This window comes from Vanellus vanellus (genome assembly GCF_965231255.1).
Source record: "Vanellus vanellus genome assembly, chromosome: 9".
Lineage (NCBI taxonomy): Eukaryota > Metazoa > Chordata > Aves > Charadriiformes > Charadriidae > Vanellus > Vanellus vanellus.
This window is the reverse complement of record NC_138914.1, coordinates 20,090,312-20,161,810: the sequence shown is the minus strand read 5'-3', so window position 1 is coordinate 20,161,810 and position 71,499 is coordinate 20,090,312. Positions and strand designations below refer to the sequence as shown.

General features: G+C 46.0%; 2 protein-coding genes across 3 annotated transcripts; one reads left to right on the top strand and one right to left on the bottom strand.

Moving 5' to 3' along the window:
• Positions 1–14,063: 14,063 nt before the first annotated feature.
• On the bottom strand, positions 14,064–47,154 carry HEMK1 (HemK methyltransferase 1, mitochondrial release factors N(5)-glutamine). Of its 2 annotated transcripts, none has more exons than XM_082487677.1 (11): positions 47,139–47,154; positions 44,268–44,714; positions 43,677–43,768; positions 41,044–41,137; positions 26,097–26,249; positions 23,987–24,051; positions 20,428–20,477; positions 18,942–19,047; positions 17,820–17,915; positions 15,858–15,971; positions 14,064–15,560 (listed from the first exon to the last, which is right to left on the bottom strand). In XM_082487677.1, the coding sequence occupies exons 2-11, from the start codon at positions 44,556–44,558 to the stop codon at positions 15,524–15,526; spliced, it is 1,098 nt and encodes a 365-aa protein (XP_082343803.1). In that variant the 5' UTR covers positions 44,559–44,714; positions 47,139–47,154; the 3' UTR covers positions 14,064–15,523. The 2 variants fall into 2 exon arrangements, with proteins under 2 accessions (XP_082343803.1, XP_082343804.1); XM_082487678.1 differs by lacking the exon at positions 47,139–47,154 and adding an exon at positions 46,967–46,977.
• Positions 47,155–47,347: 193 nt separating this feature from the next.
• On the top strand, positions 47,348–59,349 carry LOC309675337 (uncharacterized protein C3orf18 homolog). Its single transcript, XM_082487630.1, has 5 exons — positions 47,348–47,436; positions 51,126–51,518; positions 52,907–52,932; positions 54,591–54,720; positions 56,543–59,349. Exons 2-5 carry the CDS (start codon positions 51,285–51,287, stop codon positions 56,621–56,623), a joined length of 471 nt encoding a protein of 156 aa, XP_082343756.1. The 5' UTR covers positions 47,348–47,436; positions 51,126–51,284; the 3' UTR covers positions 56,624–59,349.
• The last annotated feature ends 12,150 nt before the right edge of the window (positions 59,350–71,499 follow it).

Here is a 71,499-nt window from a genome sequence, read left to right as displayed (position 1 = left end):
GTTCTGACACGGGATAACACTGCAATTTTCAAAACACTTTCAAGAAATTACTTCCTTTTCTCTTAACCCAAAAATTTCCTGACAAAATTTCAAGCTTGCTGCAAACCAACAGCTGGTTTGTAAAAGGATCCTAGCACCTCCTCTGACAAAGGCAGCTCTGCTAAACTTTGCTAACTTTCCTTCTACAATTTCATGACAAAGGCTCTCTTGTGAAGCCTCCTGCAAAACTGTAGGCATTCTCAAAATACGTCCTAAAACATATCCTAATCTTTTAGGAAAAAAGAATTAGGGTCACAGAGACAAAGCTGTTCTACAGCCACAACGTAGATCTGTGCCAGAATGGAGCAGAAAATGGCAACAACTGGGGAGTGGAGAGGGAAGCTTCAGCAGAGCTCTACTGTGCAAGTTTTCATTCTAAAAGATGCTGTGAAAAGGCTCTAAACTTCGTCAATTTGGTGAAGTCTCAGTTCTTAAACAGCAGATACAGCCAAAGCTGGATATCTGCACAGCTCAGCTATCCTGAAACTCCCCATCTCCTGCAGCTGACTTGTAACTTGGCTATTGATTCTTAATTACAGCTGCTGACTGCTGCTTCCACTTTCTACTGCAACTTGCCCTCCTGTCTAGACTACTGGGTCAGGCTGTCTATAGCACTGACATGCATAAAATAAAATAAGACTGTGTCAGAGATTTAATTTACTCCTACTTTGCTACTGCAGGCTCCTCGGGCTTCTTTACAAAGCTTCTTTGGTTTCCATTTCTCCCTTTGAGAGACTGCTCCAGAATTTCACTCCTCTAGTGGTTGAAAATCTAATTTCCAGGCTAAGTTTATTAATAGCAAATTTGTACCAATTTGTCCTTGTGCCAGCATTGATCTTTATTATAAAGACCTTTTCTTCCCCTCTAGTATTTACTTTGCAATGAAGTGTTTACAGAGAGACATCACATTCCTCTTCCAGTCTTTGTTTTGCTCAGCAAAACAAACTCATCTCTTTTAGTTTTCTATCATCTGCTAAGCTTTCTGTCCCTTACTCATCCTCCTAGCCCTGCTCTGCACCTGCTCCTGCACGCATACATTTTTCTGACAGAACCGTACACAGTGTTCTTGGCACACTCTTGCATCTTGGTTTTGAACCTCCCTATTTGTAGCAGGACTGTCTCCTTGAAACTATCCTACAACCGTATCAGCCCTGACACTTCTCCACCATATGTTTCTACTGCTGTCAAAGTTCTGCTGCTGCCTCCAGCAGCCTCCTCAGCACTCGGCTCATTCCCTTCTCTGCTCCCACCTGCCAGCACCTCATGCACATCATTCCCACACTGGCTGAGGACACACACGGCCTGAAGCTCGTGCCAGCGCTCAGTCCTGCGCCCTCTGCGTCTCTGTAGGGCTCTCCCACACACACTGCAGGGACCAGTCGCACTGCCCTGCTCCCCAGCTTTAAACAAACGAACTGCCACCGAAGATGCCCTGATCCTATACCTCCTGGGCCTCCTTGCCATGTTGGTAGACTCTTCTGAACACCACTGACCCTCTGGCTTTCAACCCTGGATCTTGTGTAGCTTAGTCAGTGGTGACAGAAGGACAGAGCCTCCCTTAGGCCCTCAAATCTAAGACCTCTGCCCTATCCAGAGGTACACAGCCCTTCCCTAGACTCTACCTCCAAAGCGCAGCCAAACAACCCCTTCAGAACAGCCAGATACATCCACTGAACCTTCCCTGCTGCCATGAACAACAGGAACATCCTTCTCTTAACATGGGCCAGTTCTCCAGTTCCCTGCTCACGGGCAAAATTCCTGATGACTTCATTACGCTGGTGCTGCCCTGTAGCTTCTGGTGTCCCACATGTAGCTAGGGTGTCTCACAGATTACAGCCTTGTGCCTAACCTTTCAAAGATCCACTTTAAACCCAGACAGGGCAAAAATGGCATACAAAATACCGTTTAAGAACAAGCAAAGGCATTTTCATGCTTGCATAAAGAATCAATTTGGATGTAGCTAAAGCCAGACCTTAGCCTAGGGAATAAAGAATTCTTCCGTTTTCCAACCCTCAATCTAATTCTGTGAATTGAAGCAAGCGGGGACATCTGTTGTCTTGTGGAAATAAAAATTCAGAGGAGCACACCCATGGGAACTTGTCCAGTGCTATTTCAGTGGCATGGTTCCAGAAACTGCCCTCATACCCTGTCTTCACTCATGCACTGCTCCCAGATCCTTGCAGTAATAATGGCCTTAAGGTCGCACAGCATAAACCAGTTCATAAAGTCTGCTTGTTCTACAGCAACTCAAAAACTGTCACTCATATTTTTATCACTTCATTTGCAACAAAGCTGTCAGCATCTTTATTTCTGACTTCTGGAGAACTTAGCCCTCCCTGTTAGGTAAGAGTTTCTTTCACTGATACTATTAAGAAAAAGAAAGTCTGAAAGTCTTTAAATCAGTGGCGTGGGGTGAACATGGCAGCTATGTTTTGTTAAGAGCAGACCAGTTTCGGCATGCACACTGCTGACACACACTTCTCTGCTGGGATACTTTACATCTTCAAACTATCGATGCCTGGATTGCGTATCAATCCAATGAAAATATCCTACTTATAAACCCCACTGCAGTCCTGCTCTTCCACTGAGGATGCTATTCCCAAATTGAACATGTTTATTTAAAACAAACAAGCAAGCAGTTTCTAAAGTATCAGTTTGTTTTAACTGCATGGTGTAAGAGCTGCATGGATTTAATTTAAGACTGATAAACTCTTAACCTGTGCTGTGAGCCACACTGGAATTTGGTTCCCCAAACTGTGGCTTCCCACCAGTGTCTCAGTGATGACTGCAGACAGGCAACCACACAAACACCTTCCTCCACAGGAGCAGCAAAGGCCCACCCACTAGTCATCAAATCTCAACGCAAAGCATGACAGGAAAGGAAACTTTGGCTCTATTAATTCTGCGGCTTCCCAGTCATGCATGCTATCTTCCCCGCTCAGGCCATCCTGGGTTTTTTGGGAACACGTTCATGTTGCTTGTTTGGGCAGCACCTTGGAAAACAGAAATAGGCATGACAACATTTGCCATTTCCTCCACGCGGAGGGAGGCCTCCATGGATGAGGCCCAACAGCGAGAGCACGCTGTCCTTTCCCCCTGCAAGGGGCAGGGAAGACAGCAGCTGGCTGAACAGCACGCTCCTGCCTCAGGATAAGGAGGATTATTTCACACCTGACGTGATGTGTTACAATCAGTACAAAAGCAGCATAGGAGCCAGAGAAGGGCAGCTTGTGCAATGAAGGAATTTTTAGGAATTTCACTATGGAAACTTAAGTCCTAGTGAGAAACATCAAAGTTGTCTCTACTCACAATGCCAAGCAGCATAACAAAGAGTGTCTTTGCTGGGACTGAAAGACATCTAGTAGAAAAGCACCATCAAAACATCCTCTTGGGAAGAACTTCTTTTAAGAACAGATTTTTTTTTTCCATTTGTTTTTGAAAGAGCATTGATTTTGATAAAAGTTCCTGCCAAAGCTACTTGGAACAGCTTTGTTTCTGGCAGTTCAGAAGCTCTATTTCTGAACTTCCTAACTGTACATATTTTATCATGGAGGTTTTTATCCCACATGCATTGCTATTACCTTGCCCTAACATGACAGAAGTGGTGAAATATTTTATTACTTTTTAGATCATTAAGATGAATCGCTACTTACTACAGAATGAAATGTTACCTGCTTTTCCAGATAAAGGCGTTCCTGGGTGTGTCATGGCACTGCCAGACTTCCATTACATCGCAAACAAGGGACTTCTTGTTCTAGAGAATAAGATAAGATGTTTCAGTCATATTAAGCAGCAGCTGTTCTTATCAATTTAAAAAAAAAAAAGAGGTAACTACTGTGTTTTCTTATATAATATACATACTGTGACCCACTACTATTCTTTACTTAGCAAATCTGCAGCAAGCATAAGCAGTACAAGTTAAAATGGATATAACTCAAAACAAAAATTCAGAAATTCCAGTGCAAAACATTTCTAAAACTCAAAATCTTGGACACTGTGACCTCACAGGAAGTAAGTTATTCAATTCTGATTAAAGACAGGGGGAAAAAAAATACAAACAAACAAACCCAAACAAGCTTTACAGTGTCAGAACTTCCCAGGAAAGGGCAATTCTGAATTAGGCTAATGCATGTTAATTCTGAGAAGCCTAAGCAGGATTTTTTTTTCTCAGGACAAAGTCCAAGAGAATCAGGACTGAGGGAATTCTGCAGGGATCCACGGCACAAACAGTGAGGTTATGGGAGGCTTGGCACAGCTGGGTGGGAGAGCGCTCCATGGCTGAGCAGAGCTTTGGTGGAGGAGTAAGACACTGCCAGATGAGAAAAACAAGGAAAAAGGGGCTGCCTTCACTCTTCTGTCAGCTGTCTGCAGAAAAGCAGCAGGTCAGACCTTGAGAGGGCAAAGTGTCATGCTCCTGTGTGGGATGCACACCGCTATCCACAAATGGATGCTCGAGGGTCTACTGGCGAGTGCCCACACTGTCTAGAGGAGTGCTCAGGAAAACGCATGCCATCAGCAGTGGTATGGTGCCTCCCTTCTTGCTCTTCCAGACCCTGCACAAGCACAGGAAGGTGCTCGCAAGCACCAACTGCTGCAAAGACAGGATTTCAAGCAGGTTTTTTTTTTGGTCAGGACACCAACAACAGGCTACAGGGCATTCATTCAGATGTGTTCATCTTTTAAATTTTGTGCTCATGACTCATGACCTTTCATGCTCATGACCTACCCTGGCCTTAATCCTGGCCCTACTTAGTAACTAAGCTACTTAATTACTACATTAAATACTTAATTTATTTAATACTTGACTAATTTCATTAAATTATCCAGCTTTCACAAGTTACAAAGGCCACCTCTCCCAAGACAGAATTTTTATTCTCAAAGTATTTATGCCCCTTTTTTTTTTGAAATAGGCAACAATGGATGGAAAAGCCAGAATAAATGAATGACTACCTCCCTCCATACTCTTGGCTTTATTGCTGGTCAACAGGGCACACAATCAAGCCCTGAAGCAGAACAGATGATATATTCGCTGGGTTTATGGAACTTACCACGGAGTTTATTGCACAATTCAGGATCTGCATCACGTGTGTGTGTGTGTGCGCGTGCGTCGCTGAGGTGGAAAAAGTTGTGATACTGAACAAGGGGCTACTGTCTGCTGACAGAAACGAGACAAAAAACTCACTGACCTGGAAGTTAAAGTACAAAATCTGCTTTCAGCCTGAGTGCCCCCTGCCCATACACATTAAATGAAGAAGCCTCATTTGAGCAAAGTATGATCTCAATCTACTCTCCTCAAGCAAAGAGAGCACATGCCAGCACCATGACTCCCACCCCAACCAACCCCATCAGCAGCAAAATCACATGAAGGACAATGCAAGACTAAACTGCTTTTTAGGTTAGAATTTTCCTGTTGCAAGCTTACTCCAAATTATCAAACATAAAGAAATTTATTCATGCAATCCAACAATATTGGCAGGGGGCGAGTTACACAAGATACTGTCAGGGGAACAGAGTACTGAAAGCTTAGAGAGAGATGGAGCAACCTCTGAGAAAAGCTTCTATCACTACGGCAATACAAACACACCATGAACTGTAAAGGCTCAGAGGAGGACTCCAGAGAAGCAGCAAGCTCAAAGTCAAAAGAGCTGGTGAGAAGGTCACTCCCAGGTAAATGGCAGAGCAATATGGATAAGGAGAAAAGATTTATCAGCTTAACAGCCCCCGGTCCCTGGAAAGGCTTAAATCAATGACTGGATGCTTGTTTCACAGAATAGAAATACCACTTATCAGCAGGTGAGCCAACTTCCACCCAACTGGAGTGAGTGGGATGACTCCACTGAGGTCAACAGAGTTGTAACTGCTTACTCTGGATTTAGAGCTGGAACATCAAAGCACTATGCAAACCTAAGTAATTAATCATAAACCAAATGCCAGGCCAGGAATTTTGTAATAATTCATGCCTTTTTCAACAACCCAGGCACTGTGTTCACATTCTAGACAGCCTTAGATGAGTATTTCAGATAAACAATAAGGATTTTGATGGCAGAAGCCACTCTTCTACCAGCACTGCTAGGTACTGCAGCTCCTGCATCAGCTGAGGCGCTATGGAATAGCGCCTATGCAATAGGCGCTATGCTGTCACGCTGATGGGCCCTGCTGCACCCGTGCTATAGCATATATGCAAAACACAGGAGACAAGCTAATCATCAAGAATGGAAGAGGCAGATAGGCAGCTAAAACTACAGACAGCAGATAGCATAGAGTGGAATTCAAAATCTCCCATGTAAGTATTGCTGAAGACATCCCACTAGAAGCAGAGTTCTGCCTCATACACTCAGGCAAGTGACATCTTTGTGACACCCTTTGAGCAGTGCACTGCCCTCCATGGAAAAGGGCTCCTCAGAGTGCTGTGCTTGGTCCACTGTGGTCCACCAGAAAGCCGTCCATGTTGGAGAAGGGGCTCCATTCAGTCTCTGAAGTACAGACAGTAAACAGAGATGCTCAGTTTGCCTCCCATATACAACTTGTACCTTATGGAGACCCAGCCCCACAATCCTACTTATCATTTCAGAGTGGCAAAGCAGGAATGTGGCAGCACAGGCCATCCCTCCTAAAACCTCAGCTTCTATTTTAACACACCCTATCCCAAGAATCTTGTCTTCTCCAGATGAACTTCAGGTGATGGTTTCTTCACCACTCCTTTCCTCCTCCATCACATCTGTCATTTGCCTACATCCAGGTCATGCAGTGTTTAGTAATGGCTATGCCAGTAACACAAACTTTGAAAATTACCCTCATGCCATATTCAAGACTGGGGCTCTCCAAACTGACCACTTCTCTGGTCACACTCTCCCATCTTCTCTTCATGAAAACAGGAAGGAATAATAACCACTTCCTACTCCCAAGGCACTATCATCTTCCCAGGTGACAGCTGGAATGGCTATACTATGTAAAGAACCAGTAAAGGGAGAAACAAGTACAGCTAGACCTGGGTTGCAAGAACTGCCACGAAGGGCATTCAAGCTCTTTCTGTGACTCTGCCATGGCTCTTCCTTTGCTGTGCACCTCAGTTTCTTGGCACACATGTTTAGCCCTGGATATTTAGATGGCAAACTCTTCTTCACCATGCTGCAAATTCCAAGCTGGGAGCTGAGAATCCCTGCAATGTCTCCTGATGCCCCCTGCAACATGCAGGATCAGAACATCCCAGCTGTCACAAAAGAAAGGATGAAGCCTAAGATTTTTTTATGCAGCCCTTTGAAGCAAGCTGAACCCAGGGCAAATATTTAATGGGGACAAGGACCTTTCCTCCTCAGGCAGCAGCTTGTTCACATGCAGTTGTTCTAACACCACCTATCCTGTGGTAACCTTGCTCATGTAGCCATGGTTATCACCATAACACTGGCAGGGTATCTGCAACTGAAATGACATGTTGATGTCCACTCTGCCCAAAAGGCTGGGATGAGCATGCAAGACACAGAAGAAGGACCATTCAGGTTTGCTGGTGAAGGGAGAAGATTAAGCAGATCTTAAGAGCTAGAAGCTGCCACTTAAAAAAAGCTACAGTTCTGATATCAACCACATAAAGGAGACAAACCATGCAGCCCACAACACGTGGCAGCACTTCTCTCTACCACACATTCAGTGCTCGTGCACTGTAAAAGCACTACTTGCTTTTGTGAACAGGATGCACTTTCTCAGCACTCTGAGAACGCTGGTTTGTCTGTGCATCATGCTGTCATCATGTTCAGATATGCGCTTGCTGCAGAAGAACTAGTGCTGGTACTTTGGCTTGCTCCCACATCCTTTGGTTTTGCATTGGCAGCCCTGGAAATCAGCAAAGCAAATCTGATCTCATGCTGCACCAGGGTGGTGTGCCCTGCCATCAAGAAGCAGATGAGATGGATTTCATAAAAGTTGGCTCATTCTTTGCTCCTTCTGGATGTAATTGAAGAAGAGGTTGCCATAGGACAGTCACAGTTCTCTCTGAAGTAACTGAGTACCCCACATCCTCTATATAAGGTACTCTTACAACAGTTAGTAAGACAGCAAAGGGCTATTATTCCAACCATAACAGTAGGGAACAGAGTAAGCGATAATCCACTCAAGGTCAGGCCTGCAGTTTGTCACACAGCAGGGATCTGAATCCAGATTTGGTGAATCCCGGTATACGATGTAGCCACTGGCAACTTTCCAGCAAATGCAGCATTAAACTTCCCAAAGGGAGCAAAGTGGAATGACAGCTTATTTGCCTCTGACCTGGCAATAGCAGATGGAGAAGAGAATGCAAGTCACACCTGCTTTCAGGCACAGCTGGAATTACTCAGGCTCCACTCCTGGGCAGGAACTGCTGCAAAAAGGTTCCCCCTTCTTTGTCATCCCTACCCATTCAGTCCCCCACAGTGAAATCCACAGGCATGGGGATTTTTCCTCCAGCATGAAAGAAAGAAAATCTAAAGCAGTTTGCTCAAGAGCATATCCCTTGAAAAAAAGCTGATTTCACAAACACGTCAGTGCATCTGCACACACGTTGTTCCCAAAGGCCTGATCCCGGGATCCAGCCCAGCAGGAAAACCATCATGGTACTCAGTTCAGCACAGCATACGTAGGTTAGCATGGTCATGCCTCTTACTACTAGCACGTTCTTTGGTCTGCTCTATTCCTTCTACCCAGAGGGTAACATAACCTTTACGTACCCTCTGTGGAAGGGGTCAAAACCCCCAAGCAACTTGAGCAGGCAATTTAGCAAACCACTTTAGTTTACCCTCAAAAGGATGTTTTGCCAGACCCATCGTGGCAGTGACGGGCGAGACCAGAGAGCGCAGGGGCAGAGAGATCATACAGGCCAGTATCCTGCAAGACACCACCTCCTGCCTGCAGGCACGCTTGCAAGAGACTTCCTCAGGCCAGAGAGCAAATCTTGGGAACATTTCACATGCAGACTCTGAACCCCGGGTATGTCAGCCTAAGCCCAGCTGGCACAATCAGAGAGGTGACTGCAAGGCAGACCTGGGTACAGGTCTGATTCTGCAACTAGGGGACTTTTTAGAACATCCTTGAGGCTACAGTAACTTCTGCTACCTGTCCTAATTGCAACAGGTGAATGCGGAGCATGCTTTGGCCATGACCCCAGCACACTGCAGGGTGGCAGCATGCAAATAGCCTCCTGCGTTCACCAGGGACTGGATGGACCATGCTGAGATTTGCAAGCAGCCGCCAGGCAACAGAAACAGAAAAGGACCACGATATGATGCTCCACAGGGAAGAACATCTGAAACTTACAATTCTTAATTCAAAGCATATAAAAACATCTGTGGAATAAGAAATAGTCTAGAAACTGGATAAAGTCTCTCTTGGTATCTCATCATCTCCTTGACTGCAAGAGAAGCCTTCTCTCACTGGGTATTTGTCCCTCTGGATGCAACCCAGAGTAGAAATAGTAGTTTATTAAAACTTAAATACAGCTTTTGAAAACCTGCCCAGACAAACAAAATGTTAATGCAAGTTTTGGCTTGCTCTTCGCTGCTTAGGAAATGACTCCTCCCCTATAACAAGATGAGCTGTAGCAGCTCTGTTATTTTAATCACCATAGGCACAAGTATCACAGAATGGTCAGGGTTGGAAGGGACCTCTGGAGATCATCTAGTCCAATCCCCCTGCCCGAGCAGGGTCACCTACAGCAGGTTGCACAGGAAGGCATCCAAGTGGGTTTTGAATGTCTCCAGAGTGAGAGACTCCACAACCTCTCTGGGCAGCCTGTGCCAGTGCTCTGCCACCCTCAAAGTAAAGAGTTCCTCCTCATGTTAAGATGGAACTTCCTATATTCAAGTTTGTGCCCGTTACCTCTTGTCCTATTGCTGGGCACCACTGAAAAGAGACTCCTCCCATCCCTCTGGCACCCTCCCTTTAAGTAATTGAAAGCATTAATAAGATCCCCCCTCAGTCTTCTTTTCTCTAGACTAAAAAGACCCAAGTCCCTCAGTCTTTCCTCATAAGAGAGATGTTCTAATCCCCCAATCATCTTTGTAGCCCTTTGCTGGACCCTCTCCAGCAGTTCCCTGTCCTTCTTGAACTGGGGAGCCCAGAACTGGACACAATACTCCAGATGTGGCCTCACCAGGGCAGAGTAGAGGGGAAGGATGACCTCCCTCGACCTGTTGGCCACACTGTTCTTGATGCACCCCAGGATGTCATTTGCCTTCTTGGCCACCAGAGCACATTGCTGGCTCGTGGTCATCCTGTTGTCCACCAGAACTCCCAGGTCCCTTTCCACAGAGCTGCTCTCCAGCAGGTCAGCCCCCAACCTGTACTGCTGCATGGGGTTATTCCTCCCCAGGTGCAGTACCCAACACTTGCCCTTGTTGAATTTCATAAGGTTTCTCTCTGCCCAACTCTCCAGCCTGTTCAGAACACGCTGTAAGGCGGCACAGCCTTCTGGCGTGTCAGCCACTCCTCCCAGTTTAGTGTCATCAGCAAACTTGCTGATGGTACACTCTATCCCTTCATCCAGGTCACTGATGACTATATTGAACAGGACTGGACCCAGTACTGACCCCTGAGGGACACCACTCGTTACTGACCTCCAACTAGACTCTGCACCAGTAACCACAACCCTCTGAGATCTATCTGCCAGCCACTGTTCAATCCACCCCACTGTCCATTCATCTAACCCAGACTTCCTAAGATTGCCTGTGAGGATGATGTGGGAGACAGTGTCAAAAGCCTTGCTGAAGTCAAGGTAGACAACATCCACTGCCCTCCCCTCATCCACCCATCCAGTCATGCCATCATAGAAGGCTATCAGATTAGTCAGACATGACTTCCCCTTGGTGAATCCATGTTAACTACTTATGATAACCTTCTTTTCTTCCAGGTGCTTTGAGATGACACCCAGAATAAGCTGTTCCATCATCTGCCCAGCGTTGCAGGTGAGGCTGACCGGCCTGTAGTTTCCCAGGTCATCTTTCTTGCCTTTTTGAAGACTGGAGTGACATTGGCTTTCCTCCAGTCCTCACGCACCTCACCTGTTCTCCAAGACCTTTCAAAGATGATGGAGAGCAGCTCAGCAATGACTTCCCCCAGCTCCCTCAGCACCCACAGGTACATCCCATCAGGCCCCATGGACTTGTGGATATCCAGTTTACCTAACTGATCTCTAACTTGCTCCTCATCAACCAAGGGGAAGTCTTGCTTCCTCCAGACTTTCTCTGCTACCTGCAAAGTCTGGGACTCCTGAGGGCTGGCCCGAGCAGTGAAGACAGAAGCAAACAAGGCATTCAGCAACTCTGCCTTCTCTGCATCATCTGTTACCATGGCACCTTCTTGTTCAACAGCAGGCCCACATTTTCCCTAGTTTTCCTTTTGTCTCCTATATACTTAAAGAAACCTGTATCACCTGCAACATGTCTGAAGCACACTACCCTTCAGCACACCCGGTCCCCCTCTAAATCTCTCAAGCAGGGAGGGAAGGATGTGCAAGCAGCCTACAGAAACAACAAGATGTTAGTGTTCCTTTCTCAGAAACGAAGAGTGTAAGGAAACACAGGAACAGACTGCCACATGGAAGCTGCTCTAAGGAGACAATCAGCTGTTCTCCACCTCAGGACAGGAGGAGTACTTAGCTTTAATGGCAGCAAGGAAGACTAGGTACAAAGGATAACTTTCTAGCAGGAAGAACACCACCACACCAGAACAGATTGTATGCAAAAGTCCTTATCAGCTTTGGAGGCCTTTTAGATCAGGTTGGGCAAACATTTGTCAGGAATGATGTAAGTCAAGTTGATTCTTACTTGGACAGGGAAATTATGCTAGATGACCGTCAAACTCTCTTCCAACCCATTTTGATCTATGGCCCTGCATCAGGGAACTGAGTACCAGCCAGTAATCCACACACATTCAGTCATCTGGGACCCCAGAGATCTCCTGTGTCACCCTACTAGAGTCACTCTGTATCTGTCAGCGCCTCACCTGGAAAGAAATCTCATCCCTACAAGAGCACAGGCTCAGCTGAGAGCACTGTGAGGATAAGCACATTCCTTAGACTCTCTAAGGTCCCTCAGAAAGTTCTTTTCACCCCACATCTTGGGTGGAAGACTGAAAACAGGTGGTACTTGCACTTCAGGGTGCTTACATTGAAATTACACCAGAACATGAATAGTACTGTCCTCCAGCACACTAGGTTGTCCAAAACCATGGATTAATGCAGGCTTCAGGCATCTCGTTAACAGTATGAGGTACAACCCCAGTCCCGTATGACAGCCGCGAGGTCCCTCCCAGCTTCCCCACATGAGCTCCGCACCAAAGCTGTTTTACAGGCACAACAACAGAGGTTAAAGCCCCACTTTGCAGCTGCATCTACACCGAAGCCCTCTGTTGACCCGAGTTCTCTTGCCATGCTTCCCACACAGCGGGAAGCATGCGGCAGGACTGTTCTCCAGCGCAGACACAGCTAAGCTGGGACCACAGCACCATCTGCAGGGCTCTGCCAAAGACTAAGCTTTTACCATCTCCTCCTCAGAAAGGGCAGCGTGATCCTAGTGGATACTTCACACCTGGTAACTCTCCAAAACACAGACATGAGCGCGCACACACACACATGCAACCACACTCCTCAGAGTCCTGGAGGAAAACAAAGCCCCTCTCTGAAAGCATCACTTTAGGAAACAAATCACCATTTTGATACCTTTCCAGAGACCCAGCAAGTCCCAGAAAATTAAATGTATGTCAGATACTGGATTACGTAAAATGCTGACTGTCAGCCTTCTGTGGCTTCAGAGAGCAGCTATGCAGCTGCAGAGAGCTCACGTGTGTGGTATATTGCTGGCATCAGCTGAGTCTCCCACTCACGGGCACCAAAGACAACACAGACACGGTCCAGTGCTTCAGCAAGGGTGCTGGGAACGCCTGTGGTTCCTTAAAACCACCATCTCCAAAAAGCTCTGCAGTGCTTCTGTACCAAAATGAGCCTGGGCCAGTATGCATAAAGCACTGAAGAACACATTGTACTACACCAGCACATTCTCTCAGATGCAACCCTGACAAATAAATCCAGCCTCTTGGGAGGAAGAACAATTTTTCTCCATTCTTGTCTTTATGAGAAGGTCAGAAGCACCATGTGATTTTCCAAGACATATAACCACTACGCAGTGCAAACCCACAGAAATGCAAGCATTTTTATTATTGCTTTAGCTATAAATATAGGAATTTAACACTTGTCCTACTGGATTAGACCAAGAGTCTGTCTCACAGAGAAAGCGTCTTGCTCAGAGCTCTGCCAAGTGATTGATTGGTGCTTCCCAAAAGAGGCATGCTGCTTTCTGCAGCCCAGCCACCAGCGCTCTCAGAGGGACTTAACTCCAGCCTGCTGCAGGGAATCAGCCTGCCCCTTGAAGGATGAAATATGATGCTGTTTAACACTTTCATAAGCCAGTAAACTATCCAGCTTTTAAAGTATCCTGCAGAAGCTGTGCCTGTTGCTCAGTTTCATACACAAACACTGCCAACACCCAGATTAAGTCTGTGAGCTGTTTAAAAATTAAATTTAAAGAAATAAGTCTGACAAACTAAACTTTTAAAAAAGACTCTAAACTATTATTTAAAAAAAAAAAAAAACTACACAAAACATCACCTGTTTGACTGCTATTTTTACTCACAGCTCCAGCAGGAAAAATTGCCAGAAATCAGCTGTGCTGGAACTTTATTTCCAAACCTAGGATGAAGTGCACTTTAATTAAATTTTTTAGTTCTCTCCTTCCCTAGATTTCCCCTACTGTGTTTAACCAGGGCAAGTACTGCAGTCCAGAGAAGGCTCAGAACATCAAGGAAAGAGTATAGGGGACATGGCAACTACTGGGGTGCATAAAGCAGTGGGGAGGATAAATGCAGGGCTGAGTGGTACAACGGGGCAAAAGGCCAGTCTGTGATCAGAGCTGTAAAAGTCCAGAGAGCGGGGAGAGGATCCAACTGAAGACCTGACCACTGCTACATCAGAGAGCGCTCAGGTATCTGTGGAAAAGCAGGGCCAGTGTCCGAGTTAAAAAGTGAATGAAAGAGTGCGGAGTGTGAGAGAGGCAGAGGGGAAAGGGACTAGATGTGTTAGCGCTCACGAACGCGCTGCAGCCTTCCAAACAAATGCAGTTTGCTGATGCAGCTCCTACCTAATGGTTCTGGCTATGCGCTCCCAGTTCAGCCTGGACAGAGAGCTTGACAGCACCTCACTGTCTGGACACTTCCACCCCTATTGAGTGCTCACCTCCACTGGCCCAGCAACCACTTACATTCAGACTGGTAGAGCAGATCCTTTGGTTCGCTCCCTTTCCTTCCTTCCCTGGCTAGCTATGGTCAGGAAGGGAACTTGCAACACCAGAAACAGCAGCAACAAGAAGCAGCAGCTTGAATTTAATCCTTCCATTATTTATACTGTCATGATGTTGACTGTCCATTTCAGGGACTTCTCTCAGTGTTGTTACAGGCAGCCCTACTCTGAGTCATCCTTCCCAAAGAAACAGACCTCAGCTATTCCCACGGCTGTCAAGAGACTGGGTCCTACTCCAAACTTAGCCTGTTGTCAAATTTTGTTCAAGTCATTTCACCTCCTGTTTTTCAACTTCTCCATCGGCAAAACCGGAGTAGCAATTCTAGCTTTCTTTGTAAAGTCTTGCATTTAAAAGCCTTACATGGAAGTCAGGCATTTCTATTACTATCAGAAGCAATGTGCAGGTGCCAGATGTTTATTCAGGTCTGCTAGCATATTTGAAAACGTAATTGAACAGCAATTCTTGTGAGGACACTTATCTGATGCACTATCTTTATTACAATGTTTTGATTGTTCCTGGCAGCATCCACCAAGTGTCAGGTGCTATAGATTCAGACAGTGTAACACGTGCACTGATCCTTCAACAACATATCACTCAGCAGGACTGGGAAATGAAGGCTGCTTTGCGGTTGGAGATCTACTCCAGAGCATCAGGATCCTGCAAAAGAACTGAATTTGAAACGTGCAGGTTAATCATGTCCCATTATATCAGCAAATCCATGTGATGATATAAACCAGAGTTTGGACCTATCATATAATCTGGTCACATTCTATATAAACTCGCCTCAAGGTCAACAAAAAAAAAAAAAAAGTTAAATTCTTTCTAGGTAAAATGGGTGATCTGACATGTTGAGACGTCGTATTTTTCATGAAATATCTGGAGCTGTGAACTCTTCCATATTGGGTCCTGAGATTAATGAGTCACTTTAGCAGAGCGAACTAAAAAGTTGCATGTAGTTCTCCAAGGAAGGTGAAACACTTCTAAATGCTTTTGCATCTCTGGATGAAGTCTGTATCAGGAAACCAGCGGGCTTCCTGCTGCACAGGGAGTTCAGTGCACTGGGGAATAAAGTGGAGATTCCTTTTGCCACGCAGAGTTTTCAACAAGCTGTTCAGCAGGGCTCACCAGCGAAAAGCATACTGCAAGACGACTCATTTCTGGTACAGTTGTCATTTGCTTTGGTTTTGGATGTGCAGAAACCTAGGCCTGTGGGAGAAGAAAGACCAGAGCTTGAAGTCTTGCTAGGGAGAACTTGCCTCTACTTTCATCCTGTAAAAGCAGCAATTTTCCAATGGTGATAATCTCACCAGTGCCAGTCACCTCATCAGAAATGCTTACGTGAGAAGGCCGAGATACTTGAAGGGAGCCCCTGTTTTGTTTAAGATTGGCTTCAGCTGTGGACTTTGTCTGGCTGAGTTCACTCAATACATCAGGGTGCAGGGATGCAATCTACAAAGGACACAGACCTATACCTGAAGCAAAAATCTGAAAGAAGAGACTTACTTGCCACAGAAGTCTTTGTGAATGGCACGAAGGACAAGTAGTAAGTTGGGGTGTGCCTGTAGCCAGTTCTCCACCATATTTGGATGTCTGGGATCAACTTCCAGAAACACACTCCTGAAAAGACACATTTGGGAATAGAAAGTAGGGATATGTACATATTTAGGTTGCTAAACTGATAAAAATTAAGGTCTATCTTCCTGCTTTACTCCTATCAGTGCAGGAAAAGAGAAGGTCAGCAAACACACTGCAGTCCAATAATCCTAAAACAGATCACAGCTGTCCATTTAAGATGCAGACCCCAACCGCCTCCTTCAGGGGGAGAAAATGTTGACCTTGGAGGGAATTCTCATGGTACTTCCCTGTGTGAGCAGTTAAACCCTTGTATTGAGATGTAAGGATCCCTTTTGAACGCCATGCAGAGATACCGCCAGCTCTGTCTTTCTGAGGCCCCCAAATATTTAAGGCCAGCATGAAGTTTTATGATGTAAATGCACGAACACTGAGCACTGGACTGGCAGCATGAAGTTCCTCTTTGTGTAAGCAGGGTGACATTAAATCCCAGTAGCAAGAGTCATAAAGTACAAGTTAGTACATGCATTTTCCCACAGTAAATGTCTCCATAAATCAGTTCTGAAAACACCACCAGCATTCAGACCTAGAGGACTGTACAAAGAGAATGCAGCAGGGATAAGGAAACTAATCAGACAACCTCAGTGCACCAGAACTCGGCCTGGATCCTGCAGGGCTATTTCCATCTCTGCTGTACCCGGGCTTTATGACACCAGCTCATTTCCGAGTCTTCACTCCCACGACAAGACAGAACCACCCTAGCTTACAGGCACAGGGAGACGATGGAACTGGTTACAGCCTGTGACAGCGCAGCAAGATACAAGTTTCACAGGCAAAGAACAGAGGCCAAGTCCCAATCATAAGCTCTCCTGAGAATTCCTAAAATGTCCCACACTGAAAACTCCCTATAAATTCACCAAACTAACTACAAGCTGGGTGTGGATCTCATTCCTGACCTTAAAAAACTTCCACTCCTCAATGGGAACTCCACCTTATAAAACAAGCAAAAAGGGAAGAAAAAAAAAAAAAGAAAACCCTAACAAACAATCCCATGGGACCAATCATTGTTGCTGGGAAGTTCTGAGGAGCATCTTCTGCTCTTGTGGTCATGCAAAGCATGAGGAATGAGTTCTTATGCATACAGTACGCCTCTCAATATTCCTGTTCCTCTACTCAAACCAGCAGATTTTCAGTGACCTCTCTTTTGCTGGTAAAATGTCAAGAATTTGCAACAGGATATGTGAATGCCCTGGCACAACAGGCTGTTTGGTATCAGCATCTTGATCTGTAAGCACAAAATGGATCCCACATGACAGAGAATAGGAACAATGAATCTTGAGTATTAACCATGAAGAAATTTAACATTTAAGAAACTATCCCTAGCTGATCTTCTTTCTCCTGGGATAATTCAGCATTGTATCCTGGCACAATAAATAAGTTTCCCCTAATTAAAGGGTGGGAGGGAAGTAGAGATCTACATCCATTCTCACAGAATTCTATATTCCTTCTCCTTCAATCAGTTATTCTGCTTAGAAAGCTTCCTATATTGTTGCACTCTCTCTTTCTCTGCTGCTCTTTCACATTCTTTTTGTTGCACTCTCTCTTTCTCTGCTGCTTTCAGGTTCTTTTTGTTGCTGCTTTGACCTTAAAAGTCTCACTTCACTAATGACAATGAAACACCACCACTGGTCAAGGAAGGCTTGTATCCCTTTATTAAGCAATTTCAAGCTAATTTTGCTTATACATGACTTTTAAAAACTGCTATTATTAGATGGGGTGGGGGACATTTTTGCAACTATTTTACCTCTGTACCTTCCTGTATGAAAAGAAAAACAGAAGTTATAGAAGCGAGTGGACAAAAGACATGAAATTCAAACAGAGAACAGCACTTACCCAGAATCCTTCAGAAGAGAAGGAGCCAGAGCCAGAATTGTTTTGATGACTCTCATCCCATCATCTCCCCCATCCAGTGCATCAAGGTCCTCATAGCTGGAGTCAGGGGATAAAAAAACGTTAACAGCAATTCATGGAGCATGAGCCATGCCCTTGAGGATGCATTGCCCCACACTCCATGGAGAAAGATGCACCCAACACACCTGAACTCTAGTACTCCTACAGCAGGTGAAAGCACCCACAGCTTTTATGTAAAATGCAGGGAGTAAGAAAGCAGCTACTACTAGGCTGAGAAACAGCAACTTGAGCACAAACAGAAAACTTCCCCTGAACTCTTCCTGAAAATCATGAGCCAACTGCAGCCGGGCTCGCACAGTTCCAACACATGGACCTGTTCCCTCTGTGCCAGCTGGACAGGGAGACAGTGGGTTGTACAGCAAGGGATCACTTGTTTTATTTCAACCGTGCCAATAGCCAGGTTGCACTGCCTTCTAACCTAGCAGAGAGAATTAGACTGTAGAAAGCTCAATTTTATAATCTGCTCCGGTGCACATCTTGCACAGAGGTGGTGCAGGACTTTGTCCTGACACGCAGGACAATCAATTCTGAGAAAGAACCAGCACACGCAAAGTAGATCCACATCCCAAAAGGGCTTATTCATGTTTGTGTGGGTGGGTTTGCTTAAGACAAGTATTGGGATAAGAACGGGTCACAGCATTTCCACACGAGTCTTCCAATCACAAAAAGCTGCTCAGATTACTTATGCTTCCTTTCATAAACTCACACAAATTATGGAGGAAAAAAAAAGGTCTAACAGGAAAAACGTTCTGAAAGTTTTGGATTGAAATTTTGTTCATTTCAAAGTGAGTGCTTTTTCCCTTTTTATAATATATAAATATATATATATATAAATATTTAAAATACTTTGATAATACTTTGATATTGTTTCAGACCGGTAAGCAGTTAGCAAAGTAACACTGTATTATTACACACCATATAAACACACCTACACTATGTACGCACACACTACATTTGCATGTTTTGTGTGAAATTGTGTATAGTATAAGGAAGGAGACAGAAAACCTTGTTTCGAGGAGAAGAAAAATCTATTTGTCTGATTACCGGAGGATTTCTGCGTCCAAGGAAGCCATGTCTTCATGGAAGACATATGGGGGGTTACTGACTATGAAGTCTACAGGGCCCCAGAGTAGCAGCTGCTTGGCAGAACCTAGAAAAGAAACAGAATCACAACCAGCTCTCAACCGTAGCAATCTTCCCTATAAGCTCAGTGTCAAAATCCTATCCAGGAAACTGTCTCTCCAGACACATGCCAGCGTGTGTTCGGCTCTGCTTTTCTCTAGTAAAGTTTTATCCCATTTCTTTTTGGGATAGTCTGGCCTCCTCACCCTCTCACCTTGATTGCAAGAGTTATACAAAGCTAAGCACAGGCAAAGTATCATTTTTTTCATACCAACAGCCCCACTTAGGGGAACATGTTACAAAGCACAGGACCTTGAATGCTCTGGAGCGCTGTCCCCACCTGGATCTAAAGCAACAACCAGAGCTTGAGAGAGCCCACAAAGACCTAAGTGGGAGCTCAGCCTATCTGTCAGGATGCAGACCCTTCCTCTTATCAGAGCTGCAGGCCCTCTCAGCACTATCAATCATCTAATAGTTTGATCTTCTGCAGACAATGTTTAGCTCACTACACTCATGCTGCTGTCTGGACTGACACATACCAGCCCTGAATCAGACATCATGTAACCACGCGAGTGTGGCACTGTCCTCAGGCCAGCCTTTGGCACAGGGCTTACCCGTGCAGGTACAATGCCAACACAGCTACGTGGCTTTTGGACTGAAGCTGGCTGGCTTGCGGCTGTTTGGAGTATGGGCAGCACAAACTCAGATTTGCAGGTAGAAGACTGTGCAGACATACACCTAAGAAGTCAGTGCCAAAAACAGTAGTGTCAGAAATGTGCACTAATGAATCTACAATGCTGGAGCTCCTGGCTAAGAAACAGCTGAGCATGTGTCTACCTAACTGGATAAGCCTCACCAAATGGCAGTTTTAACTGGTTTCAGCCAGGTCCAGGGAAGACAACAGGCATGCTTCCCTGGTTCACCTCATCTAATTTCAGGTGAATAAGGCTGGGCATTTAATCTAAGCTAAATATATGGGCTCCCTCTAACATCAATGGAGAGACAGGCACATACATGTTTATCTAAAGCATCTATGTCAGCATGGAATGACTTACCCTGTGTATGTATTTGCCTCTCCCCAGTAATGCTAGAGAGCACCTGGACTACCAGCTCAGACATGACCTTTAGATCCCTAAAACCAGGAACAATTCACCTTCTGATGTGGTCAGGGATTTCTCTCAGCTGATCATCTGGGCGGGAAATCTCTAATGGCAAAAGCTTCACTGGCTCACTTCTTACTGACCTTTTCCTCTATTACTTCAACCCCTCTCTGACCCCTGCATCCCAACGGGGTCCCTTGGCTGTCTCCCACACCTGACTTCCCCATCACAGTAAAAAGGGAGAAAGACAAAGGGGATTATAACAGTGGCCAGTCCGGCCCAAACCACAACACAGTGAAAAGACTTACTGTATGAAACATCATGGTGGAGGACATGGATCCTCTCCTGGAGTTGCAGCCTGTAAAATTCCAGATGCAAGAACAGAAAGAAGAAAGATTAGGAGGCATGTTCGTGTGGATTCATGAACAGCACATTCTATAAACAGATCATGAAATATCACGTCTCTTATCTGATACATGTATATCCTAACCACTGACTGCAGCTGGATTCCTCTCAAGCCGCAAGGGAAGTTTTGGATCTGCTTTTTGCCTGAGAAACAAAATTCAAAGCAAAGAGCACACTGTGCACCCATGGATTCCAGGATGTTGCTCCTGTGCGCCCAAAACCTGTATGTATCACCCCTTGCCATACACACAGCAGTATTCCCCCACCCTGCTGCATATTAGCTACACCTCCAAGGCCTCCATCAGGTAATCTCACTATCCCTGAAAAAAAATAAATTTCCAAAACAAACAAACTAACCAACCCATGACAAAATCACCTGCTTCAAATATTTAAACCTGCTATTGTAAGTGGAGACAACATGCTCACATTTGCCACATTCTTTCTCCAACCTCCTCGATAATCTAGATCTTAACAGTGTTCTGGCATCTGAGCGTATTTTCTAGGACCTTTGGATGTCATCTCACATGCCAATGCTAAGGTGACGAGATGTTACTGCACACTACCAGGAGGCCAGCGCATGCAGTGCAGCAGAACCCCTGGGCCAGACACAGAGCAAGGAAAAGGGAATTCTTTAGGAACAGCTCACACACAGACTCTACAGTATAATGTATTTAAAATATACACTAGGATCTCTCAGATGCTAGCTTCTAACTCATGATCTTTCTTGCCCCCGATATCTCTGTGCACACTAATTGGGAAACACATGTTATGGTCAGTGCCTTTCATCTGCAGCCAACATCCCCAGGGTGCTCACACCAGCAGAACCCCTGAAGGCACCAGAAGGCACAAACACCTCTCCTTCACCCGTGACAAGTGAGCAAGTAAGCATGCTGGCTTGCTATTTTTAAGAAACAGGTCTATAAACCCGTTGGTATTTCTTAGGGAGAAATCTCAGCCAAGATTCTGATCTGACTCACTGCACTAATCCCAGGTAGAACAGCCTTGAGACTGCCAAGACTGCCACTGCATGGTGTGCCAGTCTGTCACAACCTGGCATGATCTGTCCTTTGCTCCCAGCTTGCTATAGAATACGCTCCCTGTCAGGGGAAAACAGTTGAGACAGCAATCCCCTTAAACCTTAGGAATCCCGAGCAAAGTTCCCTTGATGTTCCTGGAACAGAAGAGAGAGGCCAGTCTGAAAGCAGCTTGGTGCTTGGTGACAGCCTGATACTACAGGAGAGGTCACAGAAACAGAGTGTGAGCCAGCAAGGAAGGAACAGAACCTGTAATTCCTCAGCTACATGGTCCACCCACCAAAATAGCTCTCTTTTCTCAACAGGTTTGCCTCTGGCTTTAGTGAAGACATTTCAGCAATGTCAGATGAAGCACTTTGCACAGTCAGAAAGACAAGGCTGGTCAAGATTTGCTGGTGGAGAGAGTCTCCAAGCCTCCCACAGGAGATGCCATTCCCTGACCAGCAACAGCACATTGAGGCAGAGAGTCTGCGCTGCCCCCGAACTCTTGTCCTCAATGCAGTCAATGTCTAGAGAAAACAAAACTGCCCAGCTCTTCCCAGCATGTTCTCTCCTCCCACGAGAGACCCACCACAGTGGCAGAGTTTTTCTCCCAGCTCTTCAGCTTAACACCTCAGGGCAACCCAACAGAGTTCACAGAGCATGCTGTGACAAAAGCCCTATACCCAAGTCTACGTGCCTTTGCTGAGTGCCTATGTTACTGCCCTGTCAGTGTACACAGACACCAAAAAAGGGAGAGATTCCTACATCTGTCCGCAATGTGCCCAGATGGGCCATCTGACACTGGGATTGATTTAGGGAGAGCAAGACTCACCTAAGCATCTAGAGAACATAGCTGTGATACAGGAGCTCTGAAGAGAAGGCAGGAACCAAGCTGGCTTCAGCCAAGCAGTAACAGCTTACCCTACTGGCTTCTCTCCCAAGAGCTACAGGGCACCATGCCATGGACAAGATCGCAAGGACACAATGAAAATACCCATGGAGAAACATGAGGTTCTCTGGCACTGCATTTACACTCCCTCAGCCACTCTTGAGCCAACAAGCAATCTTAATAATGAGACTATTTTTTCCAGATGCCAAAGCAACAATCTACCAAGGAGGTAGATTGCTTTTATTATATCTATGAAAAATTGCAACAGAACTTGATTTGACACTGATGCATCGGAAGGAAATCTCTGTTCCCCACTCCCTATAACTGGACTAGGAGGCAAAGGGCAATAATGAGGTGACAAGTGAGGTGACAAGTTTGGGACAAGCTTATTACCACACCTCACTTCAGACTCACGTAAGAGCTGGGTCTGGGTTGCAAGAAGTGAAGAGATGCAGCTCAGTGCAGCCAAAACCAGAAATTGCCTGTCTCTGTAGCCCCAGTGCTGCAGCAGCTTGGGGGAAAATGGGTATGCGGGCCCTGTGGGCAGAAACATCAGCCAATGAGCACCACTTAAGACTCACAACTGCACTAGACTCCATAAGAGGTAGCAATCCTTTCCCAGACTGCTCTAATTAATGCCTAGGGCCCAGCAGTTTCTGAGGATATGAGTACATATTAGATACTCTGTACCTTTTACAATGCCTACAGTGACTGGGATCCTGGACTCAAAACCATACTGAGATTCTAGCTCTGGGGCTTGCTGTGTTAGGGACAGTCCAGAATAACCTGGGTTAGGAAGAACCAGTTGAGGAAGCGGTGCCACTAGGCAGGACAAGGTCAACCTGATACAGAGCTGTTCTGAATTCAGCCACAAGATGCTTTTGCAGGGGGGCTCAACTAGATGACCTTTAAGGTCCCTTCCAACCCAGACTATTCTATGATTCAGCAGCCCTGAACACCCAGCCACAGCACAGGTGTCTTGCTAATAGCACAGGACCCAGCAGCACCACTCTCACCAAACCCAAGACTGCAAAGAGGATGCTGAGGGATACTACACTAGCACATCAGAATGAAGGTGCTATTTGAGAGTGCAAGCTTATATCTAGAGTAGCAACGACAGAAACAAGCACAGCAATAATGATTTAGGGAGCCAGAGAGAGAAAGGTTCAGGCTATACTTGTCCTTAACCTCCTAAGTGACATATACATTCTTATACCTGCTGCCTTTAGTTTCCCAAGTTCACAGAAAGGGATAAGAGCAGTTACCATGAAACACTTTGAAAAACCTTGAAAGACAGACAGCATTTAAGAACTCTTGCTTTACTGAGGCTGCTGTCTTTGCAAAGCACGTTCACAAGTCAAAAGAAAAAATACTCCGGTAAACATAAGCATTTTTTTCTGAATTCTTACATACTTTAAGAGCTAAACCTAGGGAAACCAGGGAAGCATTCCCTGCTTTCCAGTGGCGATAAACATGAACCACATGCCCAAATATTGAGGACTCTTGGTCTTTCTTAAACAATAATTTACAAAAAATGGGTAATACGTGGGCTTGTACCTATGTGCATTCTCCCTGGTGAGATCCACAGCAGCCTTCTCTTTATCCACGGCTATTACCCGGCTCTGGGACAGAAAAAACAACAAGTATTACAACATCAAGGTTCCTGAGCAGACATGCTCTGCCAAAGGGGACATGCAAGAAAAGAAGTGACAATTGACTGTTCACTCTCGGTTCCTAAAAGGAACAGCTCATGAAGAATGCATCTCAGGGCATTGATGGGATCACGAGTCATTTCTAGTATGGCCACTCATGTGACAGAAGGCACTCTGCAACACTGCCAGCAGCCTACCAAAATAGACAGGCTTCCAAGCAAACCAACTCAGCTGACAACAGTGGAGTCACACTAACTCACATCACCTGACACATTCATAGCTCCTCGTAGTGTGAGACTCAGTATGCTGGCTAGTCTGGGGTAGTTACAGGTTAAAGGAAGATCATGCCCCAGGCTTCTCCTTTCTGATGTGGACAGAGTCCCTCCCACTATTAACACACTTGCACAGAGGTTCCCACGTTTTCCATCTGTTATGCAGACACTATTTGCCTAGATACTCTGCTACAGTCCTTACACTACATTCACTGTGTGTATTGACTGTGCGTACTTGACTGTGTGTCAAGTATTTGAGAATCCTCCAGCGTAACATTAAGAGACAGGACTACACAGACATTTGTTTGACTTTCCCTTCCACCTTGGGAAAAGTGAAGGCAAAGGCCTGACTTGTTTTTGCTTTGCTTAACGTTTTTTTTTTTTTAAACACAGATGCTGGTAACTATTTACACAGACAAAGCACGCTCAAAAAAACTACTTTGCTTTTGAAGATGACAGTGTGATCAGCCATCATTCCTAGTAGGATTAATTTCACAGCCTGAGACTAGTACCCACACACACGAAGCTGACCCGTAAGGTGAAGGGCACAGCTGAATCCATAAGTGGAAAGTTGCTGTTGTTTTCTCAATACCCTGTTGCCAAATTCTGCCTTAACCACTAAAGAGATCACACAGAGTGTAAACTCTGTTTAGCTGTCAGTGTGGCTGCCACTAACTCTAATCAGTCAAGGCTCCTTATTTCTCTGGGCACAGCGGTTTGCGTTAGTCAGCTGGGGAAGGACTGTTATCAGTTACAGGGACAGACTGACACAGCTCTTTAACTTAACAGGCAGTGAAAAGAGCATGAAGCACAGCTCAGGAAATCAGAGTAATTATACTCTGAAGTCATGAAGCTCAAGCATTAACCTTATCAGGTCAGTGGGAGGAGGAACACAGGCATCAACCTCTAATTCCTACACACTAAGTCTTATGCTTCAACAAGAGGAGGGGTTGGCCACAGCAATTCTTGTTCACAAGAAGAACTGGCTGGTCTGCAATTCTGAGGAAAGGGGAATATTTTTCCCTTAACCACATGCAATGAGATCTTGGATTCATTTCTTTCTGATACCAACAGTATCTCAGTAAGCATACTACATGCCACAATAATCAGGGACAAGAAAGGCTTTGGTCACCCAGATCTCAGTCCCCTTCCTGCTCTTTTGACTCTGTTCAGAAGGTGTGGGTTGTTATTAGGGAACAAAAGACTTCAAAAAAAGTGGTTTGGCAGTAGTGGCAGTGTGGCTTGTCATGCTGATCCCAAGTACTGACACTTCTGTGGTAATCCCTTCCCTGTATTCATTCAGTCTTCAACCTCCTAGAGAAAAGATCTTGCTATACACAGCAAGGTGATTTTTGGAGATGACTGCTCCATAAATTCGATTAAGAGAGCGCGTGCCCATGCCTCAGTCTCTTGTCCACAGCCCAGGATATTAGCTTAAACCAACACCCACCAGCGCTTCAAGCTAAGGTGATTAATAGTGAGCTGTGACAGCTGAAGAATGAGCACATTTGCTTCTTCTACTTTATGTCTCCGCTAGTCCTGCAGACAGCTGGGGAGAGCAATTCCTAAATACCCTTCTTCTACCTGGAATGAACTTATAGAGCCTGACTGTCAGAAACCTCAGCTGCTGAAGTCCCATCAAAGCAGAGAAGTTTGGCTGTGAAGTCCCAATGAAGACTAGTAGAGTGGGATTGTTCTGTAACATCAGCATCTATTGTACCATGCACACTGAAAAAAGCTCACCTGTGGCAGTTTGCACAACAGACTCAGAGCAATTGCTCCAGAGCCACAGCCGATCTCCAGGATCACAGGATGAGGGACAGGAACTGGGAAGCAGAGGCCTGAATTCTTCTCACATTTCCGAAATTGTTCCTCCACAACTAAAGAGATGAGATCCTAAAAAAAAAAAAACCCAAACCAAAAAAACCCACCAAGAAATAAGTTTCTAAGGGAGCTGTTTTGACTCACACCTTTGCAGTCTGAAGACTCAAGTTTAAATTTCTTGACTCTGTAGCCCAGTGAAATGTATTTTTGTTGCTATTTTTTAAAACACAGATGGCAGCAATGGAACTGACATGCCAGAAGTCACTTCAGCTCCATCTCCCCCACAGGGTGCTTTGATTAGCAACCAAATCCTCAGGATACAGTTTCCCACAGATCCTCCAAATCTTCTAGCACTGTTGGGAAAAACAATAACCAAACAGCTGGAGCACATTATCTTCTGCAACACTATTTTATTTACTCCAAAGTTCCAGCTTTCAGAATTTGTAAGCTTCAAAATTTAAGATTTCTACACTGTCTCAGTATGGTACGTAATCTGGAGGCAGAGGTACAGCTCTTAACAGCATCTAAACCAATAATTCAACCTGCAGATGAAAAGCAAAGACAATGAATTATTAAATGATCCAAATAAGCAGCTCCCTGCATGGATTCTAGATTGTGGACTCCTCCTACATTTTGTTGGTATAAAGTCACATGGAAAAGATTTTCATCCATGCTCCTGGATCTGTATGTGTCTCTGCCACCACCGCCTCTTCCCTCCCATCAATTTCCTCTTTTTTAAATTCCTTCTCATATAAAATCCAACACAGCAGGAGAGGGCTCAAAGATATACAATTCTAAGGTTTGTGAAAATGAGTAACTAGCTATAAGAGAAAGCACACGTGTGCCCCTAAGACTGCAGCACGAACTTCCCTTGCTATTCACTGGAGAAAACTATAAGACAGGAACCTTGCAAACACCTTGAGTACATCAGCAGGTCCAGCATGTGCTCACAACTCCCTGCAATCCTAGTGCTTCCATGGTACAACAGTACAGAAATGAGGCCTTACTGCCCAAGGCGCTCCCATGATGGCTAGGTTATGTTACTTGAGAGGTCTGCGCTTGGATCTCTCCTGTAGATCCAGGAAGCTTAACAAAATTTACAAAGAATAATTGGCTTGATTTGCCAACAGTTAAAAATTAAAGATATTACCAGGAAAATTACTGGCTTTCCATTTTTACAAGGAATCTTGCATGAGTATTTAAAAGCAACACATCCTGGCAGGCAGGTCAGCTTCTCTTTAGTAAAGTGATGGCCTTTTTCGGGAGCCTAGACTGGGTGTGCGCGTACGTAAGGGCATAAGCCCTTCCTTGGATATATCACCCTAACTGGTGCAGTGTAATAGATGCCTTGTGCAAAGCTGTAGTTTTTATGAATATATTTGTTGCTGTTGGTCATCCTTCATGCTAGGCCAATGTGTATCTGCAGGAAGCAGGGAGGGAGGGAGGATGCAAACAGGTATAAAAACGAACCGTTAGGGTAGATGAGCTTCACTAAAACATCCCCAGCAGCAGAGCACCCAAGACACAGTCTGTTTTGTCAGCCAGGATTTTCTAAGGTTTCCCGCAAGATGTGAACCACTTTTAAACATATTAAAGTACTGTGCCCCTGCATGCAAGCACACACACAGTGCTTAGAGAACAGCCGTGAAGCTTGCACTGCTTCCCAGTCCGGGACGGAGCAACAGGTGTATTTCAACATTGTCCAGCAGCCAGGCAGCTTCAAACTGCTCCATTTTAATAGAACCCTTTGCCTGTTGACTCCTCCTACTGAAAGAACCTGAAAGCGTAAGTAAAAAGGAAAGATTTGGTTTATTTGAATGTGTAAACACTCTGCATTTCCTCTAGTAACATTGCTATTTCTTCAGATCAGTTTTTTGGAGCCTTTGCCTTTGCCATTTCAACTCAGCTGTGTTAGGCTTTGCTGCTTTTCCAGTAGCCTGGATCTGCCAACAATAGCCTTTTGGGAGCCATTGGCTCCTCAACTTTCTTTAAGGTCCTTTGACAGCCACAGCCTTTTGGGGCCTTCAGGGGCTTTTTAGCAACAAGCACCTTCAACTGTTTTCATTGTTTCCTCTCAGATCTTCTCCAGTTGTTGAGCTGGAAAGAGCCAGAGATACCCGTGCCTTTGCTCACCAGATACTCAATGACAACAGCCTTCACGCTTCTCTAGACTGTGCCCTCTGCCTTCCACAGCTTTCAGTGCTCCTCGGCCATGAGCTCTGTTGTGCTCATACCCAAAAGCCCAAGAGGGAACAAGAAGTAGCCCACAGGCTGGAGGGCACTGTTACGAGAGGCCTCTCTCAGAGGTGTGTCTTTGCTGCAAAGTTAGGTTTGGGGACTGATCCCTAAGCTAGCCACAGCCAGGTATGAGAAGCCACACTGCAATGCCCTCCCTTGGTCACCACGTTGTTACAGGCACTGCACTAATCAGGGAGTTTTGCTAACAGCCTCCAAAATCATATTGCTTGTTGCTGCTCTGGGATTCCTTTCCTAGACAACTATGGAGGAAAATATTCTTAAAGGCTCCTGACAGGACTTTGGGAAACCTTTAGAAGACCACCAGCGCTAAGATAACAGGGAAAAATAAACACCTTATTTACCCACTTTTGTGCTAAAATGGCCTTTGCCTTTCGGCTAACAGCTCCAGATGAATCAGTTTGAAAACACTTCTGCGTTGGAGACAGCCAGAGTTTGTAACCGCAGCTGGTTTGGGGAAGCAGGTGCTGATGATTCCAAGACCACAGAAGAAAAGCCACCCAAAAAATTCTGCGCAGCCACTAAATCACTCTTTTAAATACCAGCCATTTCTGATCACTTACAAATATTTCCAGGAAATCTCTACAGTAACTCAGAACCATCTGTCTCCAGGGCTGATCACAGAGTAGCACAAGTTACTGATTACAAATGTCCAAATGTAACTTCCCTACAGCAGAACTATTATTAACTTCCTTAAGGTTTATCATTAATTTCAAGTAATTAAATAATTTCAAGCTTGGAGTTTTTAATGGAACTTCTATTTTACACATTCAACAATGAAAGTACTTTTAGAGTGCTTGCCAAAGCTCCTATTTAAACACGACCAATTTCAGTTTTTACCACACATATATTAAAAAAGGGATGTTAGTATTATTTAGGCTTTGTATCCTACTTCCCGACCCCCTTACTTTATTGTCTTGGTTATTTCATATACTTCTTACTGAGGCAACGGCTAGTTCTCTCTTAATATATGTTTATCATAATAGTACAAAATTAAAAGATATTAAAAATAACGTGACAACCTAAAGAAACTACATCCTTTTCCAGACATTAGTATTTCACTACAATCAAAAGCTTCAATAATTATGAAAATAAATTCTTTCATCAAATAAATTCAATTGGCAAGCAAAACAGAAGATGTATTCTAATTGGCAACTTAGGAAAAAAATACTAGTACAGATTATTCAAATTGAATTAAATTTGCCATTAAGTATGTATTAACAGCAAGACATAAAGACAAAACAGAATGCACTGGAACAAGACATTCTGTGATTCTGCTTTAATTGGCTCTGATACCATGGCCTTTTCTCCACTTGCAGCTTTCATGTGAAAACCACGTTTCCCCAATACCTGCAAAAGACTCAGGAAAACGCAGCAACCACAACACAGAGTGTGCCCAGTTAGCCCACTGCCATTGCCTTCAGGTTTTCTTTTCAGAAATCATGAATAAGTTATCCAAAACTGTTCTGAAATAGTATTCTTCAGATTCTTCTCAGTATTTTTCATCTTTTAGCAAGCAATCCAGCCAAAATCTGTGCTTCTCCAAGCACACCATCATCTCCAGGATGTCACCACTGGAAATTGATAAGTTACAGCACTTTGCAGAATCACTTTCATGTCTTGTCTTGAGAGATGAAGTATTTCTGGCCGTGCACTACAGTGTTCATTAAGACTACAAAATACCTTGCAAGACAGACATTCCTTACCTCTGCGCAAGAATCTGACTAGAGCCACAGCTGGGGAAGAGCAACAAAGAGGCAGAAGGTGCTAAAAAGAGATGCCAGTCCCAGACACAGAGAAACCACAGATGGCCAAAGGCTATGGTCTTTATTGTGTAGGATACCCTACATCTTCTCAGACTGAACAGGTTCAGAGGACAAACACTTGCTAACATAATGCTGCCATCGCTAAAAGCCATCTTAACTGTCAGTTTGATCACCAATTTTAAAGGTTGTGAGATGAAATTACAAAAATTCCATTGGGAAAGAAGAGAAAACACTTTGGCAGCCCAGGTAATTAACCTTTGGAATACATTAGGTAAATTCAGCACAATCTGGCACCCTAAACTGAAATGGCAAGCTGTTCGAAAGGGCTTACTTTCACTCACACCATTTACAGGATTCAACACAGAGAGAAATGTCCCTCACTACACAAAAATGCTATTTTGGATAAAACAAAGACTTGATAATCAGTGTGTCTTCATAGTCTCTAAACGTGGGAAAATGAGCTGGCTTGCTCAGATGCCTCATCCCTGCAAGACACCGCGCACTTGAGTACCTTTAACACATTTATCCTCACTACTTCCATTTTCCAGATGAGCAACTGTAAAACAGTGACCATCCCAAACGCATGAAGGAGGACTATAGCAGAGCAGAGCCGAGCCTTGAACCCAACACTCCAAAAGCCTCACCCGCACCCCTCCTACTGACACCACTTTAGATCATGGAAATGGGTCCCCCAAACTCCAGGTAGGAACAGGGTAAGTCTACAGTTCCATGAGCGCAACTGACCTCCTGCAGAACAGCAGAAGGCACAAAGATCAGAACCAGATTTCCATATCATCTAAACAAATAGTGCTTGGCTGCTCTTGAATCGTCTTTCTGGTTTTACTGTTGTAGATCAAAACTGTAAATATATATATAAAAAAAATAATCCAAAGTGCTTTATTAAGGAGCAAGTAAAATCATAAATTCAGAAAGTATCTTACAAATTTGACCCAATTCCACATTTACCCACAGCATGCTAACCACTAGGTAGAATGAATACTCAACTGCAGAGTTATTAAAATTCAGATTATTGCTTACAGTATGCGTCATTATTGTCAGTAACAACACAGCCTGCACTAAAATCCTGCTAACCAGTGCTACAGGTACTGGCAGAACTACTTTTTCCAGTACACATATATGTGTATAAGTGTGTACACATATACGGTTATAAGTGTGATATTTGTGTCAGACTGGGGAAATGGAACATTTTGAAGATCCCTTCTCCCCTAGTCTGTGCAAGAAGCTCCTTCCCCCAGCAAAAGCCACTTTTGGAAGGAGTGGAGGGACCGAATGGCAAACAGACAAAACCAGACAGAAATTAAAATCCTCTGTCTGTTTTTGCTAGCAATGACATGAAGGTGGAAGGGAAGGTGGGGCCTGGACATAGCTTGGGCAGCCCACGTGAGTCAGAGATGTTGACATCTGCTTGCAGGGGCACATTGCACAGTTCATTCAATAGATGGGTGTATAGAGATGTTCAAGTGGCAGAGAGGAAGAGGTAGAAGTCATGTGGAAAGGTGAGCTCAGATGCCACCGCTGTCCCTTGGATCAAATCTTACGTATGGCTAAGACTGCCCCACAGCTGTCCTCTCCCTTGTCACTTGCAGGACTGCCATGCACCTTTCTGGGGCACACCAGCAATGCCAGTGAGCTCCAGGGCCTTTTTCTCATCTGCTACAGGCAGACAACACAATAGCCAGGGCAATAGGCCAGGCTTACAAACAGGGCCAGCTCACAGTTTTGCAGAGTTACTAGCGTGACTAAATCCCAATCTCTCTGTGTGCTGCAAACTCCCCTTGCACAGTAAAAATCAATTAACTTCCCCTTCTCTCCCATTTTACAGGATTTTGTGCAAATAAATATTCAAGAGGATGTCAAGAGCACCAGCCACCTCTGAAGTCTGTGTATTCCTGAGGGTGGTAAGCTAGGTGCAAAGCATCTGGAAGGGTTTTTACATTGCACAGGGCTAGAGGTGGGACAGGCATCAAGTGATAGGTTTTCAGGGGCCTAAATTCTGTTGCTTAGCACAAAACAGAGTGGAGAGGTGGTATCTAGACCTTCTATGTCTTTGCCAGAAGTGAATTTAAAAATCCACAGGGAAAATGCAGGACATGCTTGGGAAGCAGAAGGATATCTGGTCCCGACTAGCAAAGGAAGAGCTTGCGAGGACTAGAAGAGACCTATCACCTGCAGTTCCATATACAGGGGACACAAATATTTGCTTCCCATGCTACTTAACTTCCAGCACTCAGAGGTTCTCAAGCTTTTGTCTCTTAGCCAAGCCACTCACAGCCTGCTCTCACCTTGCGATTCCAGGAAGTCTTGCTTCACTGCCAGATTCGCCCTAAGTTCACGCTGTCATTTATTTGGGGTTCCCCCCCGCCCCCCGCATCTTCTCTGTTGAGCGAAATAAACGCAAAACTTTGCAAACACCTCCAGCTTCCCATGAGCCTCTGCCTCACCCTTCCACCCACAACTCCTGTTCCCCAACACCCCACCCCCCCAGCACACAATCATGTTCTGACAGGTTCTTGGTATTACCTCCCCCTCCCTGCGGCCAGGTCTCTAGTTCACTGTATTTCTTGGAACTGCAGCTGCACAAAGAAAGCACGAGGACAGTGTCTGCCAGCACCCAAACCACAAGCTCCACAGCTGCACAGCTCCAACCAGCAGGGTCAGGCAGCTTTCAGCACCAAGACACTTGGGAGGAAACAGCAGAGATTCTCGCTGCACAACAGTGGCTACAGAGCTGCGTGGAAGTCCAGAGGCGAGGCAATCACAGGCTACAGTCTAACAGCAGTGATGTTTCTGCCATTAAAAGTGCAAGGCTAAGAAAAACAAGAGGAGGAGAGGAAGAGGCAAGGGTGGAGCTCAACAATTCACACTGCATCCTAGAAGCACCCTTTTTTCATGCCCCACATGCTCTGGGAAAAGCACGGCAGACAAGATTCCAGCGGTATGAGCCAGGGTGGCAAGAGGTTCTAACTGCCCAGGCTAGCAAACAGGACGAGGAAAGTAAGAGATACATGAAAACCTGGGTAACCTTCTCTCTGCTCTCGCATACTTCCTGGGAATGTTTTACTTATTTGTGTGCTTTCCAGAAACTACTGTTCTCAGAATCCAGGACTTTCCATAGACCCTGATCTGATATTAACCAAATCACCCCTCCCCTCCTGTTTGTCCACTTGGCTGCCAATCAGCACATGACAAAACACCAGGAAGCCAAGCAGGACACCTAACTCCATGGCAATGGCCATAGAAGATCACTGCCACATGCCCTCTTTCCAAAACTAGGCCACCAAGCCAGCCCAGTGCTTAGGGGGCCCGGCAGGCTACAGCGGTTTTGTCCTGTGCTCTTCTGCCTGGCACTGCAGTAGGAAACAGAATATGTTGCACAAAGCCCATGAAACTCCCCTTATACAAGTACAGAAAGCAAACACGAGAATAACTCCAGAAGGAGCCACTGATCCTGCAAGAAAAGGTGGCTTTAGGCAGAAGCAATGACAGACAAACAGGTAAAGGCACACCTAATACTGAAGAAGGAGTTAGACTTCTATCACACAACAGAAGCAGCTCCTGATGTGTCACAGCACATGCCAAGCGCTGTTTCATCTGTGGGAGGAGAGACTGTGAGAGCATCCAGAAATTGTTTCATCAAAAGGCAGCAACCTTTGCAACCCATATGTGCTAGTGCCCAAGAGAAATTACCATAGTTGTCATGTCTAAACTTAGACATGCCCAAGAGGGGCAAGAAGAGTGGATCAAAGTCACTGTAAAATGGCTGTAACTCAGGTCTGCAGCACAAACCTCTCTCCAGAATCAAGGCATTTACTTTCTCTGCAGATACTGGTATTGACCTCTGCCAGATACAGCATCTGGACAGACGCACTGGTCCAGCTTGCTAATCCCTAGGGCCGAAATTCCAGTTACTTGGAAGTCTGAGAGAAGGAGGGGGCAGAAATATTTTTTCCCCCCCCCCCGTCCATTTGGGAGTCCCCTCAAGTACCATCCCTCCTTTTACAGCCATTCTGTAGTTCGTTTTTCTCCACTTCTAGTCCTAAATCTTGCTCTTAACTGCTGATGAGCTAAACTATTCATATGAAACTCTCAGAAATAGAGGCCCTCTTTCAATCAGAAAAGGGAGATTAAAAAGATGAAGACTTCATAGAGTTGTTTTAGGGCCCAAAAAAATAAAGGCATTAACAACATGGAGATCTGTGAAAACATATTAGGAAAGTCTATTTAAGTTAACCCGGGGAACAGGTTTGTGCATGACTTAAAAGAACAGCTGATACTTTCCCTGCCTTCAGCGCAGATTTTAGCTTTAAATTTACATTTTTAAGTCTGTCCTGGAAATCACCAGCTTTGGAGTAATCCTCTGCACTAGCAGAGTGCACTGCACTTTTTTTCTTGCATAGGAAGCCAGGAGAAACTACTTCCATAGTTCATCTTGGCCAGTTAGCCTGGAACAATCCTTTTTCTTCATTTTCTTTTGAACGAGAAGAAATCTGTCCTGGGAAAACATCCTGTCCTGATTTTAAAGTAGCTGGTAGTAGACTTCTGCTAAGCTGTTCCAGTAATTAATTACACTCTCTGTTAAAGATGCAGGCCAGAAGAAAAGGTGCGCATTTGTAATGCTTGTTACACACTTGTCTATGAAACCAAAAAGACTTCTTTATCAAATTTCTGCTCCCTGTGCCAGGTAATTAACCCCTAAGCTTGTCTTTGATGAGCTAAACAGTCTTTCACAACAAGGCAGGTTTTTCCAGCTGTTAATCCACCTACTGGTTCTTCTCCAAACCTAGTTTTCCATTTTTCTCAACCAGTCAGTAACGTAACTGGAGATAATACTTTTGCAACTATTCCACTACTGCAGTACACAGATTATTTAATCCCGCTACTTGTACTTGGGAATCCCCTGTTAACACACACAAGGATGACATTAGCTAGCTGGGCAGCCCACTGAAAATGGGGGCTTGTGGTCAGTCCCAAATCTTTCTCCAAGCTTTTGTGGCTGAGGGGCTTCCCCTGCCAGAAGGCACAGGCTGCATTATTTATTTCTGCATAAATGATCTTGTGCCTAGCAAAAAGGGTAATTCCAGTTGCTCTGCATCAACAACAGGTTCCCATCATAATTCCCATTCCCCAACCTCTGTGTGACAGCCCACTTGCAAAAATATTGTTTTCTTCCAACATACTGATAAAATATTACCTATCATACGAGCAAAATCTGATCTACGTGAGGTCACAGCAGCAATACTCCAAATTTAGCACATTTGTTTGCAGCTACATTCTGACAGCAGTTAATTTTTGATCTATTAAATAACGCCCTATTGCATTTATGTTCAATGTACCTTAAGCTACATGCAAGACAGGGCACCATCACCCTTTTAATTTCTCAATTGGGAAGCCAGTGAGGCTGAAAGGAGAAGCAGCCTGCCTTTGAAGAGACAACTGGTCAGAGGCAAAACCATTAAAAAAAAAAAAAGAAGCGCCAGTCTCCTGACTCCTGATCCAGGGCTGTACTCCACTAAACAGTGTGACCTTTTGAATTTTCCAAGAAGTAGCCATCTGTAGCAATGGAATTAGGGAAATGAAAGGCCATTCTGCATCAAAAGCTTCCTTTTACCACTGATTAAATCAGAAAATGTGTATACTGCTTCGACATAAAGCACTGGAGAAAGGCCCCACCTTGCAATCTGTATATTTGCATATACATGTCAGGAAGCAAAAATCCTCCCTTCTCTGTGTGCTTGACCTTCTTGAAAGGTTAATGATAATGTTTAGCTAGGAGTAAGGTTAAACTTCATGACAGGTTTCTCTGAGCAAATCTTTGCCTAAAGTGCTTTTGCAGAACACCCCAGCACAATGACTGCCATTCAGTTGACAGATGCAAGTAAACAGCAACGGTTTCAGTGTACTGAGCACGTTATCATGGGAAAGAAAACCTATCTTGGGAAACAAGTTAAAAGCTTAAAAATCATAGGTGGAAAAAGAATTGATTAGAAAGCAACAGGACTAAAAATTACAAATGCTATACAGAGCATGAATAGTTTATGTTACACAGTAAGAATTAAGGGCTTTCCTGTTAAATAAGCAGGCAGCACCAAAAGCAAAGAAAATACGTTTCCCCACTTACAATACAAAATTAGAAAGATTCGCTGTCAGATGATGTCGTGGAGGCTAGACACAGACTCAAAAGAGGATTAAACAAATTAATGGAGGACAGATCCATTAGTGATTATGAAGCAGAATGACCCCAAATCCAGCTTTGGCTAAGAACAGTCCTTAACTGCTGACTGTCAAAAGAAGGGGGGAATCCTTCCATATCTATCTTTTCCCTTGTAATTTTGCCCCCACCATCTGCTACAAACCCTAATCAGACATGCTACATGGAACTAGACAGACCAATACAGTCTGACCCACTAAGTCTTTTTTTTTGGTGCTCTCACAGGGGACTGCAGCCACGATCTTTTTTGTATGATGTCCTGGTTTGACATGACTACTAAGAAATGTTCAGCATGGCACAGACCTTTAATTTCTTCCCCTAAGATGTCTCCCAGCAGACTAAACACCCATCCTCACCCTACAGCGTGCTTCCGACCACCTTATAGGGCAATGGACTGTTCTCATGACATAGCCACCACAACAAAGGCAAGACAGAAAAAAATTGTGTAGGGTACAAGGTTGTGCTGAGATCACAACAAGTCAAAGAGGTGTCACCAGGGGACTCTTGGGTGGCCTGGGGGTCAGAGGGGATGGTGCAACTCTGAAAATCCTCTCAAGCAGAACTGGAGACCTCCTCCCAGCAGCTTTCATCCAGCAAAAACAAAAACCTCAATGTCCAAGAATCTGACTCTATCCACCCAGTAGCTGCAAGGGATAAAAGGAGACCATTTTTGTTTCCACTGGACAAATAACTATTCATTTGCTTTAAAACCCAGGAGCTGAGAGGAGGGGATCAGAAACCCCAGCAATCCTTCAATAATTAATAGGAAATCGAGCCATCAGGAACTTGGCAAGCCTAAGCCTGCAGTGCCCTCTAGGGGTAAAAGACTGCTGAGCCACATACCCCAAACTACTTCTTTTGGAGAAGTCCTGGACCAAACTAAACCTTTCCTTAATGAAGTAATGGCGAGGTTTAATTTAGCTTATATTTGCCTGGACAAAAAAAGGAATTATGTATCCACGGTTTGCTGAGCTCTTTGTCCTATTCTTCCTCTGATCCACAAGGCTGCTGCGATGGTGACACAGCCCGAGTTTTAGAAGGCCTTGCTTTGGGAAAAGGACTTTCTTCTCCATTAATACAGTGACTGAGCAATGTTGAACCAGAGATTCCTTGACATTACAATAACAATGACGTAACAAAGATAATTCACAAGACTGAGCCCACCCCTAAACTTTGGCCCAAACACCTCCCCACTGCAGAAGCCTGGCTCCAATGGTCACAGGAGGAAAGGAGGCAGGAGGCCAGGTTCCGCAAGCCCTTACAAACCCAGTCAGTGCTCATAGCAGCGAGTACAAAGGTTTGCTCACAGAGGACCAGGTAACTGGAGGAAGGTGAGACCGAGGACTGCTTAACAAAACCCTCCTCCAACACAGCATGTCTGTGCTCACAGAAGTATATATCAGCCCTGCATGCCAAGAAGTTACAACTGAATGCCATCAGCTTTGTTACCCTGGTCTCAGAGCTTAAACAGGACCTGCTAGTTTCCAAATTTTGGCTGCCTGTCCCCTCCCCACCCAGATTCCCATGGAACAGAAGAATGAAGCCAGATGCACTGAAAAAATATTCCCAGAGGGAATAAATGGCAGAGGGCTCAGCTACCAGAGAGAACAAACCGTACTACAAAGGGGTAAATTTCACACAGGGCAAAATTAAGCAGACAACTGAGTTTCTCTCTTTGCACGTCTTTGTCCCCAGGACTGAAACAATGCCGGTGGTTTATGTCATACTGTGTTTGCCTTCATGCCATTACCAACGCGTCTGGGAGCAAGAGCCATAACCCTTCTTTCGTAACCATAGAATAAAATGTCAATAAAATGTCATAAAGATGGCTCCTCTATTTTTTCAGACTTTGAATCAACAAGCAGGAGCATTTGCAGAAGCTACATAAATACAACTAGGAAGCAAATTTTGCAGCTGCTCGCATATCTGCACTAACAAGTCAATTTAGGGAGTCACATTTACTTAGCCAAGGACAAGACATGCCACGTGGCTTGTGTGTGCAGTCACAGATAAGCAACGTGAACCTGGGTATCAATGTTGATAATGAACTGCTTCCTAAAGAACAAGGATTATTTACAGATATTATTTGGTGAAAAGTTTCAGCACTATTGGTTTTAAGAATGCTACAGACAAATTCTAAACAGAAAGAGAGCAACAGATGCAACTAACTTCAGTATTTTTGAAAGGAGATATTTCCACTCCAGTTTTGAAGTCCAGTGAAGTCTGGACAAATTACTCTGATAAAACAAAACATAGGCAAACCCCAACCCAAACACAGGGCATAGAGCTCTGAGTCAGAGATCAGTCTTCCTAGCAGAAGGAAAGGATCTGGACACCGACTCACTTTGTGCAACAGGTTACACACAGTACACAGTTCCTGGAAGCAGCACATGCCTAAAGCAATGCCCTGACAGGTGCTGCTAAAGAGCTGGATCTTGTCCCCATGCTCTTCTGTCCAAGTAACCTCCCCAGCACCACATCACAAGAAAACACTCAGTTGCCAACAGAGCTCCACTCCTGAGCTATCATCATAAACTTCTGGCCTTCCATAATAAATGATCTGAAAAGTGCTTTCATAGTAAGTACTGTGACACATCAAATAAAGTTTTCTGAGAGAGAGACAAGGTTTAGGTTAAGCTATTTATGCTACATCTTTGCACCAGGGTATGTTAAGTGGTTTCAAACACAGCACTTTACACACACCAAGTTTCAGTTTGGGTTAGCGGAGATGCTTTTACCAAAATCATGCACGTGGGCACAATTAACAACGTTCTCAGGCATTAGCCACTCTGGCTTCCACAACACACAACAGACCTTTGTTTGAAGCCTGCCACTGCGTGGACACAATTAGAGCACAGCACCAGAGGAAGCCTTGCCAGCAGGTGTTTTGACTTGCAGAACATGCAAGAACATCCCTGGTTTTAATGGCCATGTCACATCCACGAATTAACGGAGAGTTAGGGGTTGGAAATACTCTCGACTCAACCGGAACAGAAATACTGTTGACAATAACAAAGCTAACCATCACTGGGGTCCAATGGGCAAAATTATTCTTTCAAGTCCTAGCTCCAAACTTAATCACCACTATGATTTAGGGCCCACCAGGCTCTCAGCGGGGTGCTGCTGATGCCCCACACCAAATCAAGACTCTGGTTCTGAATATTCTTCTACAGGCTGAGATGAGAGGATGTCTAAGTGGTAGTTGTGCTTATTCCTACTGAATTGTCTGTATCCCTTTCATGGATTTCGGTAGCACCTTCTCCTTCAAAGGGCGGAATGGAAACACAGGCTGTCTTTGCCTTTTAACTTTTGTGGAATAAAAGCTGACTCATGAAGGAACCTGCAGACTGCATCCTCTCTTTTATGAGCTGCTGCTTTCTTCATACATTCCCAGTACTATCCCTTCCCCAGAAAAAGCAAAGGTCTTCCCATCTCCAAAGCCCACTCAGTCCTTGACATCTCTTCTGACATTGTCAGTAGGGGGCATTACGTCTGAATGAGCCTTTTCCTTCTTTTTACAGCATGGGCCCCCTACTTCTAGAGACCTGAGCAGAGGGCCGCCAGAGCATTACAACAGTCACCAAGCAGCAGGCAAATGACCGAAGAGATGACTATTAGACTAAAGCAGGTTTAAGCTTCTGGGGATTCCTAAATGGACAAACTATGGAGACGACTTCATCTCCAAAAGTTACCACAGGCTCCAAAAATAAACAAATTCTCAGAAGAAAAAAAAAACAACCACACTCACAAAAAAAGAACCAACCCAAAACCAAAAAAAATCCTCGCAAAACCTAAAACCTCCTGAGGACTGGTAAACAGAAAAACTTCCTTGCTAGGATGGTCCATGAGTGAAAGCTAGGCTACTGTTAGAAAAAGTGTCACTGTGTGGTTCTTAGACTTTTCCCCAGCAGCAGGAACACTGGGGAAAATGGAGTTTTAGCTTGATCACATATGGCTGTCCTTTACATTCTTATGACTGACATTCATATTTAATTCCAGCCCAGGTTAGAACTTACCCTTCAGTTTCCAGTGTTTGTTTGTTGCCATTCAGGAAACAACCCTTCAGTTTCCAGCATTTGTGCAGAAACCACTGTGGAACCACCAAACAGGTGGTAGGTGCCATTTCCTACCAGCCTGCACTGTTTGAGGCTGCACACGGACAAACAAGCTCTCTGGAGTCCATTACTATTTTCCAGTAGCAGCTTTCTACTACTGCAGGATTTTGCTAACAACCTTTGGACAACTTCTTGATTCTTACTCTTGTATCAAAGCACTGGAATACAGCAGTATAGGTTTTGAACTTCTAGGAGTCATTACTATAGCAGAAATAAGGAAAGAAAGCCAAGTCCTTCCATCAATGGAGATGGCTCTCTGTGTAATTAAGTGATAGGCTAGCTTGCAACATCTCTTGCTCTGAGCCAGGAGGCAAAGTTCACCAGCATCAGTTCCAGACCACAAGCTTAGAATCCCTCTCTGTTCTAAAAGACGTGATCTGACCTCCTCATCACAATAACCTCACGATATATAGGGCACCTTCATAGCAATGCTATGATTGTATTGTATGATGTAATTCACAGATTCAAGCCCACCCTCACCACGTTCCCCACATTCATACCTCTGTTTCAGGCCGAGGAATAAATACTGGGGGTCTCATCTTCAGAGTCAGGTCCTGAAAGTCCCACTCACCAAGCACATACTGCACTGGCATTCTGTGGCAGGCAAAAGCAAGTGCAAACACTTTCAGAGTACGCTCCATAACACAGCTCTCAATACCATGCTTACCTCATTACTAACCACATAACCCTTCTGAAGGCGAGCCCCTAAACACCCCTAAGGCTCTCTACTGCATGTGCCATGTGCACTCGAAGGGAGTGGGAGCTCCATTCCCACAAAAGAGTTTGTTATCAAGCACTGGACCCAGGGAACTACAAACCAGTCAGCCTCACCTCGATACTGGGGAAAGCGATGGAGCAAATAGTCCTAGAGATTGTTTCCAAACATACTAAGTACAGGGAGGTGACTGGGAGTAGTCAGCATGGATTTACAAAGGGAAGTCCTTCCTGACCAACCTGATAGCCACCTGTGACACAACGACCAGCTTGGTGCATGGGTAGGGAATCATCAACACTGTTTATCTTGACTTTCCTAAGGGTTTTCATACTGTCTCCCGTAACATCCTCATGTACAAGCTGATGAAGTATGGAATAGACAAATGAGGTGGACTGAAAATTGATTGAACTGGCAGGTTCGGAGGGCTGTGTTCAGCAGCATAAAGCCCAGCTGAAGGCCAATCACTAGTGAATTACCCCTGGGGTCAACAGTGGGGCCAAAATAGCATAGCACCTTCATTAATGATCAGGACAGAGGGACAGAGAGCACCCTTGGCATGTCTGCAGATGACAGAAAATTGGTAAGAGTGGTTAATAGACCAGATGGGGCTGCTACTTTTCAGAGGGACCTCAGGAGTCTGGAGAAATGCGATGACAGGAACCTCATGAAAATCAGCAAAGAATAACATGAAGTCCTATAAACTGGGGAAGAATAACCCCATGCACCAGTACAGGCTGGGGGCCAACCAGCTGTACAGCAGACTTGCAGAAAGGGCCCTGGGGACCGGGCAGACAAGTTGACCATGAGCGGCAATGTGCCCTCGCAGCAGAGAAAGCCAATGGCTTCCTGGGCTGCACTAGGCAGAGCGTTGCCAGAACATCGAGGGAGGGGATGCTTCCCCGCTATTCAGCACTGGTAGGAAACATCTGGAGTGCTGGGCTCCCAGTACAGGAGAGACGTGGATATACGTGAGTAAGCCCAACAAAGGGCCATTAAGATGATTAAGGGATTGGAGCATCTGACATACATGGAGAGGGACTGAGAGCTGGGACAGTTCAGCCTTGAGAAGGGAAGGCTCAGGCTGGGAGGCAGAGGAGGGAAAGCTCATCAATAACCATATGTATCTGGTAAGATAGCATAAAGAAGATGGACCCTGACTCTTTTCAGTGGTATCCAGTGAAGACAGGCAAAGGGCACAGACTGAAATACAAAAAATTCCATTTAAACCTAAGAACCACCCCATATTTTTTTTTCCTTTTTTTAAACACCGTAACAGGCTGTCCAGAGAGCTTGTATAGTATCTATCTTTGGATATATTAAAAGCCAAATTGGGCATGGCTCCGAGTAACTTGCTGTAGTTGATCCTGTTATGAGCAGGGGGGGGGGGTGTCAACGAGATTTCCAGAGGTCCCTGTCAACCTCCATGATTCCATGAATTTTGCAGCCACGTTTCCAGCTGCTGTGAGGCACCATACCTCACTTCTTCATGTAGAACAGCAGATACTTGTTGCAACCTTAACAGCACTTAAGAAGAGCAACTTGCAAGTCAGATAGTGCTGGGAATTTTGCATTTCTGCTCCTAACACAAGACTCAAGAGCTGCAGGAAAAATTCAGGGAAGACACTCAGATCCTACAAACAGTAACCACTGCTAACACACTGACTCCCTGATAAACCCTCACATCCTATTCTGCATTAGTTGTGGCAGGATTAACCCGCACAGCAAAATGAGGATCCACATCATTACCGCATTTATATAAACAAGCAAGAGGATACTACCTCCAAACATATTTCCAAGCACCTCCCACCCTTCTTAATGATCCGAGTTCCTCAATATTTCCTCTCCCCACACACTACTCCCCAGACCCAGCCTGATTCCAGGTAGAACCTTCACACCAAATACATTTAATTTTTGTGCTAAGAGAACCCCTCGCACAAAGCAAGCAAATGGAGGCCAAATGGATACCAAAGCTACAGCAGCCATGGATACCTCTAAACATCAGGGAAATCCCTCTGCAGGCAAAGCCTAGAAAGGAAAGTATAGTAACATCACAGACCAGTATGGGACTGGCAGCTGAAGAGAGTGCTGAATCAGATAGAAGGAACCAAGGCTAAATTCTGTAAGCACAGAAGGGCTTAATAAAAATACACTGAACTCAGAGTCAGTATTTCCAGTTTCCTGCTCCTCTGCAACATCACTTAAGCCCTCTTTTCTCCCAGACAGAACAGATAAGTAATTTGCTACCTGACAACAACAGCAAATGCCCATCACTTGAGTCACCATGAGAGACCAACATAGCACTGTTACAACATGTCAGCTGCTAATGGTCTTCTGCCTTCTCTCTGCTACCATTCTTCTGGCTGCATTAAGAATGAAGGAAAACCCTCCAAAGGAACAACTGGAAGAGGATGCTCCTACCTTTCTAGTCGCTTGTTGCTCAGCTGATGGATTTGCTCCTGCTGCACTGTTGTAAGCGGAGTATGGAGGCTTGTGGAATTCAAGCTCTGAAACTGAAGACAAAGTCACTTTAAAACCTGCCCGCTTGTGCCACTTGGGTGTCCTCTGCACCCTCCCAAGGGCATCCTCCAGGGAGACCCAGCATGCCGACAAACACATACACCTGGGACTGTTGGAAATGACAAAAGACTAGGAGAACCTATCTGCATATTTAAAAAAAAAAAAAAAACAAAACAAAACACAACTGTACAACTGTTCTGCTGCTTTTTGGGGCTCAGAAGAATAGGTAAAATTAAGAATCATTCCACCAACCAAGTCAAGGTACAGTGTAGGTGTATACATCATGGGTTACATTTCAGTCCCTCCAAAAGGCAGCATTTGAGAGACCCCAAGTGTTCCACTGGCATTAATAAACTACACCTCACACCCTCTCCCATATAAAGTGGGGAAAAGTTGTTCTACTTCCTATAAGTGAGATAAAAAGAAAGGTAAGGGATTCAACTGACAAAGCAATAGGCACATGCAGACCTTATTCCTTTCCTATTACTTAACTGTTTTTGCTCCCAGGACAAATGACACGATATATTCGCTGGATTCTTGTGCTTCAGGGATCCCATTTGTCTCAAACACCTTCTGCCAATAGTTGACCACATCGGTGGCAGTCACGAGCCCAAGTCTTCCACTGCAACTCTGCCTCAGAGATGACCACTTGGGACTGAGGACAGGACCTTTACTTTGACTCGACTTCCCTGGCACACACCGAGGTAAGAGACACAACAACCTCTTGAGCAGCGGGTGGGTGAGGCATCTCATTGTTGTGAATTCAGTTCCTGGCTTCCACATGTGTTTCTCGTTGCCATCAGCTGATCTAGGCAGTGCTGAAACTCACAGTACACTTGGTACTACCACAAGCCACTGTGGCTAAGCACCAGCTTACCACAGTCAGTGGGTTCTCCTCAGGGCAACATGAAAATAGCACTGGTTTGCAGCTCTTCTGGTCTAGAAAAGGAGGCAAGAGTACAGCCTGAATCCCTCAGGCTAGCAAGTCACAGGCTGCTCTCTGACAGAGCACAGACTGCTTGTCCTAATCCCAGCTCACAGGTACAAAACCAATTACTCACACCCTAAGAGTAACAAAAGTTTACCCCAAGACAAGACTTAGGTGACAGCTGACCAGCTCTGCCACTGCAATCCGTATCTCTGCAGAGCTGCCTATCTCCACAAGCTAGAGCTACTATGAGGCCAGTCACGCCTACAGCAGGACAGAAGCGAGCGTGCTTACACACAGGCACAGCACTCCTGCCTGTCCTTGGTCCCAGAAAGCCACAGACACACCAACCTTGAGCTCCAGCCCTTGGCTCTCCACCCCATGGGTGGGTCACCCTGGTTCCCCACAGAAGACTTTCTGTCTCTTCTAGATTCTTTCCGTTATTGCTCTCTCTGTTCATAAACCACAAGTCCTAGGTTAGCACGTGTGCTCACAGAAGACCTTGACTCCATGGGTCAAGGGTCTTCCACACTGCCACTATCCCCAGAGAGCAGACAAGGGACCACAGAGCCAGGGCCAAGCTGCTAAGAGCAGAGGGAACTAGATGGAAGAGAAACACTTGAAAGATGCGAAGGCCAGAAAAGGCAAACCCTGCCAGAGGGAAGTCAGTCTCTTAAGGGAAAGAACTGGCAGAGCCAGAGAGGGAAGAAAAACAAACAAGATGAGGAGACAAAGGAGATGAAACTTTACAGAACAGCTGCTGTATATCACACTTGGAACTGTGCGAGACAAACAGAACAACAACCCCACTTTCCTGCTGTGATCCATCAGAAATGAAGGCCCCCCTCCCTTCTGACTCACAGTCCCTGGAGCCGCTGTGGGTTTCCCCAAGCGCCCATTCCCAGTCCTCTATTGATGGCTGCTTTTCATCGCTGTCTCGGAAAGGCCACAACCTCCTCTCCTCCAATTCCTCCAGAAAACCACCACACAAATAACTACATACCTCTCTGGAGCAGCCAGCAGCACCCAGGGTGAGTGGCTCTCTGCCCTGTAGGAGTGCTACTCCAGGGAAATCTAGGGAGGCTGGGTCAGCCCCCACCTGAGCAGATGCTGGCACTGAACCCATGCAAGCAGCTCTGGACACTGCTACATAGGGCACCTGCGCAGGCAGCAGCATGGGGCCTGCCCTGCTCCTGCTGAACAGTGAAACTGTGGGAAGAGTCCTTTGCAAAATCAAACCAAACAGTTCCCAGGGAAGCAGCAGAGGAAATACCCTGCAGCAAAGATCACAGGACTGTTATGGCTGGAAAAGACCTGTAAGATCATCAAGTCTAACCGTTACCTCACAATTGGCTTACCTGCTACCTCCTGGCAAAGAGATGGGTGCTCTGAGAGCCTAAGGATCCCCTTCTTACCATCTTCATTACCACTAGCTCAGAGAAAAACAGCCCCTATGAAAACTTGCCTTTATGTTATGCATAAGCAGCCTGACAACTACATCTTTACCCAAGCAGCTCCCCACTCCAAGGCCCTGTTTTGGGGATACTGCCACAAGAAGAACACTAAAGGAATAAGACATCGACCATTAGTGCTGTCAGGGAGGCAGGTAAGACTTTAATTGGCCACGGCGGGCACAATGCTGTCATTATTAATAAAGGAGACCAGCTACCAAAGTGAGGTCCCTGCATGCTACTTCTCGGTGCAAATACCTATTTGCACACAGGTAGGAAACATTCTTTTTCCTGCAGTTCTGTGGTTTGGTCCATTCAGCCCCCACTTCCCCACACATTGTAGTCCAACATATACACTGATGGCTGTTGAAAAGCACGGCCTGCCCCTCTCAGCCCTGGCCCTACACTCACCATCTCGCTCACAGGCTCGGGCAGGAGCTGGGGCGTGCACCATATGTACAAGTCGGTATCTTTCTGCTGCTGGGCTACCGGTCTGCTGGACCGGCCCCTCGCACAGCCCCGCCGGCCCTACCGGGCGAGGGGGTACAATCCCCCATTTGCCAGCCCGGGAGCTGCCCACCCGCGCCTCAGTTCAGCGACCGGGCGGCTCTCCGGCGGTAAACGAGCCCCGCAGAGCACCGCCAGGACCAGAGCCCGGCTGTCCCGGCCTTCCCTGCACACCCACCAGCCTGACCGGCGCCCGGCACCCAGCCTGGCCCGCACCGCGGCGCCGACACGGGGTGCCTTTACCTAGGCGGCGGCAGGCCCGAGGGCTCCTCAGAGGGGAGCGCGCCCGCACAGCGACGCCTCACCTCATGGCTACCGCCACCGGCGGGGCTGGAGGCGCAGCCGGCTCCCGCAGGGACCGGGGCCGTGGGGAGCCGCCCCCCGCACCGCAGCGTGCGGTGAGGGGCTTGAGGAAGGAGGAAGGAGGAAGGGAGTAGAGGGGAACGGCCGCAGAGCCGGACCGCTCCCGCCGCTCACCGAGCTCCGCCACAGCCGCCACCTCACCTCCTGCCCGCCACCGTGCGCATGAGTGACAGGCTCACTGACCAACCGCGAGCCGAGCCCTGCGGACGTCGGCCAATCGCCTGGGGCGCAGAGCGGAGGGGCGGGGCCGCCTGCCGTGCGGCGGCGCGCGCGGAGCTGAGCGGCCCGGCCCGGCCCGACCCGACCCGCCCCCCGCGGGCAGCGCGGCCCCGCGGCCGAAGGCGCGGCCCCCCGGCGGCCCCAGCGCCGGCGGCGCTCCGGGGGGACCGGAGGCCTCAGCGGGGAGCGCTCAGTAAGTGCCGGCCCCGGCGGGGGGGGGCGCGGCGCTGAGACGCGGCTGCCTCCGGGGAGGGGCGCGGCGGCGGCGGGCTGGGCGGCGGGGGTCCGCGCCGCCCCGTCCTGTCCCATCCTATCCCATCCTATCTCATCCCATCCCATCCCGCCGGCTGCCGCGGCCTCTCAGCGGCGGGGAAGGGCCGACGCGCGGCGGCACCCCGCGCTGTGCCCGACCCGTCTCCGTCCCGGCCGCCCCGGCGAGGCCCGGGCAGCCCCGGCCGGGCGTGGCGGAGCGCTGCGGGTGGCCGGAGCCGCGGGCGCGGAGCGCAGGCAGCGCTGCGGCGGGGAGCCGGCTGCGAGCACCGGGGCCCATCCGTCAGCGCCTGGGTAGCGTTTCGGAGCGGGAAGGGCCGTGTCACCCGTTATCCGTCTGGAAAGTTCTCCGCCGGACGGGGAAGGAGAGACTTCCCGCCGGGACAGTCCCCCAGCCAGCGGCGGGGCGGCACTGCCCGGGAAGGGCGAGGGGTCAGGGTCACTGCTGGTGTTTCGGGTTAATACCGGTGCGGAGTCAGGAGCGGTGACATGCCCGGGAGGGCCCCCGCGCCTGTGCCGGGGTGGGATGGGAGCGTGGCACCTTTCTGACAGCGAGAGGGTGACAGCCGAGGAGCTCCGGGACAGCGGGCACAGGCGCTCAGGGCTGTCCCCTACCCTGGGGGCTGCCCTGGAGCCGGGGGAGAGGAAGCCACAGGTTCACGCACAGGGAAGCCACGTCCCGTAGCCAAGAGCAGCCCAGTGCTGCTTGCATTGCTGAATTACTAGAGACATTACTTGAAGTAATGTAGAAAAAATACTAGTTATTATTTGCCTTCTTCATCCAGAGACCCCGTGACCCATCTTCATCCCTGTGACACAAACCTCTACTCCTGTCGTACCCAAGAGGAAACTGCAGCTCAGAGAGATTAAAACCAAGGCTCAGAAAAGCCAGCAGTCCCAAGCTAGTGCCCGACACGATGTTCTGCATCTCAGAGGTGTTGGCCACAGCAGCACTGATCAGAGACCAGTTTGGAAACGCTGGCTTAGGAAAGAAACGTGTTCTCCTTATTCCCAGACCCAGCAGAGCCCAGCAGAGAGCGGTCCTGGCTGCATGAGAAGCTCTGTTGGTGCAGGCAATGGAAGAATGCCAGCTCACAGCAGCTGAGGATCTGGTTCCTCTTCTGTTCTGTTCTATTTGTGCACGGACTATGCTGAACCCTGCCAGTGATAGGTAGTAGCTGTCCCTGGCCCTAGAGCAGCCATCAGAGACTTGGAGCACGCCCAGCCTGCAGATCAAACTTCCAGCACCAGGGTGACAACTGGGACAGGAAGGAAGGTAGTGGGAAAGATCACCCCAAGGTCTACCGATGTAAGCCGTGGGCCCTGGGCTGTACTTGCACTCAGTCTCCCCGTCTGGCCTGCTGCAGCCTGGACCAGAAGGGGCTTGGGAACAGAAATAACCTCATCTGGACCTGGAACTGGTTGTCTAAGCCATGGCATAAACCTTTCATACAGGACCGCTTTTAGAGCTAGGGCTCTGGGCTTGGGAATCCTTCAGCATGGACAGGACCCTGACAGCATGAACGAGAGCCCCCCTTCCCACTTGACCAGCTGGCTAATTTTAACCTAGCCTAACCTTACTCAGAGGAGCAATGCACAGCAGCACAGTGTGCGGTCCATACAAAAGGGGTCTTACCCAAAGGCTTGGTATCAGCTTCAACATCCAAGTTCCTGTGGTTTTCCAAAACTGACACCACATTGAGATGAAGGCCTAACCCATTTTGTTTCTAAAATGCAGGAGCTGTTCGAGATCTGGAGTGATACTTTGCAAGGCCCTTGGGCCTGCTTCACTCCTTTCACTTAGGCTCCTCTTTTCCACTTTTTGTTTCCTTGGTGGTGGCTTTTTTAAAAAAATATGAATTATTATCATAGAGAGTTTCCCTGAATAGCACAAATCGATGATGCTCTCTGAGCAGCTGCTTGGTCTACCCAATACCTGCTCAACAATTCCCTCCCTTTCCCTGCTGGGCTATAGCTGCTGCTGCTGTTTTGGCACTTGGATTTCAAATTTGCCACCTTTGTGCCTGAGTGTCCACTACAGCTGAGCTCCGCTGTGGTCAGTAGTGGCTGGGGAAAGGCAGGTGCCACATGGTTTAAACGAGGCATACATGGTTTGGTGGTCAGCGAAGGACATAGTCCCTTTCAGCTGCTACAAACTCATGTCTCGGCATGATGTTAGGTGGGACCAGACCAGAACTGCTATTTTCCCATTTCTGTAGAAATTTATGGGAGTTTGGCAGTTCCCACAGTCTCCCAGGCACCTCAAAATCCCCCAGCAACTCTTGCTTCACAAAGTTGTTCACAGAAAGCTCTGAGACAGATCCTGTACGTGTGGTGAGAGATTTACCTGCTCAGGGAGATGCAAGTCGAGGTGGCTACTCAGTCTGCTGGCTGACCACAGGGCGGCCTGGTGCTGTTTGTCTGATGCAATTTCTCTGCTTCAGTTGTTAGTGACAGATGTTAATCAGTGCTTAATGCAGTTCTGGACGGCAGTAAGACGTCGCAGTAATGGGAACTGCACAATAACTTTGCCTAGAATAGAACAGAGTAGAGTAGAACAATGGCTCATTTCTCTTTGCAGGCACATCTTTTTCTATTCAGAGCTCATTAACCCCTGTGTCCCGGCTGCATTCCGGTCCAGAGATGTAATGTCTGCTAAGTTGCAGAGAAATTATCTCAGGACTGCTACAGTAGTTCTTGGAGTCGGCACTGCTCTGGTCCAGAGGTAGCTGCATTTTCACGGAAGAAACTGCTGAATTAATGTTATATACAGTGGTTTTATAAACAAAGTTGTGCAAGTACTTCCCATAGGATCATCCCATGATGTTTTGCAACTCCTGATCATTTGCACAATAGAAGCATGAAGCAATTAAAGCCTTTCATGTTTTCAGCATGAATAGATCTATCAAATTTCACAACTCTAATCCAAAATTGGACTCATTTTAAAATTAATATTGATAATTAGCAGTGTATGACTAAGCTTGAGTGGGTGCTTTCATGAGGGACTTAAGAAATACTCACTGTCTCTAATAGCAGATGGGGGACTGGTGCAACCCGCTGCTTTAAGGAAGCTGCCTTTCCAGAGCGCATGGGATGAGGGACAGTGGGGCAATGGATAGTGCAGTGACTTACCAGTCACTAGCGACTACCACAACAGGGAAATTCTACTTTGGACTCAGTAACAAGCATCCTGAGATGTGGATGCCTCGCAGCTGAGTGCCATTCTATTGGATGTGTTCCCACTGATAAACTTAAGGGGATCCATGTAACTTTCCAAAAACTAAAAGCAAGAGAGAGAAGCAGGAAATGCTGTGGATAGAGGCCACCTGCCTCAACGTGGACCAGACCACAGACAGGGGTTCTGAGGTTGTCCCAATGTAGATCTGCAAGGAGGCAGAGCTGAAACAGCGAGGGGAGAGCCTATGACTGCCTTCAAGTGAACCAGGCGTGACTTTGGGGGCTCTCGGTACCCCTGAAAAATTTTTTTCTTATTTTGAGCGGGTATCTGTGAGCTGCTGTCAAAAATTGTACTAGTGAATTGGGTGGCTTTGGAAAAGGCTGTTCCTGTCTTTAAGAGCTCTGCACTGTTCATTTGTTCTCATTCTTTCCTAGGCAGAAACCACTGTGGTTCCCATGAAGAAAAACCATCAGTGATGATACTACAGGACAGGTCTCACATCAGGGTCCTTGATACGAAGGGCAGCTCTCTGCTTCTGTAGCTGATGGGTGAGGACAACAGCTTGGTAAAAGGAGCTACCAAGAACTGGCAGGATGAGTTACAGCTCACCCTCTGTGCATGACTTGTATCACAGCACCACCACCCCAGCCAAGCCAGACCCAGGGACAACTCTGGATGTGACTGTACCAGAAACAGCTACCATAAGCCCTGAGACTACCAGTTTCAACAGCACCAAAATCCCAGATGTGGCCAGCAGTGGACCCAGCGTGAGCACAATGCTGCTGTCCTTTGGGATCATTACTGTGATTGGGTTGGCTGTAGCTATGGTAAGAGAGCCCTGCTAAATATTTCCCTGTCTGTTGAGGGTGGAGGGTGGCAAAGGGGCTCTAGCACTGATTTGGGTTGAATCATTTATATGCATTCTACTTAAGGCTCACCCAGAACTGCTGGGAACTCATAGTTCCTGAGACCGCTTTCTTTTCAAGGCCTTTATCCAGTGCTCCAGTATTTTTCCAGTCTCCCTGAGGTCTAGTCCGAATGGGATGCTCAGCAGGCCTAGAGGAAGCCACATGTAGTATCAGTATTTATTTTTAATAGCAATAGAAAGTTCAGTTAGAAGAACACAAAGCAGATTCTGTTCTGACTTGATAACTGGAACAGCTGCATTGATTTAACCCTTGTCAACACAGGGCCCCACAAGAAAGTTCACCCAAATTAACTATTAAAGCGAACTGTTGAAACCACATTAATCTCCCCTGTGGACACACCTTTTTGAATTAAAGCAGCCTGAATCCATTTTAGCTAGACTCATTCTGGACTGCATTTCCAGGGTTCTACTTGCTGGTTATCAGCAAAGTCCTTGAGGATTTGCTGCATAACTAACCTTGCATTAATGCTGCAGGCAGAAGCTTTCAGAAACTAGTTCTGGGCCTGACACGGGCTATGCAAGTGCTGCAGTTCTTCTTTTGATATATAACCGGATTGTTTACCTGCCAACAGAGAACAGAAGGTAGCGGCAAGCTCCCATTCCTCATATGAGGAAGACATTCACTAACACAACCATCAGAGGAGCCTACAGAAAGGGATTACTGCAAAATTTCATTGCAGGCCCAAGGAGGACTTTTTCCTAAAGCCCCTAAGACAACCTGGAAACAATCATAAATTCCCAAGAGCAACATCCAGCGTTCGTAGTTCTCAGCACAAGACTCTGGAGGCCGAAAGCCTCACTTTCTTCCCAGCACAGCCGCTCTTACAGGCTGACACGAGGCAAGTCACTGAGCATGTCCTCTTTGCTTCTTCCCTTTATACTGGGGAGGGGGTAAAAGCACTTCTATGCTGTAGGAAATCTACAGATGAAAACCAGAAAGGGAAGGTTCTTCATCCACTCTTAAATTGCAACGTGTGCCCTGCAGCCACCAGAAATGTGCTGAGCTACACCTAATAATAATACACCTAATACTCTTACTAGTACTAACACACCTGATTAACAGGCCACTCAGGCACTTAGCGTCAGACATGATGTGCTACTGAGCTTACACTGATGTATATGAAATTTCATTTTCGGTTGTACCTTCTCCCTTCCCTCTGCTTTGGTACACAGTGACACCAGACTCGCTACGCCTCCTTTCTGTGCGCCCTGTGCCCAAAATTTCTTTTCTCAGCTGTTCCCCATCCTACTGGGACTGTTGTAATGATGGTTTTCTTTCTCCTTCAGGTTCTATATATCAGGAAGAGGAAGAGGTAAGTAAGATCTGTTGTTGGCTGAAGGGAACTCAGTGCTTCAAAATCCAGAGAGAGCTAGAAAGGAGACAGGGAGATAGGGAGAGTGTAAGGGGTGGCTGCCTGAGAACAAGCCTACAGGGAATCAGCTGCGTGTGAATGAGGCAGGGGTAGGGACACTGCACTCCTGGTATTGGCCCACCTTCTCACAACAGAGCTTCAGAGACTCCTCTGCAGCTTTGGAAAGGAAAACATGGTTGAGCAGGAGGAGGTTAGGGATCCTGCAAAATCTTTATGCTTCATCTATGAGATGCACTAAAACAGAGGAAAAGGTTATGAGTGTATAAAGAAGCTGGGAACTCTTCAGCGAGTGGTGTTGATCTCACATGTCAGCCATTCCCAGATCCCCATGTTTTCCAACAGCCTGAGCCAATGACCCTGGCCTGGGAAGGCTGAAGGCCTCTTTAGCTGCAGTCACAGCAGCTGGCAGCAGCATAGTGCAGAGATGCAGTTTTCTAGCCCAAGACTTAGTGTCTTAATTTCCTTGTTAAGCTCCTGGCTGAAAAGAGGAGAGCAGCATGCAGGGAGACACACCTCTTGATTCTTCTGTCTCTGACAGCAAGAGATGCTAGTGAAGATCCATTAGATGTGGTACCTCCTCCCTGCCTGACTCCTTGTGGCAGGCCTGGCCTGGCCTGGCCTGGCCACAGACTTTCAATAAATGCTTCTGCCCACTGTAAAATTTCCAAGCCAGACCCCGCAGCCCAGATCTGGGTACTGCCACGGGAGCGGCTAATGCTTGGCCTGCGAACATAGTGCTGCTGGAGATAATGGTTGTGTTGGCAAACCCATATAGAGGCAGGGAGGGAATGTGTCATCCTAACACTTGCTAAAATAGATATTTGTGGTGACACTGCCAGTAACTGCTTGTGTGTTTCCCTCCCCCACCCCCCAAAACTCAGCTACAGCCTAAGGCAGGGCTCAGTGTTTTCAGAGGAGCATGCCCACCTATCTCTGAGCTGCCCGGTATTTAGGGAAACCCCTTGGGGTAATACTTTATAGCTGTCACTTGGAGCAATGATAGAAGAGTAAGAACAGCCTGTCCCCAGGCAGCCGCCTCAATGAGATTCTGCCGCTTTCCTATTTATTGCTTATTACTTTCCATTTATTTTTATGTACTTCAACCCCAGAGTTAAAGTACTACTCTTAGGCCACTGGAGCTAAAAGTGGACTTCTGTTGGCTGACACAGTGTGACATGGCAGGACAGGCTGTTGAGGGCAGAGGGACAGGGGGAAACGTCACAAAATGCCTAGCCAGTATGTTCCACCGTCTCTTTTGTCCCACCACATAAAGCTTGATCTTTTAAGGTCTGCAGGAACTTAAATCCCTGTCTGACTCCTCTGTGAGTAACGCCTGCCAACATAGATTAGTGATAGCAATTAATCCCTGTAGCTGCACTCTGGGTATCTTCCATTCCTGCCAGCTGTAAGTAGTAGGTTCTTATCCTCATCGCTGCAGGACAGGACATGACCCGTATCCAGCACAAGCAACGAGAGCAGAATCCCTGTGCAGCAGGAGAAACAGCCTGCAGAAAGCCTCAGCAGTGGGGTGGGGAAGGCAGCCTGAGCATCTGTCCTTCACAACCAACCCTTTCCCTTCCCTCCCCTCCCACGGGCAGGTTGGAGAAGCTACGGCACCAGCTCATGCCCATGTACAACTTTGATCCCACTGAGGAACAGGATGAACTGGAGCAGGAGCTGCTGGAACATGGGCGAGATGCAGCATCTTCCCAGGCATCGCAGAGCAAGGTAGGCAGCAGGGGCCAGAGTCTGTTACTACAGTCACTGGTACCTGCACTGCTTTTGATACAGAGTCAAAGAGTTTTTGTAGGGCTGTAGGGTAGGGAAACCATGTAAGACCTCAGGAGGACTTGCCCCATCTCTGCCAACCCTGGAGATAGGGGCCTTGAGCATTTCGGAGTGCTTAGGATAGACTGAAGAGTCAGGCAACTAGGACGAAGAGCCTGGGGAGGCAAAGTGCTGGCTCTACTCAACTAGGAGAGAGAAAATGACAACATCAGTAATTAAGGGTGAGTTTACTACAGTTTACCACTCAGGGCATCACAAGGGAGCAGTAGGATGGATGCCGTTTTCTGGGGGACAGGGCTGCTTTGCCCTGGCCCTGAAAAGCAAATAACTTCCACCCAGTTTTAAGGTATCTCTGCTTTGCCTAAGGATGCAAGTGCGGAAGAAGGCCTCGCTGAGGGAAGGCCTGTAATCATAGCAGTTAACTGTGCTGCATGGCCTGAAGAATGCAGGCAGAAAGCCAGCACATTGTGGCATGGCACACCTGGTCTTGTCAGCACCTCCAGGCCAACCTTGCTGGGCACAGTGAGGCATGGCTCAGAAAGAGAAGAGGGAGGAGAGTTCTCTATCTGATATTTGGGGAGAAGGAAGGAGGCTTTGCTTTGACCACTTCTCAGTGTTCAAAGGCATGCAGCATGCGAAGCAATGATAAGGACCTCAGAGAGCACTGACTTACTACATTTGTGAGTTAGGAAAGAGCTTGTTAGCCTCTTGTCAAAGACCCATCTGGACCATTAACCAAAAACAACTGGCCAAGCTATCTCCTTCCCCACTGTACCAAGAAGCAGGAGAAATAGGGAAGAAGGGCTTCTCACCATTGTTTGCAGCCAGCTTCACAGTGTTTTCTGTTTCCTTTGTCACCATCACTACACAAAAAGCCTTTCTGAAAGACAGAGCCATCAGGGATGGTTGGAACAGGTATGTCTCTTAGCCAGTGATGCAGCTTCCCCTTAGAGTAGATCTCTCTCCTTTCTTGAATTCCTCTCCAGCTTCTGTAGTGCCCATGTCTTCCCTTGCTTTTCCAGTTCCAGGAGCAGTTCTCCCGAACAGTTCTCACTTTCCACTCACTTTACACCTTCAGATAATCTGTAGCAAGCTTGGTGTGGGCAGAAAGGGAAAGAGGAGGTAATACATACAACTGTAATTATAACATATTTACCTTGAGACATGCTTCCCAACCTGCTAAAGAGCACAAAGGAGATACGTGTTGGAATATGAAAGATAGTCAACGTATTCCATACACTGGCTTGGGAAAGCAAGAAATACTGTTGTATAAAAGCAAAAGAGGGGGGGAATGATAAGGCCAGTGTTAAACTTAGCACAGTAAAAGCAGATCCTTCCTATATAGGGACTGGCCAGCAGGGTACCTCCAGAGCTTGCTAATGCACAGGTACCTCTGCTTAGAAAGTACACAAGTTTAAAGGCTTAACATAATAAGAGAGGGAGAGTCTAAAACAACAGCTAAAGTTCTATGGCACATTTCCAGGCCTTCTTGATGTTTCATATCTTTTCATGCTGCCTTGTATGTATAAATAGACCCAGTAATCCAATAATGTGGGGATTTTAAACTGGCATGCATGTGCTGACTTGCTCTCTGGCCTGTTGTATTTTTCTGTCACAGCCTTGTTAATGCCATGTTAGTCAGCCAGGCTCCCCTTATTAAGGGGCGGAATCTAGTTACAATACCGTGCAGTCTGTGCCCAAGCGGACGCACCTGAGCAAAGGCAGACTTTGCTGGGTCTCATCTTTCACTGCTTCAATGCAGATTCTGCTGACAAGTCAAGGAGCCCTCCAGAGACCCAGCCGTCTTGTGTTCACAGACGTGGCCAATGCCATCAATGCATGAACAGTACCTGCCCCTGCTCTGGGATCATGCTGAGACTGGGGAGGATGAAGCCAACAGACCAGTGACTTCCCGCAAGCATGGCTGATCCACTGAGCCCAGCTGGTCACCCCGTTGGTTTGTGTTACAAATGGGCACAAGCACTGGGAACTGTCGTCACGTGGGGAAGCAAACCCTTTGTGATGGCAGTGGTGATTTTTTGGTGCATGTGTTACCACTAAAAGTTCCTGAGCTCCAGTTTCTGGGCTGGTGCTGACTGATACCATCTACTAAGCTGCGTGCTTAGGAACAGTGCCTGCTTTATTGTAGATTAACTTGTCAGAGCACATGTGCGCGCTCTCTGCGTCAGGGAAGGAGTAGAGGTGCATGTTTAAGAGAGTTTCCCCATTGGCTTTGTGCCACCAGCCTCCAAGGAAAGCGATGAATGAGCCTCTTTGTACAGTGACCACAGCTTTGGCAGATCCTGGAGGGCTGACTGGTGGCAAAGCCCCTTTAAGCAATGAGAGCTGAGTCCCCAGGCGGAGTGGTAATCTGGGGCACGCCAGGGAAAACACATACCATGGGCTTATCCCTCTTGTGGCACGTGGGCTGCTGATAAGTGTGCGCCCGGGGTGATGTTGAAGCATTGGGAATTCACTAGCTTTAAAAAGTGAAATGGTGAACATTTGGCTGATTACATCTTAACTGAGGCAGTGGCTGAATATCCCAAATAAGGGCTGCCATATAGACAGAGGGGAATTCACACAGCTAGAGGCAGGGGGTGTCAATGTCTGGCTCTGTGACCCCCTGCTGCTGAGCTAGGAGTAATGGTGCTTGGGCCACGGAGAGGAGTCAAGTAGAACCGGGATTCCAATACCATGTACCCTCTCCTGCTTTGGCTCAGGGAAGTTTCTACAGTGCAGTGTTGTCCAGAAATAAAATTAATCCTTGAAGTATTTTCTTTTAAATAAGAAAAAACAAGTAGTGGCTCAACATTACGACAGCCCTGTGTCTGCCCCCAGAGAAGACTGAACAGCTGGTTTGTACTTCCTTACCTGCCAGGACCTGCAGTCAGAGCCTTCTCTTCTTTCTGCTGAAGGAAAAATGGAGCTTTATGTTAGCCTCTGCTCATGTTACCTGCTAATGCAGAAGGTGGGACTAGACAGGTAAGCCAGGAGTTTCCCTGCAACCCTGAAGCATTTCTCTGCCTGTGCGTCCTTCAAGGCTGCAGGAGGGAGAGAGCGCAAAGGGGTCTCTGGCCACCTTGGCATGCTGCAGTGCGGTATGGGGGCTGAGAGCCTTTTGGTGGCCACCAGCCCTGAGTACTGCAGGCCAGCACAGCAGCCAGGGGCCAGCAGCGCAGCCTGCATGCAAGCATCAGTGCCCAGCATGCACTGATCACCTCCTGATTTTTTTGCAGTACGTAAATTTGTCAGATCATATTCCATCCACAGCACCAGTCAAAAGGGAATCAGGGCAAGCCAAAATTTGAATGCAGATCTAAAGGTAGGCTTTATGCAAGGAGATGTTGTACTGAGTGGCAATTCAGGTATCACGTGCTTTGTTGCAAGTTTGGACCTGCCAGTTAGTTTTTGTTCTCCAAAATCCTCTTTTTTTTTTTCTTCCCCTCTGTGATTATTTTTTTTTCCATGTTCATTAAATGCAGACTCTTTCCTGGGCATGTGCCACTGACCCCTGCAGTGCTGAGTTCCCTACCAGCCTGCCCTCCTTCCCTGACACAGCTTTCCTCGTGGCAGTTTTGCAGGGCTAAGTTGCTTTAATTTTTCAGTATCCCTCTTTCTTTTAAAACCAGGGAGTTCTGGAAGTGTATTGGGGCTGGGAGTGTCATCACCTGTGGAAGACAGCCCATCCGCCATACCCATGAGATCTGGCAGGAGGCACTCCTAGGCTGCTGGTTGCTGCTAGTGTTTGCACTCCAGGGATACTGTTAGAAGGAAGGTGCGTGGGTACAAATACTCAATGATGTAATCTGGCTTAGGTCCTTAGAATTTGGAACACTATGTGTGCATCTTCCCAGAGGTTATGCCTGCATGACTAGCTGAGAAGCAAATGCATCATACACACGCACACATGCACACTTACCATCTCCTCCAAGTGCTCACGGAGGGCAGCCAGCCACAGGGACATCAGATTCCTCTTCAGCAGCTGGCACGTTGCTGCCTGTCACACTCCCACACTCTGCAGCAGGACAGGGATGCAAGCGGCAGCAGGGGTGCGTGGCTGTCCTAAATCACGTTTCCCCTAGAACTCTTAGGATTGGAACTTCACTTGTTGTTTTAAACTCTGTAAAAGGCAAGCATAAGCTGAGCTGTTTCCTCAAACCGGTGGCTACTTTGTGCTCTTTACCCAACTCCATGTGCTGCACAGGCAGCTGCCAAGCAGTGCATCTGCCCACTCAGGTGCAAAAACATGTACCTTATAGCTCAGCATTAATGTGGGACATCTTGTATAACAAACACCTACAGAGGAATTCTTTTTAACCATTCTTCCTGTAATGGTAGGCTTTGTCCTGTGATGACTGCCCTTAGATTAAAGTACAGATAATAAGACTAGAAGAATATTCCGGGTATTTGCTGAGCTTGTACTGGAGTGTTCTTTTAGTTCAATAGCGCCTCCTCTCACAGTTCTTGGAAGTATATGTACAATTTAGCAGAAGCATTATGATGTAATTTAATTCCAGTGTTTCTGTGTTTTAAGCATTGAAATATAATTAAAGTATTTACATGAAATCTAGTGTGATTGTCTTTCCCCCCCCCCCCCATCATTTCCATTTTCCACAGAAAACTGCTAGAGTATATCCTCAGTACCTGTTGGTAATTGTATGCAGTGAATTCCTCTGCTTTCTCCAAGACTGAAGTAAGTGCAAAAAACTTGGAAGGACGAGCTCTGCGGGGGTCAAGGTTTATTGGTTCACAGCATGGAAACTCAGACCTCCTCAGGAAGGCTTGGTGCTCAGTGGAGAAGTCGGGAAGGCAGGAGCTTCCAGCGTAGCAGATCCTGGGCATCCAGAGTGCAGAAAGACAAATTCAAACTTGTCTGTTTGCCATATTATCCTTTAACCAGCCGAATTCCCGGACAAACTAGGGGTTCATCACCTCACCTGCAGCTCTGTCCATGATAGCCTGCTCAGACTGGGGTGAACATTGTGGGCAGCAGCTCAGTAGCTCCATGGTGATATTGTTGGTGTATTTCAGATTTGCTTTCTGCCTCATCTTCTGTCCCACAGACCCAAAACTTGGGACTAGTTAACAAAACTGTCAGATTAACTGAAGAGACTATGCACAAGAACATAGTTTATTGTATGAAAAGCTAAATAGTTGTATGGCACACAGAGAACAATGTGGGGCATAAACAGACTCAGCTGTGGAGACTTCTGGATGTACACACAACGAAGAATTGGCTTGTGTTCCAGTCAAGCCAGTTATGAGGTACTACACGATGTACAAGAGGATGGAATTAGGTACCGACATTTGGGTTGAAGGGTCTGTCTGTTTTACTCCATGTGTGATTCCTCCTGCTCATTATTCCTTGTTTTCATACAGATCTCTGGGTGCTCCTGAATGACCACATCTTGCTTTATAAACCCCAAAACTCCAATTTAGATAAAGAGAAACTCACCTTCTCTGGTGATAGGCATGCGTGCTGAGGTTCTTGCACATGGAGGAGGCAAAGCAGAAGCCTGAGGTGCTGCATTTTATACCTTTATTAAAAACAAACTCCAAGGCTAATTTGCAAGTTGCCAATACCCTTCACCAAAACCATTTATGAGAATCTTCCAAACTTTGTGAGATAACAAACCTCCTTCATCTCCCATGTTTTGATCTGACTGTAACGACCTCTTATTTTTGACTGAGTCAGGCACAAACTGTCTGAGCTTAAAACCACTTGAAATGCATTTGCGTAGAGGTAGGATTTGGCTACATGGAAAAGGTAACTAACTATATGGGAAATAAAAAAGTATTTATCATTTCAAAAAAAGAAAAGTAATCAGCATGAGATCCTAGTGCTCTGAAGGCACATGGAATTCTGCTCACCTTTAATAGACATTAACTTTCATTCCAGGTCTCTGCATAAATGTGGAAACTGAAGCTATGGATTGGGATTTCAACTACACATAGAGTAGCTACTAATAGTGTGGAATTCTGCTTGTTCTCGAGCACTTACACTTTCAGGGAGACAGGTTTTCTACTGTGGCTTCCAATAACATATTAAAAGGCAGCAAAGACTAGATTGCAAAGACTATTTTTTTTTAAAGGTAAGTACTTTGTATGCATGTCCCAGAGGAATACTGCTGACCTAAAGCAAATGGATTTACTATCTAGCTGAAGCAGTTTCCAACCCTACTCCACGCTACCAGCTGAGAATGATCTGACTGATGTCACAAGAAAAGTTTGAGTCTCTTACAGATGCAATCCCTAATCCATTTAGGAGAAGCTGAAGTTTCAGTCTCACATTGTAACAGCTATTGCTCTCAGGTAATAGGGGTTAATTAAATAGGCAGTACAGACTTGCAAGCAGAGTACTAAACCTGCCGCTTCACCTGAAAATCTGGTAAAGAAGTTGGTAAAATATGCTGGTCTGCCACTGGAGTGGCCTTTGGATGCAGATGTGAACCGCAGCTGAACTCGTTCCCTGAACAAGAGCAGCTCCCTAAGTTGAATTCAAAGGAACACCAGTTGGATCTTCTCATGTAACCATCAACAGTTACGGATTTGTGTGTATGTTATCCCACATGGATTTATCCACACAGCAGGAGAAGGGGCTCAAGCTCTCCCCATACCTGGCAGCGCACCTCATCCTCATCATAAGATTTAGGTCAGTCCCTGTGATCTAATCCGTTTAATCCTTGATTTCTCTGCTATGTGGTAGAGGAGGCACAAAGGTTATCTGTGATGCAGTTTTCTGCTGAGACCACCAAACTCCATACACAAGAAACCACTGTTAGGACAAACCAGACAATACACAGAATCACCAGGATCAGGACTCTAATGGCTACTAAACTGGGCAGACTGGAGAAAATGACCTAGAATGAAAAAAAAAAAAAAAAACCAACTTTTTTTCCCCCTATAATCTCTCTCCAATCAGCCCTTCCTCTTAATTCCACATACATTTTCTTGTGTTAAATAAATACCTGCTAAGGGAACAGACCTTTGATGAAAGGATAATAAATTAGCTCAATATATACTGCCATTTCATGGATTTCTGCTATGCACTGCCATAAATTTAAAGCCAATTATGTTCTGTTTAAATATTTAACACTGTAAAGCTAGCCAATTTTGCATCTTGTCAAAGATAATTGAAATACCCATTTTGTGCCCTTAATAGGCAGGCAGAGCATCCATGAGAAGGAAGGATTTCACTGTTTGCAACTGGATATTGGAAACATCCTCAATTCCTCAGAGTTTAGCAAGATTAGCTCTGACACCAAAAGCACAAATCTTCAGACAATGTGAGACTGAGAGCAGCCAGCAACAATCTCAGACCAACTAGCTACTGCTGTCTCCCAAAACTAAACTGTATCAGCAAGCTTTTATTTGCATAGCTGCAACACTAGAGGACCTCACATACGCACATTATGGACTGAAAATACAACAAATTTAAATTGAATCCTGACACTCTGCAAGGAAGCAACCTTTGTGTTTCTGGTTCTTTACAGACACTCCTTTGAACTGATGAAATCCAGTGGCTGTGACTAAACTTGTAAACATTGTGCACTCACTGTTGCTATCAAATTCAGGGGGAGTGCCACCAGGCCAAAGGCTAGTTATAGGAGATGGCCCTGAGCTGATAATGCTAGGATAAAACTTTCAGAATCCATCCCCAAAACAGCAGAGTGCGAACTTTGTGAACTTTCCTCTAAAGCATGCAAGTCACTGACCACTGGAGCAACAGCATTAGGTACACTGGAAAGGCCATGAAGGTTTTTCTTTCTGATACAGTAAAGAAAGGACTCAAAGACTGTCTTTCAGATGCAACCCCTATGGGCAACTGAGCAAAACAAACTCTTGGGACTGCTCCATCAATCTAACAGAAGTGATATGATATAGAAGTTCAGCAATTAGCTGTTTTCCTTTACTGTATCTGCATTGCTGAGTCAATGCTATCTTTCTGTTGAACTATTCCTGCCCGTGGCAGGGCAAGGCACCATGTTATCCAAGTATTTTTAAGAAAGATTAATATCCTCACAAAAGTTATACTACAAACTGTGAAAAGGCCTCTCTCCAACAAAACATTTGCCATTTCTTCCCCAAAATAAGTCCCTGTTCAGATGTTTGGGCTAAGCCAGCAGACAACAGGAGAGAAAGCTTGGCCAAAATTATCACAAAGGAAGAATTTGAAGTATGACATTAACAATCCTGTTTGCTTTCCAGTCCTCTGGCTTCAGCAAGACATGAAGAGGCGGCATACTACTGAGCTGTGGCAGGGATGTTGCTCAGAGATCTCCTAAGACCAGTAGTTTTGCCGGGCCTGGAACCATCTTTTCCAGTGATGCCTAAAGGGAAAGACCACGGGAGAGAGAGGGTTAGAGCTCTGGGTCCAGGAGCCTAGCTGCCCAAATTCCCCATTACAGAGTCAGTGCGAGGTTAAAAGGTGGCAAGGATCCATTCCAAAATGTCATAAACATCAGGAAAGTAGATGCACAGAAGGTCTGAAAGTCATCTCAGAGCAGGGAATGTTTCTGGGTACCCAGGCTTGCTCTGATCTGCAGCTAACCCCTTGGTTTCAGGACAGCTGGGGTGACCATTGGGGCAGCAGAGGGAACAAAGTGAGACAAAGTGGTTTACAGCTGCTCCATCTCTCAATGTACTGAGAAGAACACAGGGGAGGAAAGACAGACACAAAGGAGCTAAATCCCAAGGCTGCTTCTGGCTTTGGACTAGGTCTTCAAAATTTTGCCACAAAGCAAAGTCTTTCCCTTTCACACACATACTCCATTAGCCAAGCAAGGTTATTGAACAAACCTAGGCTGCTTTTGTGGCTTAGGAGGGGTTGAAATCAGCTGCATCAATCATTCAGTAGTGGTACTCATGGAAGAGAAGACAAATGCTTCTCAGCCCAGACAAACAGAAAACTTTAACGATTGAGTTGCAATTGACAGCATCCTTAGGTAGCAACACAATAAAAACAGCAACACAGCAAAACAAACCCCTGCCTGCTCCCGAATAACCTAAATAGTCACCCATAACCACTGCCTTGGGAAAGCCAGAGCTGGATCCCCGGCTACAAAGGCCATGGAAAAACATCAGCTAGCTTTAAAGCAGCTCTCTGCCCCATGGCAAGCTTGCAAATCTTACATGTTTCTAGTCTGGCTCTTCCTATTTCTTGATTCTCCCCATGACAGACTGACTGAAAAGCAAGGAGTCAGTCATTGTTTATTTCAGCAATTCTTCCTTAACATTGTAGACGTGAAGCCCAGGGCAGATCTCTTCCCCACTCAGAGCTGTACAGTGTACAACCTGCAGGATGAGCAAGTACATGTATCCTCCCATGCCCTCCCTCTAGCACAGCAGCTCAAAAATCCTCACCTGAAAGGAAGAGGCAAACCAAAAAGCCCCACAATGTTCAAAATCTCTGGCTGTGCTGATAGCAGAAGATTATTATGTGATTGCAGAGTCCTGCTAACGAATCTCAGAGCAGTAGCTACCTGCATAAGTAGCAGAAAAGCTTGCAGCCATATAATACCCAAGTTAAACCCAGACCCACAGAATGGGTTCATCCAGAAACTACCTGTCTGAAAGCTGCTACAGTTGCACTTTGCTTGCAAACAAGCCAGAGGATGTATAGTTTCCAGTAAGTCAGAATAGTAAGTCTCCTCTTTCCCTTTTTAGTCAGAAGTTTCTAAGACAGGATTACCGCTCCATCTCAAGCTCCTGAGCGAATAACAACTGTCATGAAATTTTCCAGAGGATTGCCAGGTTTCATGCTGTACATGCTTATCCCCACTGATTTTCAACTGGCTGTTTTTTTTCTTACAGAAGTACACACCTTCCCCAACAGTAAAACTCCCCTCTCCGTCCCTGGTGCTAAGCATGCACTGCAGTATCATGCGCTGCACCGCTGTCTCCCACTGACCGCAGCATCCGCTTATCCTGTCACATCTGGTTCTACTTCATTGCGACAGGAGGGAGACATATTCTTCATGTCACTGCCCTCAGTCCTACTCAAACTGAAAGGAAGAAGAAAGTACCCACATTGGCTGTGGTTTTGGGCAACGCTTAAGAATACTACAAAAAGGCAGCAACTGGGCCGGAGGTGAGCTCATTATCCGTGAGCCTGCGGCTCTGCTGATGTCATCACCCAACTCGGTGGCAGGAAGTGATATGGGAGCAGGAGCGTGAGAGGAAACTGAATCGAGCAACTGAGGTTAACTACTTTGGCGTTTTATCATGCGGCATTTCCAGGGACTTTCTAAGAACCTGAGGTTGGGTTTGGCTGCCCAGCGTCAGTTAACTTGTTTTGCACGCCACGCTCAACAGCGCTAACGGCAGCGGGATGAGGGAGCAGCTGTGCTGACCACATGGCAAAACAAGGCAACATCTGCCTCTCCTGGGTTGCTGGCTCCCTTCCCCCTCCCACTCAAGGGAAAATATGTAATTAATAGCTTCCTACCATGCTCGCTGAAGGTAGGACTCAGCTGCACACAAGCTTTCCTGGCATTTATCTTGGAAATGGCCCTGAATGGCACAGGCTGGACTAGGATTTGCACTTTCCCAGGGCTGTAGTGAGGCTGGGGCTCTGGGTGGTGCATCTGTAAGTTCCTACAACAATGGTAACAGTTATCTGGCATCTCAGCCCAGAGAAGTTTAGATAACTTTGCAGCCCTATATAGAAACTTGCCAGTGTCGTCATTCTCTGTGCTGCTGATGCACTAGCATCTCTGCTAGCGTGTCAGCCACTCGCACAGAGCACGGCCTTGGAGTACAAGCCAGGAAGGAGACAGCAAGACTGTCATGGAGGCTTGCTGGAGTTAATCCAGGATACTAGGATGTCCCAAATGTCAAGTGATCTTCAACTCTTTTTTTTTTTTTTTTTCCCCAAGTAAGGTAAGACACCGTAAGAGATTATTTTCACTTTCTACATAACGCAGCCGGACAATTTCACTGAGCCACGCCTGTAACAGTGACCGGAACCTCAGATACATGATTTCTTGGAAAGACAAAGATATAGATTCTCCTCCTATCCCTCTTTTCTGCCTCCACTTCTGCTGAAATAGTCACAACTGAATTAGATGGAAGGAATGTGCTGCCCTTCCTGTTGTAATGTGCCTGGAAGCCTCCCAAATTTTCCTCTTTGTGGGATTTACCAGAATTATTGCAGCCAGTGCTAAAGCATTAGGTGTACATGCACGGTTTGCCAGGAGCATGGCTGCACAGTTTAGCCTCATATAATTATGATTATCTAATTTCAAACCTTGTGTGGCTGGCGCTGAGTTCAAATTCAAGTCACTGCTTCCCTGAGGATTTCCTTCCTGAGACATTCCTTCTTGGACCACTGGTTGAGGCTACGAAGAAAAACACCAAAAACAAAGAAATCCCCCCCCCCCTTAAAATTAGGTATCAAAAGACAAAATTGCTAATACACAAAGTAGATGGAAAGCAAAAACTCTTTCATCAGTGTTACTTAAATAAGGCTGGGCAGCCCTGAAAGCGTGCCCATTTGCCACCACCTCCTGTATCCAACTGTACACAAGAGCAAGCGCCAGTGCATGTAGTGTCCACACACATTCACAAGTGTCTCTGAATGGTTGTCAGAATCCATGATAAGCCACCATATTACCAGCCTTGTGAGACACGCAGCCCCACACTTTGAAAAAAATCTCCTCATTATGAAGCCATGGAGAAATTTTTTCATCCTTGAGAACACTTTCTATATTTCAAGATATTTTCCTGTCCTGAACAACTAAGCATTTTGTCCATTGAAAATTAAAAACCAAATGGCTTTTCTTTTTCTTCTGCTTTGGTTTTGCCCCCAAAAACTTGTCAAGCTGTTAAAACAAATTAGTTTTGATATGAAACACCAGAATCTTCACTAACCAAAGTTAGAATGACACATTTTGAAACATTAAAAAGAAAAAGGAGCCAGTGTAAAAAGTTTTAACTTCAACAAATTGGCATGTAGCAAAGATTTTATATATATATATATATATATATATATATATTTTTTTTTTTTACAAATTACTATGCAGCCCATTTTTTATAATAACGAACACTCTAACTTACAGCTCTGGCACATAACTCAATCAATTTAACCACAAAACCCCAAGCCTAACACTAGAACTGCAGCTACTACAATCTGTTACAGAAGAGAATGGCTGGAAGAGTCCTTTCTGACCTCATTTGCAGCCTGTTATAGATGAGAGACGGTTATAAATTATTTCTAGAATGCTATAGATGTTTACAGACTGTGCAAATCCCTGAGCACCCTGATCCAATTAGACTTCCTTTGAGCAGTGGTTTGAACTAAAGTATCTCCAGTGGGCCCTTCCAACCTAGCTATGACTCTCAAAAAAAATGAAAAGTGAAAAGTGTATGTACGCACACAGCTGAGGGATAGGAGACATTCAACACCACTATTAGTAGATCCTGGGAGCTATCAAGATGCTCGAAACTGTTGTCTTGCTGCTTCTGTGTGGCATAAAGGTCTCGAAGAAGAATAAAGTGCCAACTGAACTTAGAAGGAAGTGTTTTAATTAATCATAGAATCCCAGGTTGGAAGGGACCTCAAGGATCTTCTGGTCCAACCTGTCTTGGCAAAAGCACGGTCTAGACAAGATGGCCCAACACCCTGTCCAACTGAATCTTAAAAGTGTCTAATGTTGGGGAATCCACCGCTTCCCTGGGGAGGTTATTCCAATGGTTGATTGTTCTCATTGAAAAAATCGCCTCTTCTGTCCAATCAGAATGTCCCCAGGAGTAACTTGTACCCATTACCCCTAGCCTAATAATCTAATAAAAATTAGATTATCATTACAGAAAAATAAGAATTTCCATGAAAATTTTTTAAATTGCACTTCTACCAACAAAAAAAAAAAAAAAAGGAAAAAAGAGAAAATAGGATAGGAAAACCATTCCAATTAGCTCCAATTAGCTTTATTTCAGGTGTCAGCTTTTGACAGCACACACACGGGTGCCTGTGCCCCACAAGATGTTGGGGAGCATGTTCTTAACACCGCCATTTCCTTTTCTACTGCAGGAGCCCATCCCCAGGAAGAAAGGGGGGGTCTCTGCAGCCGTGTCAGGCAGACAGAATAGCTGCAAAGCAGGGCTGAAGCTATCTCCTCTGTCACAATTATTGAGTTTAATCACAGGACAGCCCTACCAGCAGGTGTTTTATAAACGGTCCCTTCCTCCGAAACCCTCTCTCAGACTTTTCCTGCATAGTATCCTCAGCTTTATATAGTAAGTGCTTCACTTTTTTTTTTTTGGCTTTCCTGAACCCTACAATAACAAAGTTTCACAGCCAAGGCTCCTCTGTCCTAGTTCAGCCTGCATCATGGCAACAGCAGAGGCTGGGACTGGATCTATTCCTCCCACAGAATTTCACTGCCTGATCCTTCCCTCACCAGACAGTGAGCAGAAAGGCACTGTAGCACTCCTGAGGGTTAAACTTGCCTATTTCAGGTTAGATGACGAATGCATAAACTATATTCAGAAACTGCCTGCCAGCTCCTCTGGAGTCCTTTGGCCTCTGCACTTGTATTTACCCACTGTGTTTAACAGGTACCCATACAGGACACAACTGTTTGTAGCATTGTCCAAGACCAGGTGGCCCCTCTCTTCTTAATCTCTGCCTCCCCTCATGCACATGGCCAAGGGAAATTGCACCTGCTGATGAATACTGCTCTTACCCAGTCTCAAATTCAGCAATATCCAAACTGCTTCAAAGCTACTTGCAAAGCCCTGCCTTTCCCTGCTCCCAGGGAAGGACCATCCCACCACTGAGATTGTCTGCCAGAGCAGGGAGAACCCCGCAATCACGACCCTTCAGGGAACACCTATACTATCTCTCACGTTATTTTTATCAAGTGATCTTCGATCCATGTTACCTGGGGAGATAGAGGCATGGTTTCTGGCTGTACAGCTCCCTGCCTGCCTCCAACCCTGGTTCAGGCTGGTGCTGTCTCACACTTAGCTGTATTAGCCTGGCATTTTCAGTCCAGCTCAGCACGTTCAGCTCTGTTCTCTACCAGCAGCAGATAACAATACCTCCCTTCTCACAGTCCCTTTTGTCCTGGATGTTCTGCTTAAGCAGGACTGTGCTCCTGCTTTGGGCAGGAAAATAACATTGTCCCCACAGAGTCTGAATTCCTTCTGACCCACTCTGTCCTTGAAAGAGAATCAAGATCTAGGACTGGCTGTGCCTTGCCTCCTTATCCCTTTCTGATCTCTCCAATGCCCATGGTTCTAGTATATATCTCTGAGCTATACACTTTCAAGTAACTTTTCATGCTTGCTTGCATATAATTCATAACAGAGCATCTTCTCTTCTAATTTGCTGCTGCTTTGTATTTCCTCCCTTGTCTCATTTCTTTCTCTCCCTAAAACGCAAAAATAACCTTAAAAAAATATTTTTATTTTTTTTCCATTTTCTTTTTCTGAGATGTTTCTTTTTCCTCCAAACGCATTTTGGGCTTTTCACAACAACCCGGCCATGGCAACTTACTGCTACTGAAAGGGAGAACACTGTCCTTTATTCATGTGCTCCCAGGCCCTCCTGCTTCTCTTTGAGAATTGTCAGCCCAGGAATGACACCAGCAGAACTCATTGGATAAGATGTTTTGGTCTCTAAGACACAACCATTTCTGCCTCCAATGCTTTTCCATAGAGCTTGAGGATCCCAATTTGCAGAGCTGGTTGCTTTAAGCACTGGTAACATACCGTATTTCTTTACACAGTGTATTTAAATGACATAAGATAAATGGGCTTAGAAAGAGCAACAGGCTTTTAGCAAAAGCTATGTGCTGAACTAGACCGTGACCTTCTCATCTGGATTTCAAGGAAGCAGCAAATGGACAGATTTATGAAGCAGATCTCTTGTCTGGGAGGTTCAGCTCTGCATTGGGTTTGCAGACAGTTTCCCTCCATTACCATCCAAGAAATATTTGTATGCCAAGGTCACTGTCCTGTCAGAAGAGTCTTCTAATCTCTCCCATATCCTGGCACTTCCCCCTGGTGAAGATTTCCTTCCAAGCCTCCTGTGTGGCCCTCACAGACTGCTCTGTTTCTGCTGAACCAGACAGTGTTTCTTTCCATGCCAAGCCCTCCTGTGGCACCACAGCTGTAGAACAAACCTATGGATTCCTGCAGCAATTGCACAGCTTGGGTTTGGTCTAGAATTTTTGTCATAAGAAATACACACCAAATAACGGGTTTGTGTTTGGTTTTTTGTTTGGTTGGGTTTTGTTTTTTGTTTTTTTTTACTCCTAATGAGAGATAATATGCCATTAATTGTTCACAGGACTGAATATCCTTAATGATTCAAAGCTTTCATCTTTTTTTTTTCCTTGCCTGAAATGTTCTAGCTTCATCTTCTAACTACTGATTCTTATTAATCCTCTGTTTGCTGCATAAAAGAGCCTCCTGCTGGCAGGAATCAAAGTTTCGTTATTCACCAAATTCCTCTTTTTGATTAATTTTAAGTTTCTTCTTTTGAGACAAATTGATAGGCTAAGCATCCACTCCAGTCTTTCAAGACTCCTGGGAAGACAACCCCTCTCCCCTAGAAAGGATGGAACCTCTGGTCTGACCTCCAGCCTGGGAAAGTACTGTGGAAAACTAGTATGTCTTGAATTAAGAACAGCAGCCCTCCTGGGGTCTCAGGATTCTTCAGGAGCTGAATCTTAGGGGTGAGGTACTGGAAAGGCAGTCAGAGATTCCCTAAAGTGTTAGATTTCCAGGCCACTTAGGCTGAAAGAATGTTGTTGCAGATAGAGCCTGAGAAGAACAAATGCAACTGGAAAACCCCCAGGATCCATGACTGGAGAAGAGGAAAAGGACTAAACGCTGTACTCACCCACTTGCGAGGCCTCCCTCTTGGCCTTTTCCCAAAAGAAGGTTCTACCTTTATTGAAAACAAAGGGGAGAAAAAGTATTTTCAGCTCTCATATTTGCTAGGTGCTGTGACTAATACACTGAAACTGGTCAAGGTGACCTCTGTATAAAGTTCTTGTGGGACAAGTAGCAGAAAAGGCAAAAGCTGGGGATAAAAAGACAGTTGAGGAGGAAACACCTGCCAGACTATGCTGGTTGTGATTATTTAGCAATGGTGGAGCAGAAATGCTAGAAGGAAGCTGCTGAACAGGCAGTGGCAGCACAGGAAAGCTGGGAGGTGAGTTAAGACTAAGACCACAATAACTGATTTGTCCAACAGTGGCAATTAAAGCCAAGCTGAATTAGGGGCAACTTTCATTGTCTATCTTTAAGCTAAGAAAACCTCCTTGCTTGTCCCTCTAGCAGTGCTCCAAGGAAAAGGGACAGCCAGCTTCTCTCTCCCCCGTAAAAGAAAATAAACCATTTACTCTTACCATTTGTCCAGACACAGCAGTCACTTTCTTGCTTCCTTTTGGCCTTCCTCGTGGTTTCTTCACTGGCAATGGTCCCACAGCCTCCTCCTGGGATAAAAAGAAAATTATTTAAGTGGGATGATCCCTGAAATAACTTATAGCCTCTCATTCTAATGTGTCTTAGACAGTCTTATACTACTAATAGCACCCAGACCACTAAATACATGGTTTCTCTGCTCTCCAGCTGCTGAAGTGCATTAGAAGATGGCCAGCAATGCCCTTACCCCTTTATCTTTTGGGCTGAGGAAATAGGTTCCCAGGACTCTGACCATAGTGTCTGGAACGGGGAGAGAAAAAGTCTTGGCCTTCTTCCCTC

Excerpts from the sequence above, each read along its gene's own strand:
- HEMK1 (XM_082487677.1), bottom strand. The coding sequence starts at position 44,558 with ATGTGGAAGCCAGGAACTGAATTCACAACAATGAGATGCCTCACCCAC. Across the intron at positions 26,250-41,043 it reads TTCCTCGGCCTGAAACAGAG|GATCTCATCTCTTTAGTTGT; the intron begins GTATGAATGTGG and ends TTTTTTTTTTAG. Across the intron at positions 19,048-20,427 it reads CCACCATGATGTTTCATACA|GTTCTGCCAAGCAGCTGCTA; the intron begins GTAAGTCTTTTC and ends TTTCTTTTCTAG.
- LOC309675337 (XM_082487630.1), top strand. The coding sequence starts at position 51,285 with ATGAGTTACAGCTCACCCTCTGTGCATGACTTGTATCACAGCACCACC. Across the intron at positions 51,519-52,906 it reads TTGGGTTGGCTGTAGCTATG|GTTCTATATATCAGGAAGAG; the intron begins GTAAGAGAGCCC and ends TTTCTCCTTCAG. Across the intron at positions 52,933-54,590 it reads TATATCAGGAAGAGGAAGAG|GTTGGAGAAGCTACGGCACC; the intron begins GTAAGTAAGATC and ends TCCCACGGGCAG.